Raw genomic sequence first — 70669 nt, 5'->3', positions numbered from 1 at the left:
AAAAATAAAACAAAATGAGAACTGACTCTTAGATACAAAGAACTAATGGGTAGGACTTCCCTGGTAGCACAATGGATAGGAATCCACCTGCCAACGTGGGGGACATGGTTGGTTCCCTGGTCTGGGAGGAGTCTACATGCCGCAGAGCAACTATGCCCAAGCACCACGACTACGGAAGCCTGCACACACTAGGGCCCAAGAGTCACAGCTGATGAGCCCTTGTGCTGAAACTACTGCAGCCCAAGTGCCTAGAGCCTGTCTTCACAAGAGAAACCACCACAACGCCTGTGCACCGCACAGCGCCATGCACTGCGAGCAGAGAGTGGCCCCTGCTCTCCGGAACTAGAGAAAGCCCGTATGCGGCAACAAACACACAACACGCAGCTGAAAATAGATAAATAATGTTTAAAAAGAATTTTTATATATATAAAAAAGAACAAATGCGTAGTTGCTGGAGGGGAGGGGTGAGGTGGAGTGAAATTAGTACAGGGGATTAAGAGGTACAAACCCCTAGTTATGAAATAAATAAGCCCCAAGAAAGTAATGTGCAGTATAAGGAATATAGTCAACAATATTCTAATAACTTTGTATGGGAACAGATGGTTACTAGACTAACCACGGTGATCATTTCATAACATATGCAAATATCAAATAACTATGTCAGATCAGATCAGTCGCTCAGTCGTGTTCGACTCTCTGCAACCCCATGAATTGCAGCACGCCAGGCCTCCCTGTCCATCTCCAACTCCCGGAGTCCACTCAGATTCACGTCCATCGAGTCGGTGATGCCATCCAGCCATCTCATCCTCTGTCGTCCCCTTCTCCTCCTGCTCCCAATCCCTCCCAGCATCAGAGTCTTTTCCAATGAGTCAACTCTTCACATGAAGTGGCCAAAGTACTGGAGTTTCAGCTTTAGCATCATTCCTTCCAAAGAAATCCCAGGGCTGATCTCCTTCAGAATGGACTGGTTGGATCTCCTTGCAGTCCAAGGGACTTTCAAGAGTCTTCTCCAACACCACAGTTCAAAAGCATCAATTCTTTGGCACTCAGCTTTCTTCACAGTCCAACTCTCACACCCATACATGACCACAGGAAAAACCGTAGCCTTGACTAGACGAACCTTTGTTGGCAAAGTAATGTCTCTGCTTTTGAATATGCTATCTAGGTTGGTCATAACTTTCCTTCCAAAGAGTAAGCGTCTTTTAATTTCATGGCTGCAGTCACCATCTGCAGTGATTTTGGAGCCCCCAAAAAATAAAGTCTGACACTGTTTCCACTGTTTCCCCATCTATTTCCCATGAAGTGATGGGACCAGATGCCATGATCTTCGTTTTCTGAATGTTGAGCTTTAAGCCAACTTTTTCACTCTCCACTTTCACTTTCATCAAGAGGCTTTTGAGTTCCTCTTCACTTTCTGCCATAAGGGTGGTGTCATCTGCATATCTGAGGTTATCGATATTTCTCCCGGCAATCTTGATTCCAGCTTGTGTTTCTTCCAGTCCAGCGTTTCTCATGATGTACTCTGCATAGAAGTTAAATAAGCAGGGTGACAATATACAGCCTTGACGTACTCCTTTTCCTATTTGGAACCAGTCTGTTGTTCCATGTCCAGTTCTAACTGTTGCTTCCTGACCTGCATACAGATTTCTCAAGAGGCAGATCAGGTGGTCTGGTATTCCCTTCTCTTTCAGAATTTTCCACAGTTTATTGTGATCCACACAGTCAAAGGCTTTGGCATAGTCAATAAGGCAGAAATAGATGTTTTTCTGGAACTCTCTTGCTTTTTCCATGATCCAGTGGATGTTGACAATTTGATCTCTGGTTCCTCTGCCTTTTCGAAAACCAGCTTGAACATCAGGAAGTTCACGGTTCACATATTGCTGAAGCCTGGCTTGGAGAATTTTGAGCATTACTTTACTAGCGTGTGAGATGAGTGCAATTGTGCGGTAGTTTGAGCATTCTTTGGCATTGCCTTTCTTTGGCATTGGAATGAAAACTGACCTTTTCCAGTTCTGTGGCCACTGCTGAGTTTTCCAAATTTGCTGGCATATTGAGTGCAGCACTTTTACAGCATCATCTTTCAGGATTTCAAAGAGTTCAACTGGAATTCCATCACCTCCACTAGCTTTGTTCATAGTGATGATTTCTAAGGCCCACTTGACTTCGAATTCCAGGATGTCTGTTTCTAGGTCAGTGATCACACCATCATGACTATCTGGGTTGTGAAGATCTTTTCTGTACGTTCTTCTGTGTATTCTTGCCACCTCTTCTTAATATCTTCTGCTTCTGTTAGGTCATACCATTTCTGTCCTTTCTCAAGCCCATCTTTGCATGAAATGTTCCTTTGGTATCTCTGATTTTCTTGAAGAGATCTCTATGCTATGCTAAGTCACTTCAGTCGTGTCCGACTCTGTGCGACCCCATAGATGACAGCCCACCAGGCTCCCCCATCCCTGGGATTCTCCAGGCAAGAACACTGGAGTGGGTTGCCATTTCCTTCTCCAATGCATGAAAGTGAAAAGTGAAAGTGAAGTCGCTCAGTCGTATCCGACTCTTAGCGACCCCATGGATTGCAGCCTAACAGGCTCCTCCGTCCATGGGATTTTCCAAGCAAGAGTACTGGAGTGGGGTGCCATTGCCTTCTCCGGAAGAGATCTCTAGTCTTTCCCATTCTGTTGTTTTCCTCTATTTCTTTGCATTGATCCCTGAAGAAGGCTTTCTTATCTCTTCTTGCTATTCTTTGGAACTCTGCATTCAGATGCTTATATCTTTCCTTTTCTCCTTTGCTTTTCGCTTCTCTTCTTTTCACATCTATTTGTAAGGCCTCCCCAGACAGCCATTTTGATTTTTTGCATTTCTTTTCCATGGGGATGGTCTTGATCCCTGTCTCCTGTACAATGTAGTACACCCGAAACTAGCAAAATACTGTATGTCAGCTATATTTTTTTAAAAAAGGAAAAACAAATAGATAAAACCAAGTCAGCCTCATGCAAACAGGGGCAGTGGTCACCCTAATCCCATGCTATAGTACATGGTTTTGATGCCCCGTGCACAAATACCCTCTACTCAGCCGGGGGTTCTCCTGAGGGTTGACTGCTGATGACCCACAGCTTGTCTCCAACTCGAACCAGAATCATCTTGCTATCACCATCACCACCACACCCTCTCCTCAGGGGAACCTGTAGCCAGTGATTAACAGAGAAGCTGGTACAAAAGGTTAGCCCCTGGCTCCAAAATGGGAGGAAATGTGTGGTGCAATTTACACTCCAGAGCTCCGCATGGACTCACATTGAAGCTAATCTCCAAATGAGACCATGTCCTTGCTTCCCTTTCCCCGCTTCCCTCATTTCCCTTCTCCTGAGGGCAGTCCATTCATCAATCACTTGTGCGAGCATCCCTGTCTTAGACTGTACTCTAGTAAACCCAACCAAAGACCCATGACTAGTGCCAAACCAGTCAATGACAAAAGCAATGGAACTGGCCTGATTCGCTTCAGGTTCTGCCACTCAAGTTGGGATGCAGTCCCTTTCTGCTGTCATATATACCACTGTGGAGAGAAAACACCAGCCCAAACTGCCCTGAAGAAGGAAGAAAAGGAAGACATGGTTATTAGTCAGGCAATCAATCCAACAGAGGCACTCTAGCAAGTAAAACTCCTGAGGGAAGAAAGGAAGTAATCCCAGTATGTCTGGGCTACACACTGTATTAATATAAGAGCAAGTTTGGAGTTTTATGAAATGTAAGCACCAGATTTTATTTCCTGTGAAACCCCTCTGTATCTTTATAATAAGTCCTCCTATTTTAAAAGTTTTGATCGCTGAGGAAGGCTTTCTTATCTCTTCTTGTTGTTCTTCGGAATTCTGCATTCAAATGGGTATATCTTTCCTTTCCTCCTTTGCTTTTCACATCCCTTCTATTCACAGCTATTTGTAAGGCCTCCTCAGACAACCATTTTGCCTTTCTTTTTCTTGGGGATGGTCTTGATCCCTGTCTCCTATATAATGTCATGAACCTCCATCCATAGTTCTTCAGGCACTCTGTCCATCAGATCTAATCCCTTGAATCTATTTGTCATTTCCACAGTATAATTGTAAGGGATTTGATTTAGGCCATACCTGAATGGTCTAGTGGTTTTCCTTACTTTCTTCAATTTAAGTCTGAATTTGGCAATAAGGAGCTCATGATCTGAGCCACAATCAGCTCCTGGTCATGTTTTTGCTGACTGTACAGAGCTTCTCCATCTTTGGTTGCAAAGAATATAATCAATCTGATTTCAGTATTGACCATCTGGTGATGTCCATGTGTAGAGTCTTCTCTTGTGTTGTTGGAAGAGGGTGTTTGCTATGACCAGTGAGTTCCCTTGGCAAAATTCTATTAGCCGTTGCCCTGCTTTATTCTGTACTCCAAGGCCAAATTTGCCTGTTACTCCAGGTATTTCTTGACTCCCTACTTTTGCATTCCAGATGCAAAATTAGAGATACCAAGGGAACATTTCATGCAAAGATGGGCACAATAAAGGACAGAAATGGTATGGACCTAACAGAAGCAGAAGATATTAAGAAGAGATGGCAAGAATACACAGAAGAACTGTACAAAAAAGATCTTCACGACCCAGATAATCATGATGGTGTGATCACCAACCTAGAGCCAGACATTCTGGAATTCGAAGTCAAGTGGGCCTTAGGAAGCATCACTACAAACAAAGCTAGTGGAGGTGATGGAATTCCAGTGGAGCTATTTCAAATCCTAAAAGATGATGCTGTAAAAGTGCTGCACTCAATATGCCAGCAAATTTGGAAAACTCAGCAGTGGCCACAGGACTGGAAAAGGTCAGTTTTCATTCCAATGCCAAAGAAAGGCAATGCCAAAGAATGCTCAAACTACCGCACAATTGCACTCATCTCACACACTAGTAAAGTAATGCTCAAAATTCTATAAGCCAGGCTTCAACAATACATGAACCGTGAACTTCCAGATGTTCAAGCTGGATTTAGAAAGGGCAGAGGAGCCAGAGACCAAATTGCCAACATCTGTTGGATCATGGAAAAAGCAAGAGAGTTCCAGAAAAACATCTATTTCTGCCTTATTGACTATGCCAAAGCCTTTGATTGTGTGGACCACAACAAACTGTGGAAAATTCTTAAAGAGATGAGAATACCAGACCACCAGACCTGCTTCTTTAGAAATCTGTATTCAGGTCAGGAAGCAACAGTTAGAACTGGACATGGAACAACAGACTATTTCCAAATAGGAAAAGGAGTACATCAAGGCTGTATATTGTCACCATGCTTATTTAACTTCTATGCAGAGTACATCATGAGAAACACTGGGCTAGAGGAAGCACAAGCTGGAATCAAAGTTGCTGGGAGAAATGTCAATAACCTCAGATATGCAGATGATACCACCCTTATGGCAGAAAGTGAAGAACTAAAGAGTCTCCTGATGAAAGTAAAAGAGGAGAGTGAAAAAGTTGTCTTAAAACTCAACATTCAGAAAACTAAGATACTGGCATCCAGTCCCATCACTTCATGGCAATTAGATGGGGAAACAGTGGAAACAGTGACAGACTTTATTTACCTGGGCTCCAAAATCAGTGCAGATGGTGACTGCAGCCATGAAATTAAGACACTTGCTCCTTGGAAGAAAAGCTATGACCAACCTAGATAGCATATTAAAAAGCAGAGACATTACTTTGCTAACAAAGGTCCATCTGGTCAAAGATATGGTTTTTCCAGTGGTCATGTATGGATATGAGAGTTGGGCCTAAAGAAAGCTGAGTGTCAAAGAACTGATGCTTTTGAACTAAGGTGTTGGAGAAGACTCTTGAGAGTCCCTTGGACTGCAAGGAGATCCAACCAGTCCATCCTACAGGAAATCAGTCCTGAATATTCACTGGAAGGACTGATGCTGAAGCTGAAACCCTAATACTTTGGCCACCTGATGCAAAGAACTGACTCATTGGAAAAGACCCTGATGCTGGGAAAGGTTGAAGGCCAGAGGAGAAGTGGACAACCGAGGATAAGATGGTTGGATGGCATCACCGACTCAATGGACATGAGTTTGAGTAAACTCTGGGAGTTGGTGATGGACAGGGAGGCCTGGCATGCTGCAGTCCATGGGGTCATAAAGAGTCGGACACGACTGAGTGACTGAATTGAGCTGATTTTTAAAATTAACTTGATTCGTATTCTGTTATTTGCAATCGGAGTCCTAGATGACACAGAAAGGAACATTCAGAGTAGGGTTCAGATCTCAGACCTTGAAAGATACTCTAAACTTGGCTGAGCTGGGCAGAGGGGTGCAAGAAGAATATGTGACCACAGAAAGGGAAGCTGATGGTCTTTACAATGTAGTAATGAAATGATTAGTTAAACTCTTCCCTGGTGTCTCTTTTCTTTTTTTGGTAGTTTCTTTTTTTAATTAAAGCATAGTTGATTTACAATGTTGTTTTAGTTTCAAGTATATAGCTAAGTGACTCATATATTCTTTTTCAGATTCTTTTTCCATTATAACTTCTCACAAGATATTGAGTATAGTTCCCTGCGCTATCTAGTAGGCCTTTGTTGTTTACCTATTTTATATATGTTAATCCCAAACTCCTAATTTATCTTCCCCAGTATCTTTTGGTGCTCAATCCACGTGTTAACTGAGACCAAAGCTTCAGATAACCTTATAGCAAAACAGAGTGTGGTGGCCATTGTTTGTGGATTTCAGTAAGGTGCAGGGCATCTCAGGTGGTGCTAGTGGTAAAGAACCAGCCTGCTAATGCCGGAGACTTAAGAGACTAGGGTGCAGTCCCTGGGTTGGGAAGACCCCCTGGAGAAGGGCATGGCATCCCACTCCAGTATTCTTGCTTGGAGAATTCCCTGGACAGAGGAGCCAGTCCATAGCCTCACAAAGAGTCGGACACAACTGAAGAGAGCACACAGGCAAGGTGCAGCCAGAGACAAGCTGTTATCCAGCAACAGTCCAATTGACAAAAAATGGTAAAATCCAGGGGGACCTGAGGTTGTTGTGGTCACGATCAAGAATTAGCCTTGGGGGGATTCTCTGGGGCCCAGTGGTTAGTACTCTGCTCTTTCACTGATGAAGGCCCTGGTTTGATCCTTGGTCAGGGAACTAAGCGGAAAAGGCAATGGCACCCATTCCAGTACTCTTGCCTGGAAAATCCCATGGACGGAGGAGCCTGGTAGGCTACAGTCCATGGGGTTGCTTTGAGCCGGACATGACTGAGCAGCTTCGCTTTCACTTTTCACTTTCATGCATTGGAGAAGGAAATGGCAACCCACTCCAGTGTTCTTGCCTGCAGAATTCCAGGGACAGGGGAGCCTGGTGGGCTGCCGTCTATGGAGTCACACAGAGTCAGACATGACTGAAGCGACTTAGCAGCAGCAGCAGCAGGGAACTAAGATCCCATAAGCCAAGTGGCTTATGATAAAATATGTTAGCCTTGGAATGGGAGTTTGGGACTAGCAGAAGCAAACTATTATACATGGACATATAGGATGAAAAAACAAGGTCATATTATACAGCACTGGGAAATATATTTAATATAGTAGTTTATGACAAACCATAATGGTAAAGAATATGAAAAAGAATATACATATATATGTATAACTGAATCATTTTGCTGTACATAAGAAAACACAATATTGTAAACCAACTATACTTCAAAAAAAAAATTTTTTTTTAAAGAGTCTCAAATCTTCCTGAACTGTTGTGTCAGATTTTCTGATTCTCTATACTTCACCAACTCCCAGGAATGAAGTTAGAGCATTAATTAGAAGAATTGTAAAATCTTAGCTGTTGGAATGAAGGTATTGATTCATTCATTCAATATATATGTTTCGAGCACCTACTCTGGCCAGATACTGTTCTAAGCATAGTGAATTAACATCCCTGCCCTCAAAGAGCTCATGCAGGAAATAGAAAGATTTGTTGTTGTTGCTGCTGTTGCTAAGCTGTGTCCGACTATTTGTGACCCCATGAAATGCAGCACACCAGGCTTCCCCGCCCTTCACTATCTCCCAGAGTTTGCTCAAACTTTTTTATGTCCATTGAGTTGATGATGCCATCCAACCATCTCATCCTCTCTTGCCCCCTTCTCATCCTTCCCTCAATTTTTCCCAGCATCAGGGTCTTTTTCAGTGAATCTGCTCTTCTCATCAGGTAACCAAAGTCTTGGAGTTTCAGTATCAGTCCTTCCAATGAATATTCAGGGTTGATTTCCTTTAGGATTGACTGATTCGATCTACTTGCTGTCCAAGGAACGCTCAAGAGTCTTCTCCAGCACCACAATTTGAGAGCAATTCTTTAGCATTCAGCCTTCTTCATGTTCCAGCTCTCACATCCACACATGCCTAGTGGAAAAACCATAGCTTTGACTATAAGAATGTTGTTGGCAAAGTGATGTCTCTGCTTTTTAGTATGCTGCCTAGTTTTGTCATAGCTTTTCTGCCAAAGAGAGAGCATCTTTTAATTTCATGGCTGCAGTCACTGTCCACAGTGATTTTGGAGCCCAGGAAAATAAAACCTGTCACTGTTTCCACTTTTCCCCCTCTATTTGCCATAAAGTGATAGGACCAGATCTTAGTTTTTTGAATGTTGAGTTTTAAGCCAGCTTTTTCGCTCTCCTCTTTCACCCTCATCAAGATGCTGTTTAGTTCTGCTTCGCTTTCTGCCATTAGAGTGATATCATCTGCATATCTGAGGTTATTGATACTTCTCCCGGTAATCTTAATTCCAGCTTGTGCTTCATCCAGCCCAGCATTTCGCATGATATACTCTGCATATACATCAAATAAGCAGCCTTGATGTACCCCTTTCTCAATTCTGAACCAGTCTATTATTTCATGTATGGTTCTGACTGTTGCTTCTTGGACTGCATACAGGTTTCTCAGGAGACAGCTAAGGTGGTCCAGTATTCCCATCTCTTGAAGAATTCCAGTTTGTTGTGATCCACCCTGTCAAAGGCTTAAGTGTAGTCAGTGAAGCATAAGTAGATTTTTTTTTGGAATTCCCTTGCTTTTTCTATGATCCAGCGGATATTGGCAATTTGATATTTGGTTCCTCTACCTTTTTTAAATCCAGCTTGAACATCTGGAAGTTCTCAGTTCACAAACTGCTGAAGCCTAGCTTAAAGGATTTGAGCATAACCTTGCTAGCATGTGAAATAATAGCAACTGGGTAGTTTGAACATTCTTTGGCATTGTCTTTCTTTGGGATTAGAATGGAAACTGACTTCTTCCAGTCCTGTGGCCACTGCTGAGTTTTCCAAATTTGCTGGCATGTGAAGTGCAACACTTTAACAACATCATCGTTTAGGATTTGAAATAGCTCAGGTGGAATTCCATCACCTCCACTAGCTTTGTTCATAGTAATGTTTCCTAAGGCCCATTTGACTTCACACTCGAGGATGTCTGGCTCTAGGTATGACCACACCATCTTGGTTATCTGGGTCATTAAGACATTTTTTGTATAGTTCTTCTGTGTATTCTTGCCACTGCTTCTTAATCTCTTCTGCTTCTGTTAGGTCCATACCATTTCTGTCCTTTATTGTGCCCATCTTTGCATGAAATGTTCCCTTGGTATCTCCAATTTTCTTGAAGAGATCTCTAGTCTTTCCCATTCTATTGTTTTCCTCTATTTCTTTGCATTGTTCACTTAAGAAGGCTTTCTTATCTCTCCTTGCTATTCCCTGGAACTCTGTATTCAGTTGGGTGTATCTTTCCCTTTCTCCTTTGCCTTTCGCTTCTCTTCTTTTCTCAGCTTTTTGTAAGGCCTCCTCAGACAACCACTTTGCCTTCTTGTATTTCTTTTTCTTGGGGATGGTTTTGGTCACCACTTCCTATACAGTCTTAAGAACCTCCATCCATAGTTCTTTAGGCACTCTGTCTACCAGATCTAAGATCTATTCTGATCTTAGATTCAGAATATTAGATCAGATTTAGAATTTTCTTGATTCTAAATTCAAGTATAGATTCTCTTGAATCTATTTGTCACCTCTACTGTATAATCATAAGGGATTTGATTTAGGTCATACTTGAATGGTCTAGTGGTTTTCCCTACCATCTTCAATTTAAGCCTGAACTGTGCAATAAGGAGCTTATGATCTGAGACACAGTCAGCTCCCAGTCTTGTTTTTGCTGACTGTATAGAGCTTCTTCACATAGCTGACTGTATAGCTTCTCTTCTTCTCAGCTGCAAAGAATATAATCAATCTGATTTCAGTGTTGACCATCTGGTGATGTCCATGTGTAGAATCATCTCTTGTGTTGTAGGAAGAGGACAAAGATGGTAAATAGTAAACAAAGCAATTATATTTGTTTGCAACTTTCAGTATAGAACAGTATGACAGAATGTGTTGGGAATTTCCTTGGTGGGCCAGTGGTTAAGAATCCACCTTCCAACAAGGGACCTGAGTTCAATTGCTGGTTGGGGAACTAAGATCCCACTTGCCACAGGGCAACTAAGCCTGTACATCACTACTAGAGAGGCTGTGCAGTGCAACAAAAGATCTTACATAATGCAACTAAGACCTAATGCAGCCAAATAATTTTTTTTTTTTTTTTTGTAACATGCTGAGTACTGTGGAGGAAATAGTGGAGCAGGGTAAGAAATTTAGATAGAGTAGGGAAGCATTGGTTGCAATTTTAAATAGAGTGGTCAGGGGGAGACTCATTGGAAAAGCAAGAATTGAGTAAAGACATGGAAGAAATGAAGGAGTGAGTTGTTTTTGCTTGTGCTCAGTCACTCAGTCATGTCTGACTCTTTGCAATCCACGGACTGTAGCCCGCCAGGCTCCTCTGTCCATGGGATTCTCCAGTTAAGAATACTGGAGTGGGTTGCCATGCCCTCCTCCAGGGGATCTTCCCAACCCAGGGATCAAACTCGCATCTCTTGCATCTCCTGCCATTGGTAGGCAGATACTTTACCACTGCACCACCTTGCAAGCCAAGTGAGTTACATGAACATGAAAGGGAAAGAGCAAGAATGTACCTGGGTGTTCATGCAATAACCAAAAGGCTAATGGGGCTGGAGCAGGGCATGGGTGCGGAGAGTTGCTAGGCAGGTCAGACAGGTAATGGGGGAATGAGTGGGATGGAGTCTAAGTGAGGACTTTGGCTTTGACTCTGGGAGAAATGAGAAGCCATTGCAGGATTTTGAGCAGAGAAGTAATACAGTATACTTATATCTTAAAATAATCTCTCTGTTTGCTGGGTCAGATGAGAATAGATGACAAGGAAGCAAGTAAAAGCAGGACAAGTGTTAGGAAACCTCTGCAGTAACCCAGGTGAGAGAATGAAGGAGACTCAGGCTAGAGCGGTAGCACTGGAGATGTGATTAAGTGGTCAGATCCTGCATGAATTTTGAAAGCAGAACCAGCATGGCATTCTGGGATTGAATGAAGGGTCTAAGAGAAAACAGCTTTGTTTTTTTAAAAAAAGAATAAAAACCTGATTTCTCCAAACCATCTCCTATTGAGCCCCCTCTGCTGGGCAAATGTGAAATTGCCTCCCACTTTAAAAGACCAACATGCTGCTCCGGGACAACCCAGAGGGATGCGGAGGGGAGGGAATTGGCAAAACCACCACAATATTGTAAAGAAATTATCCTCCAATTAAAATAAATAAATTAATTTTTTAAGAAAAGAACTTCCTGATGGTTGTGGAATGCAAGGTTTGCAGGGATGACCTTCCAAGGCAGATTAGAGGAGGAAGTTAGACACCACCCCTGATATTCACCATACATACCCTGAAGCTAAAGCATTAATTGGAGAACTGGTATAACTGAGCAGACCCCCTAGGCAGTCTAGCTCTGCATCTTAACCAGGCCTGGATATTACCAAGAAAGACAAGATTCCTCGTTTGGACTTTTTAGCAGAGACTTCCCAAATGAAATGCCCGGGTCACCAAAATTTTATGGGAATTGTAGCACCAGAAAAAAAAAAAAAAAGAAGTGGTGCTGGCAAACAAAGACCTGAGATTTTCATAAACCAATGTTACAGGAAGACTCGGTCCCTAATCATAGAAAAAAGATACCAGGGCGGAAAAAAAAGATACCAAAAATAAGAAGTAAATGACTCCCTAGAGAAGATCCTATTCACTAGTCTTCTTTGATGCAGACCTGAAGGATGCTGGTTATATAAGGGAAGTCTTCCAAGCAAGTAGATCACAGGGACCGGGAAACTCACTCCACTGCTCCAGGAAGTGTGTTATAGACGATGCCCCCAAGATTTGCGGTTCCATCACTTACCTATACAGACCTGTCCAGCAAGATACAGCACAGGTCCTGAACCACCAAACCCTTTTCTTAAGAGTAATTAATGTGATTGTCCTTTTTTTTTTTCTTCCCCACTATTGCATATGAGTAGTGGTTATTGGCAGATACTACTAATTAGAACAAAGATTGGGATTTTATTGGGATTATTATATGGTCAATAATATGTAAGCAAATGTACCTTATAATTGATGTTAACATAAAATGATTGGATGGCATCACTGACTCAATGGACATGAGTTTGAGCAAACTCTGGGACCTGGTGAAGGACAGGGAAGCCTGGCGTGCTGCAGTCCACGGGGTCACAAAGAGTCGAACACAACTGAGCGACTGAACAAAAACAACATGAGTGCAGATGTTTAGGGATAGTTTGTGTTAGAAAAAAAAATCAGTGAAGTTAGATGAGCATGTCTTGGTCAGCAAAATGCTGGAAAATTCAAAACTGATTTTAAAAGCAGATTGTACTATTTGACTTTGTTTTTTAATCATAAGAGCGAGGGAAGCATTGGGCTGGAAATTGGAAGAACTTTGTGCAAAGATAGTGATTGAGATCCTTAGACTGAAGGCCTACATTATGGACAAAATGGAATGCAATCAACCTAGTGCTCAAAAAAGGTCTTGGCCCTGCACCTGCATAAATGAACCAAGTGTTCATGAATCTGTTCTTATCCTTGCACCATCTGAGAACTTTGATGCATGTGAAGGAAGCACAAGTGAGATAGGTGGGCTCTATCTATTGTTTAGTCCATCAGTTCAGTTCAGTTGCTCAGTCATGTTCAATTCCTTGCGACCCCATGGACTGCAGCACACCAGGCTTCCTTGTCGGTCACCAACTCCTGGAGCTTGCTCAAACTCATGTCTATGGCATCAGTGATGCCATCCAACCATCTCATCCTCTGCCATCCCCCCATCCCCTTCTCCTCCTGCCTTCAATCTTTCCCAACATCAGGGTCTTTTCCAATGAGTCGGTTCTTCACATCAGGTGGCCAAATTATTGGAGTTTCAGCTTCAGCATCAGTCCTTCTAATGAATATTCAGGACTGATTTCCTTTAGGATGGACTGGATTTCCTTGCAGTCCAAGGGACTCTCAAGAGTCTTCTCCAACACCACAGTTTAAAAGTTTAGTCCAGAAGTAACAGGATGATGTAAAACCACACCAGGGTAAGATAAAAGTCTGAACTAGAAGATTGGATAGACATGTCTGGGAGATGATATACTTGGGGAAGAGCTGCTTCATGATGCTGCCTCTGGCTACAAGCTGGACATGGATGATTTTAACTTTGGGAAGAAGGTGAGTAGCAGTTGTCCTTGAAGTGGTTAGGTCATGCTTAGTGGGCTCATCTTAGGCTGTACAGGGAGAAAGGCAGGGGGGCTGGTAATTAGGATATAACTGTGGCTGATTCATGTCGATGTAAGGCAGGAACTAACACAATATTGCAAAGCAATTATCCTCCAATTTTAAAAAAAGAATGTAGTGGAGACCTTTCAAGGTATCCACCTGGTTAATGGGGGTCTTTACTTCCTCTTTAGATGCTGCCCCTCAGTTTTTGATATGGACTCCAGCAGTCACATTTGAAAGTTTTTTTTAATGTCTAAAAGCATGTTTCATAATGTTTTGATTTCTCATTTAATTATACTGTGGTCAGAGAATGTGGTCTGTGTGATATTGATTCTTTGGTATTTATTGAAGCTGGCTTTGTTACTTAGTAAGTGATCAATAAGTGTTCCATGTGTGCTTGAAAAGAATGTGTACTCTCTAATTGCTGAGAGCAGCGTTCTATATAAGTTCACTAAATGAAGTTAATTTCGTCATTCAAATCTTCTATATCCTGGTTCATTACTGCTCTGTAGATCTGTCAGTTACTGACAGAGCTGTATTATAGCCCACCATGATGGTGAATTTCTGAATCTCCCCTTACACTTCTGTCAATATTCACTTTATATGCATGTCATTAGAAGCACACACTTTAGAATTATATTCTCTTCATGAATTGAACCCTTTGTTACTGTGCATGTGATCCTTTTTTCTGTAGTAGTGCTTTTGCTCTAGAGGACATTGTGCCTGACATCAATACATGGTTATCTAAGGCCAGCTCCTCTTGGCTACTCAAGAGCATTAGTTCAGAAGTCCTCACTTTTCTTTCATCAGTTTTTTTCCATCTTTGTTGGTTTGTTCCAATCACCATAAAATCATGTTGTTATTTTTTCTATTTAAAAAAATTTCATCTGACCCCACTTCCTCATCTAGCTATAGCCTAATTTCTCTGTTTTCTAAATTCTCAGTAGAATTTTTAGCAACATTTTTTGAAAGAATGATATTTAGCCCTCTCCTCCCATTCTCTTATTTTTCTCATTTTCAGTTTTTTCTGTTATGTTTTAAAATAATATATTATTTTAGATGAAATGCACAACATTGTAGACAATGTTGCTGCTGCTAAGTCGCTTCAGTCCTGTCGACTCTGTGTGACCCGGTAGACGGCAGCCCACGAGGCTCCCCCGTCCCTGGGATTCTCCAGGCAAGAACACTGGAGTGGGTTGCCATTTCCTCCTCCAATGCATGAAAGTGGAAAGTGAAAAGTGAAAGCGAAGTCAGTCAGTCGTGTCCGACTCTTAGTGACCCCATGGACTGCGGCCCACCAGGCTGCTCCATCCATGGGATTTTCCAGGCAAGAGTGCTGGAGTGGGGTGCCATTGTCTTCTCCGAGACAATGTAGATAAGCAAAATAATATAGTGAAAAATTTTTGTTCTCACTATACAGAGAATATTAATCTTAGTAACTTAGCACTCCAGTAATAACTAGATCTTTTACATACATATTTTTTTAACATATGGTGTTTGTTTAAAACAAACTTTTAAAAACAGCAAACTTCTAAAACAAACTTGCTTTTTATTGAGGTAACATTGGTTTATAACATTACATAAGTTTCCTGTGTGCAACATTATATTTGCACTTTTGTTTAGACTATAGCGTGCTCACCACCAAAAATGTAGTTTCTATCCATCACCAATATAGTTGATCCTCTCTACCCATTGCACTCACCCCCCTTCCCCTTCTTCCCTGGTAACCAGTACCCTGTTCTCTGTATCTGTGTGTTTGTTTTCATTTGGTTTGGTTTGTTCATTTATTTTATTTGCTTGTTTCTTATATTCCACATAGAGTAAAATTATGCAGCATTTGTCTTTCCTCATCTAATTTATTTCACTTAGCATAATACCCTCAAGGTCCCTCCCTGTTGCCACAAATGGCAAGATTTCATCTTTTTGGTGGCTGGTAGTCATTTTATACATGTATATAAATGTATGTATAAAGAACATTTTTATTCATTCATCTATTGATGGGCACCTAGATTGGTTGCACATCTTGGTTACTGTAAATAATGCTGTGATAAACAAAAGGGTGCATATATCCTTTTGAATTAGCATTTTCATATTCTTTGGGTAAGTACCCAGAAGTGGATCAGTATCCCTTGCTGGATCATATGGTAGTTCTATTCTTAATTTTTTGAGGAATCTCCATACTGTTCTCTACAGTGGTTGCAAGAGTTTACGTTCCCACCAACAGTGTGCGGCTTCAGTGTATGGATTTGTAAAATGTTTATGTATTTGTTTGGCTGAGCCAGGTCTCAGTTGCGGCACACGGGATCTTTGTCTTTGTTGCAGCATGCGGGTTCCTTAGTTGCAGCATATACCATCTTTTAGCCGCAGCTTTTGAACTCTTAGTTGTGGCATGTGGGGTCTAACTCCCTGACCAAAGACTGAACGTGGGCCCCCCGCATTGGGAACATGGAGTTTTAGCCACTGGACCCCTGGGAAGTCCCTGTATGGGTTTTTTTTAATCAACATGAGATCACATCATACATAGCACTGCGTAATTTCTCTTTATCAGTTAATCATCTCTGCCTTTCCAAAATGGAAATTTTTCATCTCATCTAACACCTAAACCATAATCACATTTTCCCAATTATCCCAAAAATGTCCTCTACAACTGATATGTCCATATGCTACTCAACCTATGGCCATACATTGCGTCTGGTCACAATCCCCTTTCTCATGACACTGACTTATTGAAGGCACTAGCCCATATGTCCTACCTTCTGGATCTGTCTGGTTGCTCCTTCATGATATTGTTCAGTCTGTTTCTCTATCATCTGAATTTCTTATAAACTGAAAGTTAGATCTAAAGTCTTAAGGGTTTTAAGGTAAATGACTTTGAATAAGTATACAATAAATGATGTATATTTCATTTTGCATCTCATTATAAAGCACAGTATCTAGTGACGTCGATTGTGACAGCAGTATTAGACACTGGCCCAGGGTGAAGACAGCCGTGTCCTTTATCTTAAATTAGATTTCCCCAATGTAACTAGAAAGTAAGCTGTGTGTTGTGACTTTGGCACTGCACAATGTCCAATTCCTATCTGCTCCTTCTCCTGATGGTTTTAAATCAATTCATAATCTTTGACAGAATCAGTAATTTCATAGAGTTTCCAAAATGACGATGCTGAAATTCTAGATTATTCAGGAAGGTTTTTCTTTATCAACTGAATCTATTTGATTATCCTAAAATACTGTTCCTACTGTAAAGGCAAGACCAGTGCTCATTTATTTTCCTTTAATTACCAATTTTCAAAGTACATTTTAGTTAAATGGTCATTTAAAATGATGACAAATAACTATGTTCTTAAACCCACTCTAAATCATCTTTCACTCCCACCAATCCACAAAACATCCCTTAAGTTCACAGATGACCTCCAAGTTGCTCCATCCAGAATTCAAGTCTAGCTCTCCTCTGATTGACCCATCAGCGCCTGTTGAGACAGTGGATCACTCCCACCTTGAAACGTGTTCTTCATTTGACTTTCAAGCCATCACTCTGCCTAATTATCCTCCTACTGCCCTAGCCATTCCTTCTCAGACTCCTTTACTAGCTCCCCTCGTTTCCCTGACCTCTTAAGATTGATCTCCTCTATCTATACTCATTCTCTTTCAACTTTGAACCAAAAGGTATGTTTTCATTGCTAATTCATATATTTGATTTTTCAAAGTAAATGTATGTATGTTCATTATATACAATTAAAAGTTTTTAAAAAAAAGATTAAGGCCTCTGTTGCTTATAACCTAAAAATCCACAGGCAATCATTGTTAACAGACGTATTTTTCAGATTATTCGGTTCTCTGTCTAGAAGTTGTGACAGGCCATTAAAAAGTATTTATAGAAATTCCCTGGCAAGTCCAGTAGTTGGGGGCTTCCCAGGTGGCTCAGTGATAAAGAATCCACCTGCCAAGCAGAAGACTAGTTCGATCTCTGGGTTGGGAAGAGCCCCTGGAGAAGGCAATGGCAACCCACTCCAGTATTCTTGCCTAGGAAATCTCATGGACAGAGGAGCCTGGCGGGCTACGGTCCATGGGGTCGCAAAAGAACTGGACATGACTTGACGACTAAACAATAACCAGTGGTTATGACTCTGTGCTTTCACTGCTAAGGGTGATGGTTTGGGTTCAATCTCTGGTTGGGGAACTAAGATCCCGAGAGCCACAAGGCTTGGCCAAAAATATATGTATCTTAGTCGATCAATCGTGTCCCACTCTTAGGGACTCCATGAACTGTAGCTCGCCAGGCTCCTCTGTCCATGGAATTCTCCAGACAAAAATACTGGAGCGGGTAGCCGTTAAAAACAATTTATAACTATTTACATATCACTTGGATATATTTTCCTCCATCTTGTAGTGTGTGTGTTGTGTGATACACAATTTTTAGAAAAACAAAATTTTGCACATATGTATTTTTAATTGTGGTAAAATATACATAACAAAGATAACCATTTTAATCATTTAAAAATATACAAATTAGTGACACTGAGTACATTCACATTGTTGTGCAGCCTAAAATATATTTTTAAATCTCTTAAAATTTTTTCATAGTTCAATAACTATACGATTCACCCACTTGAAGTGTACAATTCAAAGGTTTTAGTTTATTCAGAGTTCTGCAGTCAGCACCAGTCAAGTTTAGAACATTTGCTAGAATTCCCTGGCAGTCCAGTGGTTAAGTCTCTGTGCTTCCAAAGCAAGGGGCGTGGCTTTGATTCCTAGTCAGAGAACTAAGATCCATCTTGCTGAGGGGCATGGGGGAAAAAAAGAACATTTTCATTCTTCTGAAAGAAACCTGATACCCATTAGCCATCACACCTTCATCCCCCCACCACTTGGCAACCGCTACAGATTCTGCCTCTAAAGATCTGAATGTTCTGGAAAAATTCTATACAAAAAGAATCACATAATATGTGGCTTTTGGGCCTGGCTTCTGTCCGTAAGCGTAACATTTTCAAAGCTCATCCATATTGTAAAATTTATCAGTACATCATTCCTTTTTATGACCAAATAATATTCTAGTCTACGGATGTGCCGTATTTCATTTATCCATTCATTAGTTGAGGGAAATTTGGGTTGGTTCTACTTTCAGGCTATTAGGAATAAAGTTGCTATGAATATTCATGAACGAGTCTTTCTATAGACATATATTGTGATTTCTCTTTCATTCTGGGTGTATACCTAAAGTGAAGTTGCTAGGTCATATGATAATTCTGTGTTCTGAGAAATGGCCAAACTCTTTTCCAAAGTGGCTGTGGCATTTTATATTCCTACCAGTAGTTCATGAGGATTGTAATCCTCCACATCTTCACCAACACTTATTATTTGTCTTCTCAAGTATAACCATCAGAGTGGGTATGAGTTCAATTCAGTTCAGTTGCTCAGTCGTGTCCCACTCTTTGCGACCCCATGGACTGCAGCACACCAGGCCTCCCTGTCCATCACCAATGCCCAGAGTTTACCCAAACTCATGTCCATTGAGTTGGTGATGCCATCCAACCATCTCATCCTCTGTCGTCCCCTTCTCCTCCTGCCCTCAATCTTTCCCAGCATCAGGGTCATTTCCAATGAGTCAGCTCTTCACAGCAGGTGGCCAAAGTATTGGAGTTTCAGCTTCAACATCAGTCCTTCCAATGAACACTCAGGAATGATCTCCTTTAGGATAGACCAGTTGGATCTCCTTGCAGTCCAAGGGACTCTCAAGAGTCTTCTCCAACACCACAGTTCAAAAGCATCAATTCTTCGGCACTCAGCTTTCTTTATAGTCCAACTCTCACATCCATACATGACTACTGGAAAAACCACAGCCTTGACTAGATGGACTTTTGTTGGCAAAGTAATGTCTCTGCTTTTTAATATGCTATCTAGGTTGATCATAACTTTTCTTCGAAGGAGCAAGCGTCTTTTAATTTCATGGCTGCAGTCACCATCTGCAGTGATTTTGGAGCCCAAAAAATAAAGTCAGCCATTCTTTCCACTGTTTCCCCATCTATTTGCCATGAAGTGATGGGACCGGATGCCATGATCTTCATTTTCTGAATGTTGAGCTTTAAGCCAACTTTGCCACTCTCCTCTTTCACTTTCATCAAGAGGCTCTTTAGTTCCTCTTCACTTTCTGCCATAAGCGTGGTGTCATCTGCGTGGTAGCTTATTGCAGTTTTGATTTGTGTTTCTCTGATGGCTAAAGATTGAGCATATTTTCATGTGCTTACTGACCATTTGTGTTTTATTTACTTTTGAATTTTATTTATTTATTTAGGCTGTGCTAGGTCTTCGTTGCTGTGCTCAGGCTTTCTCTACTTGCAGCAAGTGGGGGCTGCTCTCTGGATTCTCTTGTTGTGGAACATGGGCTCTAGGGCACATGGGCTTCAGTAGTTGCCGCTCCCCTGCTCTAGAGCACAGGCTCTAGTTGTAGTGCTCGGGACTAGCTGATCTGAGGCATGTGGGATCTTCCCAGATCAGGGATCCAAACTGTGTCCCCTGCATTGGCAGGCGAATTCTTAACCACTGGACCAACAGGGAAGTCCCTGTATATATATTTTTAATTTTGTTTGTTTGGTTGGTTGGTTTTGGCTGCCCCGTGTGCAAGATCTTAGTTCCCCAACCAGCGACAGAATCCATGCCTCAGCACTGGAAGCTCAAGTCCAGTCCAGTCTAACCACTGGACTGCCAGGAATTTCCCCATTTATATATCTTTTTTGAACAATGTCTCATCAGATATTTTGTCCATTTTAAAATTGGTTATTTGTTTTTTATTATTGAGTAGTAAGCACTCTTCATATATTCTAGATATGTCTCATCAAATATATGATTTGCAAAAATGTTTTTGCATTTTGTGGACTGTTTCACTTGATGTCATCCTTTGAAATGACATCTAACTGTCATTGATTATATCCAATTTATCTGGTATGCTTTGTTACTTGCATTTTTGGTAAAATATGTAAAAACAATTAGTCTAAGACATGGTCATGAAAATGAATGCCTCTTTTTCTTTTAAGAGAATTATAGTTTTAGCTCTTATATTTAGGTTTGTCACCTATTTTGAATTAAGTTTTGTACACGGTGTGAGGTAGGGGTCCAACTTCATTCTTTTGCATGTGGATATCCAGTTTTTCCAGCACAATCTGTTGACACTAGTATTCTTCTCTGCCCCCCTCCCCAAGTTGAGTTATCTTAGGTCTCGTGTTTAAAATAAATTGACTGTAAATATAAGGATTTATTTCTGGACTCTTAATTCTATTACACTGATCTATTATTGTCTAACCATATGCTGGTACCACACTGTCTTAATTCCTATAGTTTACAGAAGTTTTGAAATTGGGAGATGTTAATCCTCAGACTTTGTTCTTCTTTTTTGAGATTATTTTTGTTGTTCTGGGAACCTTGAATTTTCACTTGAATTTTAGCCTCAGCTCTTCAGTTGCTACCAAAAAAAGCCAGGTGGGATTTTGATAGAGTTTGCACTGAATCTGTAGATCAACTTGGAGAGTATTTTCAATTTTAAAATGTTGTGTCTTCCAGCACAAGAACCTGGGATGTCTTCTTTCTTTCAATAATATTTCTATTTTTCAGCACACAAGCCTTATAATTAATTACTTTGCTATATTTGTTCCTGATAATTTTATTCTTTTTGATGCTATTGTAAATAAAATTTTCTTAATTTCATTTTTGGTTATTCATTACTAGTGTGTGGAAATACAATTGATTTTCATGTATTGCTCTGGGTTCTGCCACAACTGTTGAACTTAGAAAATTTTTTTTATTTATTTAATTATTTATTTTTAGCAGTACAGGGTCTTCATTGCTACATGGGCTTTCTCTAATTGTGACAGTCAAGGGTTACTCTCTAGTTGCAATCTGTGGGCTCCTCACTGAGTTGGCTTCTGTTTGCGGAGCACAGGCTCTAGAGCATGTGGCCTTCAGTTAGTTGTGGCAGGTGGTACTTCAGATTAATTCTAAATTAATTTCAATAGTTTGTAAAAACTGTACTTCAGTATATCTTAATTCCCTCTCCTCTCCTTTGTGCTACTGTTATCATACAATAGCTATCATACAATAGTTATCATACAATAACATTACATCTTCAAGAGTCTCATGCTGTACCAACTGAGCTAGCTGGGAGCTCCAAATTACATCTTTAGATGTAAATAAAGTAAATTCCCTACATATGAACAAGTTCTGTTAAGAGAAAGCATTCATAAATCCAGTTTGCCCATAAGTGCAGCAAAGTTAGCTTAGACACTCAACTAACACAACTGGCTGTATCAGCTCAGTTAAGTCACTCAGTCATGTCTGACTCTTTGCGACCCAATGGACTGCAGCACGCCAGGCTTCCCTGTCCATCACCAACTCCCGGAGCCTACTCAAACTCATCCATTGAGTCGGTGATGCCATCCAACCATCTCATCCTCTGTCGTCCCTTTCTCCTCCTGCCTTCAATCTTTCCCAGCATCAGGGTCTTTTCCAAAGAGTCAGTTCTTCGAATCAGGTGGCCAAAGTATTGGAGTTTCAGCTTCAGCATCAGTTCTTCCAATGAATATTCAGGACCAATTTCCTTTAAGATTGACTGGTTGGATTGTAATAGGTTTATAATACTTTTCACACAAATAATACATTAAAAACAAACACAAAAGATAAAGAAAAAATTTTAATCTTATAGTACAGTACCTTGAAAAGTACAGTGGTTCAGTACAATAGCTGGCATACAGGGGCTAGCATTGAGTAACCAGGCAAGAAGAGTTACCTACTGGAGGAAGGAGAGGATGGGGGACATGCTAGAGCTGAAAGATCATCAGCAATAGGATTCAGAGGACAAGCTGCAATTTCACTCACAGCTGATGATGATGGAACACATATTCGAATACTTGAAAGTTCCCAACTTGAAGGTTAGTATGTAGGGGATTTACTATATTATAAACCTCATTAACACAACTTTATAACTGCTGCTCTATGTAATGGTCTCAGATCGGGTAGGAGAGGAAAAGAGCATGTAGAACTTCCCCAACCAAGGACTGAACCCATGCCCCTACATTGGAAGTATAGAGTTTTAACCACTGAGCCGCCAGGGAAATCCATCCTTACATTGTCTTTTATATTTACTTACGCATTTACATTTGCTAATGCTATGTATTTCTTCATGTATATTAAATTACTGTCTAATGTCCTATCATTTCCACCTCAAGGGCTCTCTATAGCATTTCTTTTTTTCTTAATTTTATTTATTTATTTTTGGCTGCCCTAAGTCTTCACTGTAGCGAGCTGGGGCTACTCTGTAGTTGTGGTACACAGGCTTCTCACTGCTGTGTCTTCTCTTGCTGCAGAGCACAGGTCTAGGGTGCACTGGCTTCAGCAGTTACTGCATGTGGCTCAATAGCTGCAGCTCCCAGGCTCTAGAACACAGGTTCAATAACTGTGGCACACAGGCTTAACTGTTCTATATCATGTAGGATCTTCCCGGACCAGGGACCAAACCCATGTCTCCTAAATTGGCAGGCACATTCTTTACCACTGAGCCTCCAGGGAAGCTGTCTTTAGAATTTCTTGTAGGGCGATTCTGCTAGTGGTGAATTTTCTTAGTCTTTGTTTATCTGGGAACGTCTTAATTTCTCTGATAATTTTCAAAGGGTGTATTTGCCATAAACAGATCCTGGCTGACAGTTCTTTTCTTTCAGCACTTTCAATGTGTCCTCTCACTGCCTTCTGGCCTCCACAGTTTATAGTAAGAAATCAGCTGTTAATTTTATTGAGGATTCCCTTGTCCATAATCAGTCACTTTCCTCTTCCTCTTTTGAAGTTTCTCTTTGTCTTTTGACAATTTGGCTCTGATGTGTCTAGATGTGATATACTCTTTCTTTGATCACCTCATCCAGTCTCAGGGTGTTAAATAACAACTATTTACTGATAACTCCCAAATATATATTTCAAGCCCAGACTTCTTCTGGACCCCAGATTCATATAGTCAAACGCTGACTGTTGTCCTCACTTCAGTGTGTAACAGTCACCTCAAATTAATATCTTAAATTGAAATCCTAATTCCACCTTCAGAAAAAGAAATCTACTCTAAATATGGTCAAACCTTATCTCAGTTCATGGCAACTCCATTATTCCAGCTATTCAAGGCAGAAACCTTGGAGTCATCTTTAATTCCTCTCTTTCTCTCATCCTCGTCCATTAATGTGTTGTCTCTACTTTTAAAATAAAACCAGAACCCTATCATTTCTTACCACTTCCACTGCTACCATCTTGGTTCCAGCTACATCATTTTTCATCTAGATTATGACAGTAACCTCCAACTGGGGTCCCTGCCTGTCCTTGTCAGTATTATTTTCTCTGAATTACCCTTTCAAAATGTATGTCAGACTATGTCACTCCTCTACTCAAAACCCTCTAATGAGCCACCATTTCACTCGGAGTAAAAGTCAAAATTCTTATAAAGCTAATATTTACAGAGCTTCCTCTTCTACCCCCACGCCCACCATCATTATCTTTCTAACTGCATCTCCAATGATACTCCCTCTTGATCCCTCCTCTCTGTTCAAACTGGTTTATTTTTATTCCTGGGATGTATTAATAATGGCCTTTCCACCTTCTGTTCTTTCTGCATGGAATATGTCCTCCCCATATATCCTCATACCTTTCCCTCTTTCAAGATTTTGTTCAAATGTTACCTTCTCAGAAACTTTCTATTGTACATAAATTGTTCTTTCTTTGTGGTAAATTTTAATATCTTCTCTGTGTAGAGTGGTCTATTGTTTGACTAACATGGGAATCGTGGATTTTTCTCATTTTATAAAATCCTATTTGGGTTTTGTTGAGATTACTAAACCAGAAGATTCATGTTTTTCATCAGTGTGTAAACCTCTCAGCTATTATCTTTTCAAATAGTGATTCTTTCCCATTCTCTCTATTCTCTCCTCCTAATATTCTAATTATGTGGATGTCAGCTCTCATTTTGCCCTCCATGTCCCTTAACTTCCTTTTCATATTTTTGATCTTTTACTTCTTTGTACTTCAATCTGGATAATTTTCTCAGACCTATCTTCCAGTGTGTTAACTTTTCCTTCAAGCTGTCATCAATCTTTTGTTTAACCTATCCATCAGGTTATTTTCTTAATTTCAATTACTATATTTTTCACTTTGTATTTCATTTTTTGTTTTTAATTGTTCATTTCTTATTTATTTTGCTTTTTATTGGCGTGTAGTTGATTTACAATGTTGTCTTAATTTCTGGTGTTCCACACAGTGATTCAATTGTGTTGTTTAGTCTCTAAATCATGTCCTATGCTTTTGTGATTCCATGGACTGTAGCCCACCAGGCTCCTCTTTTCATGGGATTTCCCAGGTAAGAATACTGGAGGGGTTGCCATTCCTTCTCCAGGGGATCTTCCCAACACTGGGATCAAACCCAAGTCTCCTGCATTGGCAGGCAGATTCTTTTTACCACAGAGCCACCAGGGAAGCCCACCCAAACCCCTAATTTACACACCACCACCATTTATTTCTTTTTCAAATCTGCAAGTTCTTTTTTATACCATCTTGACTTTTTTCCTGTGTCCTTGATCATTGTAAACATACTTAGTTTTAAATAATAACAAACACATTTGTGATACTATGTGCCAAGTACTGTTCTAGGTACTTTATAAATATTAATTCATTTGATCCTCATAACAATCCCATATAAGGAAATGCAGGCATAGAGAATTTAATCAACTCACCCAAGAAAACCTGGATAGTAAGTAGAATGCCTGGACTAGAATGGCCGGTAGTCTGGCTTTAGAGTTTATACTCTTAATCACTGCACTTTACTGCCTCTTCTATAGTTGAGTTGTCATCTGAATATTGCATTATCTGAAATTCTTGCTGTTTTTTAATGTTTGCTGATCCTTGCTCATTGTGGATTGTTTCTTAACGGAGATTACTTTTCAGTTATCATGAGAACCTTACACAGGTTCAAAGGAGTTTTATGTTGTCTCATACCAGGGACACCCCCAGCCTAGAATAACTTTTGATGTCAATTCCTTAGCTTGAGCATTCCTGGACCCAGGGTATATATCTGAATCCAAAACCAACATAAAGTATAATCTTGTAGTTATAAATTCTCAGGAAAGTTTTAGTTTAAAAAAAAATATTATTTATTTATTCTTCGATGCCAGGTCTTAGTTGCAGCATGTGGGATCTAACTCCCTGACCAGGGGTCAAACCCTGCCCCGGGAGAACAGAACCTTAGCCCTGGGCCACCAGGGAAGTCCCTAGTTTTACTTTTTTGTTTTTCCCCACTGAGAGCCAGGAAGAGGCAGACAAGCTTCTTTGTCACCTCCCTGTGGATGGTAGTCCACATTTAAGTCCACCCTTCAAAGGGTGTAGCCCTTTGATGATCTTAGGTTTATTTGGAAATTTCAATTCTAACTCCTCTTATACAGACTCCAAATCCTTTTCTCCCCATGGGGAATTAAAACTCAAGCTAGTTAATTTCTATAACTGATACCCCTTTCTCTATTCCACCATATTTCCAGACATGGCAGCTTCAGTTTAGTATACATGTTTACGGCTCTAATTTGTTTTCTCTCTCTTTAGGGTCTTTAAGCATGCTCCTTAATTTCTTGTGAGCTCAGCTATGCATTTAAAAGCTAGCATTTATCACCATGAATCGTCTCTCGCCTAACTACTCCCCTCCCCCCAAAAAAATCCTTTTATATTCGTTACTATTGTTGTCACAGAATATATCATCACCAGCTGGGTCATTTGACAAAGGAGGTTTTTTTTTTTTTCAGGCTGTGGGAAATTAGCAATTTGGATACAATATAGAATGTATTTTCTTTTAACTGTCAAAAACAAGGTTATGGGACTTCCCTGGTGGTCCAGTGGTTAAGAATCTGCCTGCCAATGCAGGGGACACAGGTTCGATCCCTGGTCCAGGAAGATGCCACATGCCTCACAGTAACTAAGCCTGTGCACCACAACTAAGCCCTCATTCTAGAGCCCGTGCTCAGCAACAAGCAAATAACGTAACCACAGTGAAAAGCCCAAGCACCGAAACTAGAGATACCCCCGCTCACTGCAACTAGAGAAAGCCCTGGTGCAGCAATGAAGACCCAGAACAGCCAAAAATAAACAAATAAAGATTTTTAAAAAACAAGTCTATGCAATATATGTGTTATATTTTATGTAGTGTTTTTAGATCTCATAGCAAGAGAATTTTCAGAATACTTAATCTGGCCATATTGCCAGAATTGGAGTGTGGCAGTGGCACCCCACTCCAGTACTCTTGCCTGGAAAATCCCATGGACGGAGGAGCCTGGTAGGCTGCAGTCCACGGGGTCGCTAAGAGTCGGACACGACTGAGCAACTTCCCTTTCACTTTATACTTTCGTGCATTGGAGAAGGAAATGGCAACCCACTCCAGTGTTCTTGCCTGGAGAATCCCAGGGACGGGGTAGCCTGGTGGGCTGCCGTCTATGGGGTCGCACAGAGTCGGACACGACTGAAGTGACTTAGCAGTAGCAGTCATATTTCTGCTGTCCCAAGACCATGACTGATTAGTCTAAGTTTGGCTACACCAACTCTCCTGGGTTTCTACACATATTGTTCACTCTGGCTGGAGTATCTTCATCCATTCTCACTCTCTTCCTTGACATATCTAGGTAACCTATTTTATCCTCAAAGCTAGTCCAAGGCTTCCCTGGTGGCTGGGTGGTAAAGAATCCACCTGTCAATGCAGGAGACACGGGTTCAGTCCCTGATCTGGGAAGATCCCACATGTCACAGAGCACGTGGGAAAGCCAGCGCACGGCAATTAGAGTCACCCCCACTTTCCACAACTAGAGAAAAATCCATGCAGCAACCAAGACCCAGCACAACCAGCACTAACTAAATAAAATTATATATACGTTTAAAGAAAAGCTCAGCCAGAATTTTTTTTTTTTCAGAAAGGTCTTCCTTGGTTCTCTCCAAATGAAGTTCTTCCCTCCCTTCGTTGTATTTTGCAAGTAGTTTTCTTGTGATGCTCATTAAGATACTAGTATTTAGTATTTATTTGCCTATGTATTTTCTTGTTAATTCTGAGATTTCTGCTAATCATTGGAAGGACTGATGCTGAAACTGAAGCTCCAATACATTTTGGCTGCCTGATGCAAAGCTCCGATTCATTGGAAAAGACCTTGATGCTGGGAAAGATTGAAGGGAAAAGGAGACGGGAGTGGCAGAAGACTAGATGGTTAGACAGCATCACGGACTCAATGGACATGAATTTGAGCAAACCCTGTGAGATAGTGGAGGAGAGAAGAGCCTAGCATGCTACACTCCATGGGGTCACAAAGAGTTGGACACTACTTAATGTGCAAACTGGTTCTATTCATCCATGTATTCTGGCACAGTGCACCACTTGAAGCTGTTAAGTGCTTTAAAATGTTTGTTACGCTGAATTCCTAAAGGAAAAGTGAAACTGGATTGGAAGGAAAAGAAAGATGATCTGAGATAAGATTCTGGGTGGAAGAGGTAGGTTTTAAAGAGTCAAAAATGTCTTTAGAAAGAGGGACCTGAAAAAAAGAAAAAGAAAGAGGGAACTGCTGGTATTGTTATGCATTAGTTTGCCCTTTGTCACTGTCATCTAAAGCTTTTTTTTGCCATACAAATGAACTTATTTACAAAGTAGAGATCTACAGACATAGAAAACAAACTATGGCTACCAAAGGGGAAAGTTGGGGGCGGGGAGGAGGGATAAATTAGAAGTTTAGGATTAACATACACACACCAGAAGAGATAACCAACAAGGACTTACCGTATAGCACAGTAGGTGCTATACAATACAAAATCTTGTATAGCCAATATTTTGTAATAAGGAAAAGAATCTGTAAAAGATATATATATATTTTGTATAAAACTGAATCAATCATTGTGCTATACACCTGAAATTAACACAGCATTGTGAATCAACTATATTTCAATTAAATTTTTTTCTAATAAATCACTTTGTAGCCATTAAAAAAAAGCTTTTTTGCCTACAATGGAATCCTCTTACCTCTCAGAGTTCCCAAAGAAGTTTTTGGGCTCCCTCCAAGTCAGCTGGTACAATCCTGAGATGTCAGGTCTGAATTTGAGCTTCCCTAACTACCTTCCACTTCCTATAGCTTCTCCTAGCTTACCAGTACTTTTTACTTCAAAAATTAAATGAGCACCTCTACATGTACTACCTCATTTACTCATAACAATTCTTTTATAGATGATGACAGAGCCTTAGAGAGGTTAAGAGCCTTGTCCCAAACCACAAGGCAGTAAGTGGCAGTGCTAGGACTACTGCTTCAGTTCAGTTCAGTTCAGCTGCTCAGTCGTGTCCGACTCTTTGTGACCCCATGAATCGCAGCATGCCAGGCCTCCCTGTCCATCACCAACTCCCGGAGTTCACTCAGACTCACGTCCATCGAGTCAGTGATGCCATCCAGCCATCTCATCCTCTGTCGCCCCCTTCTCCTCCTGCCCCCAATCCCTCCCAGCATCAGAGTCTTTTCCAATGAGTCAACTCTTCCTGTGAGGTGGCCAAAGTACTGGAGCTTCAGCTTTAGCATCATTCCTTCCAAAGAAATCCCAGGGCTGATCTCCTTCAGAATGGACTGGTTGGATCTCCTTGCAGTCCAAGGGACTTTCAAGAGTCTTCTCCAACACCACAGTTCAAAAGCATCGATTCTTTGGCGCTCAGCTTTCTTCACAGTCCAACTCTCACATCCATACATGACCACTGGAAAAACCATAGCCTTGACTAGATGGACCTTTGTTGGCAAAGTAACGTCTCTGCTTTTGAATATGCTATCTAGGTTGGTCATAACTTTCCTTCCAAGGAGTAAGCGTCTTTTAATTTCATGGCTGCAGTCACCATCTGCAGTGATTTTGGAGCCCAGAAGAATAAAGTCTGACACTGTTTCCACTGATTCCTCATCTATTTCCCATGAAGTGATGGGACCAGATGCCATGCTCTTCATTTTCTGAGTGTTGAGTTTTAAGCCAACTTTTTCACTCTCCTCTTTCACCTTCATCAAGAGGCTTTTGAGTTCCTCTTCACTTTCTGCCATAAGGGTGGGGTCATCTGCATTTCTGAGGTTATTGATATTTTTCCCAGCAGTCTTGATTCCAGCTTGTGCTTCATCCAGCCCAGCATTTCTCATGATGTACTCTGCATAGAAGTTAAATAAGCAGGGTGACAATATACAGCCTTGACATACTCCTTTCCCTATTTGGAACCAGTCTGTTGTTCCATGTCCAGTTCTAACTGTTGCTTCCTGACCTGCATACAGGTTTCTCAAGAGGCAGGTCAGGTGGTCTGGTATTCCCATCTCTTTCAGAATTTTCCACAGTTTATTGTGATCCACACAGTCAAAGGCTTTGGCATAGTCAATAAAGCAGAAATAGATGTTTTTCTGGAACTCTTGCTTATTCAACCCCAAATCTCATGTCTAAGCATAGTAATGAAATATCTGATTTCCAGCAGGCCACAGGATAAACTTGACAGTGTTGAAGTTAAGCTATGAGTAGAGCTATGTAACAAATCTGGATGTGGAAAAAAAAAATACATGCAAAGTTAGGGATTTCCTCATGAAACTATAACTTGTCCTAGAGTAGTAACAGAAAGGGAACATTCACCAAATATCAACCTATGCCTGGGATTTGTTTTATCTCACATTTCTAAAAGGTGAATAGTATTAACACTGTTTTATAGGTTCTCCAGTTTCAGGGAGGTTCAAGAACTAATGATTAAGTGCTTTGGACCCAGACCTACCTGGACCCACATACTGACTTTACCTCTTACCAAATATGCCAAACTGGAAAAAATGATGCTCTGTAACATGGGGGTAATCTGTAAAATGGAGATCATAATATCCACTTAAAGGGATGTTGTAAATATTAAATCATATAATGGGTGAATGCACCTAACCCAATGCTTGCTATATGGTGAGGCCTCAGTAAACAGTAGCTTATTACACTAAAGCCAAAAGAGATTTGGTAATCTGCTTAGAGAGAGACATATCTAGTTATATGATATAGCCATGATGGGAACTCAAGTCTGTGTGATTTCAAAACTCCATATTCTTTCCATTGTACCATTTTGGCAGGATATCTTAAATCTCAAATCTCAATCTTAAAATATTTTTTCTAAGAGTCCAGAATTCTGACTTTCTGGACTGGCATAATTGTTAATACATACAATCAAATTGCCAACACCTGCTGGATGATGGAGAAAGCAAGAGAGTTCCAGAAAAACATCTATTCCTGTTTTATTGACTATGCCAAAGCCTTTGACTGTGTGGATCACAATAAACTGTGGAGAATTCTAAAAGAGATGGGGATACCAGACCACCTGACCTGCCTCTTGAGAAATCTGTATGCAGGTCAGGAAGCAACAGTTAGAAATGGACATGGAACAACAGACTAGTTCCAAATAGAAAAAGGAGTACGTCAAGGCTGTATATTGTCACCCTGCGTATTTAACTTTTATGCAGAGTACATCATGAGAAATGCTGGGCTGGATGAAGCACAAGCTGGAATCAAGACTGCTGGGAGAAATATCAATAACCTCAGAAATGCAGATGACACCATCCTTATGGCAGAAAGTGAAGAAGGACTGAAGAGTCTCCTGATGAAAGTGAAAGAGGAGAGTGAAAAAGTTGGCTTAAAACTCAACATTCAGAAAACGAAGAGCATGGCATCTGGTCCCATCACTTCATGGCAGATAGATGGGGAAACAGTGGAACAGTGTTAGACTTTATTCTTCTGGGCTCCAAAATCACTGCAGATGGTGACTGCAGCCATGAAATTAAAAGACGCTTACTCCTTGGAAGGAAAGTTATGACCAACCTAGATAGCATATTCAAAAGCAGAGACATTACTTTGCCAACAAAGGTCCATCTAGTCAAGGCTATGGTTTTTCCAGTAGTCATGTATGGATGTGAGAGGTGGACTATAAAGAAAGCTGAAGAATTGATGCTTTTGAACTATGGTGTTGGAGAAGACTTTTGAGAGTCCTTTGGACTACAAGGAGATCCAACCAGTCCATTCTAAAGGAGATCAGTTCTGAGTGTTCATTGGAAGGACTGATGCTGAAGCTGAAACTCCAATACTTTGGCCACCTGCTGTGAAGAACTGACTCATTTGAAAAGACCCTGATGCTGGGAAAGATTGAAGGTAAGAGGAGAAGGGGATGACAGAGGATGAGATGGTTGGATGGCATCACCAACTCAATGGACATGAGTCTGGTTAAACTCCGGGAGCTGGTGATGGACAGGGAGGCCTGGCATGCTGCAGTTTATGGGGTCGCAAAGAGTCAGACATGACTGAGGGACTGAACTGAACTCATAAAAATATAAATCAACTTTATTACACCATCCAGAAACAACTATTAATATTGTTTTCTTTTCTTTTTAATCTTTTTCTTGTTTTTCTTCACAATGCTATACAACTCTGCATGTACATCCTTAAAATTTGTCTTACATCATCTAGATTTTTTCAATATAAAATGTAAAACCAGAAACATGATTTTACTGGCCTTGCCTCAATTTTTGATGCTGCCTCCTTCTTCCTGGCAGCTGCCCACAGGGAGGGTTCACAGAGGACCCGAAGGAGAGCTAGGCAGGAGCTATCTTAATGCAACCCTGGATCTGAGAGCCCAGAGGAAGGCTGGGAAAGTGGAGTGTTGCAGCGGAAAGAAAAAGAGAGGAATGAGCTTCTTTCTTTCCCTTTCCTGAGAACAAAAAAAAAAAATAAAAATAAAAAGAACAGTGAGCAGGCCTGAACATTCCTAGTTTTTTTTTTTTTAACTTTAACTGCTCCTAGCTCTTAACTCCGGAGAAGGCAATGGCAACCCACTCCAGTACTCTTGCCTGGAAAATCCCATGGGTGGAGAAGCCTGGTAGGCTGCAGTCCATGGGGCCGCTAAGAGTTGGACACGACTGAGCGACTTCACTTTCACTTTTCACTTTCATGCATTGGAGAAGGAAATGGCAACCCACTCCAGTGTTCTTGCCTGGAGAATCCCAGGGACTGCGGAGCCTGGTGGGCTGCCCTCTATGGGGTCGCACAGAGCCGGACACGACTGAAGCGACTTAGCAGCAGCAGCAGCAGTAGCTCTTAACTCTGAATGCATGTAACTAAGTTTGCTTTTCTGCCCCCTATCCCTGCAGGAACTACACTTTGCACCTATTTTCCTTTGACTCTATGCTAAATGCATCCTGTATCTGGTGTTTACCCTTACAACACCCTTCCCCTTGTAGTTAATATCAGAAAAAAGGCCACAGAGCACCAAACTGCGAGACTCAATTACTGGGTTACTGACACCAGCCTGCAACAATTTTTGAGAAGATCCTAACACCTTTGTCCCTCATCACCAACTCCTGACTGCAAGCCATCATCTTATATAAGCCCCTATACCCCTCATGGAGGGTGGCACAGTTCTTGAGGCATGAGTCTACTTTGTTTCCTTCTCTGCCAGCTGAGAATTAAAGTAGCCTTTCTATTTCCTCCAAACCCTGTCTCTGTAATGTTTATTCGGCTTCAGTGGGCAGAGAAAGTCAAGATTTTGGCCAGCAACAGGAGTTGTAAGCATGGGGCCAGGGATTGAGACTTTGTCTTTTTGAACCCACCCTGCTTATCTCGGAGAAGGAGTGAGCAAGAACCCAGGCTACATCAAAACTGCACAAGATCTAGGCAGCCCAGAACATCTCCAAGACAATTGCCACATCACACTAACATACCTACCTCACTGCCGACAACCTTGTGCTGAACTTACACCATGAAAATTTCACCCAGGGAAGTGACATCAAGGGTAAGAAATGAGCCTGGTGACCCAGAACTTGGCCTCCAGAGAAGTGGATCTGTTTTGCCCCCCGATTTTTGAGGAGACAGTTTGGGGTCCAGCACACCCCCCTCCTTCCCCCTAGCAACATTTGATGGCTCCCCTAGCATCTGTCCTCCCAGTCCTTCTTGGATGAATGAGGACCGACCCATTTTCAGAGAAACAACTTTTCCTCCTTATGTGGGCCAGGGATGTTGGGACTGTGTGATTTCTCAGTGATCTCCTAGCGCTCGCTCCTCTAGAGGCTGGGTGCCCACAACCACTATCCTAGGGGTTTTTTTTGTTGTTGTTGTTCATTTGTTTATTCGGCTGTGCCAGGTCTTAGTTGTGGCACACAGGATCTTTGATCTTTTTGCAGGATGCGGGATCTGGATCCTGGACCAGGGATGGAAACTGGGCCCCTCGCATTGGGTCCCCCATCCAAGGAATTCTAAATAAATTTTTATTAAACTGAAAGGAAAAGAAAGAAACATAATTTAAAATATCTGCTTATTTCATCAAGTGAAAATATGGCAATTTATTTAACCATTTACTTGTTTCCAATTTCAATAAATTCTTCAACATCCTTTGAAGAGAATCTTTGCATTTCTGATTTTTTCCTTCAAGATAGATTTCTATGAGTGATATTCCTGGGTAAAGGGATGGAGAGTTTAAAGGCTCTCAGTTCCTCGAGAATTTCGGGGTCAAAGATGGGCCATTCAAAGTCTGTCAACAAATATTGCCAAATAGCTTTCAAGAAATGTTCTAATTCATATATTCTCAACAGCAAGTACACAAGTACCTGGCTCACATTAGTAAAAAGAACTCTGCACTTTTGATTAGTGAGAAAAGTTGCATTTAAACTTCTACTTCTTTGTATGGTTTAATTCAAGATACTTTTCCTTCAATTTATATTTCTTTCTGCCTGTTCCCATCGTTTTCCTATCAGGATGTTAAATGTTTTATCCTTGTAATGTTCTTTTTACAATACGAAAATACTTTAAACAAACAACCAGTTGCTAGTCCATGACTGCTCAGCGTTGGCAGTGGTCCACAAAGCTGCGCCAGCCCACTAGCGAACTTACAACTAGTCAGCCGGCCTTTATGCTTCATTGCGGAAGCAAGCCGCCCACAAATCTTGAGGGCGGGAATTGCTGCAAAGGCGTTGGCTCGCCCAGCCTGGGAGTCTCGCGGGATCTCAACCACCTTTGGGGCCTCTGAAGCGACTACAAATCCCAAAAGACAACGCGCCTCAGGGCCCGAGCGCTCGAATGAAGGCTAAGGTCCAAGGTCATGTGTTTGTCTGCGTAAGCCGTCCGGCCTCGCTCCCATGCCTTTTTCTTCAGCTTTGCACCTTGGCCGCCATTTTGTGGGGAAGGTTATGAAACCTCTTAGTCCAGCAGACTCTATGGTCGAGCACTTCAGAAACCGGCCAATCGGAAGCCAGATCTCAAAGGAAAACCCCGCCTTTGCCCTCATGGAGGCGGGAACTGCCACGAAGCTCCTGTGGAGAGAGAGAAAGAAGTTCCGCAAGACCAATAAGAAAGGAGGACTAGAGGGTGTTAACCAATGAAGGCGCGGGGGGATTGCGGCCAATGAGAGTTGGGGAACCCCGGGACACGTGGGTCCGGGAGCAGTGTGCCGAGTCCTAGAGCTAAAGCCGGGACGTGAGTCAGTCACCTTGAGCCGGGCGAGCGCTGTGGTCTGAGCAGGGGCAGCAGGGCAGTGGGAGTACAGGTGACTTGAAACCGAAAGCCAGCAATCGGCAAGGATATGGCTGGGTTGTATGGAGGGGCATTTGTCCGTAGGGCGGGGAAAAGCGATGGGTATCTGTAACCTTAACAATTAATCTTAATTACCAACGGTAATGAGCGATTAACTGTCCCAGCTGAGGCGGGCGGTGGAGTGCTGTTTGAAACGGGCAGGACCCTGAACGGCATCTGTCTAGTTCCTACCTCCCCAGTCTATCCCGGAGATCATCCTCGTTGAACATCATTTCCCTGCTGGGCTCGGGCCTTCTTCTTTTACTTCCAATCTCCATGACCTTTCTTTACAGACCTGTCGCGCTGAAAGAGGTGGAACGGGAGTTTGCGCTGTCCCTCTGACCTCTAATGTTCTTCTCGGCTGGGGCATGGTTCGAGGAAGAGCGTGGTCCAGGGAGGACGGGCGGGGTGAAGGGGACGACCGAAGGTCGCAACTGTAAGCAAACAACCAGGCTGTCAATGGATTTTTTTTTCCCCCCCTCTGCAGACTGAAAAAAATGCAGACCACCGGGGCACTACTCATTTCTCCTGCTCTGGTAAGCTGCGGCTCCTGGGTTCTCTGTAGCACCAGGTGTGGGAGCCATTCGTGTTTAATGAATGAACTGAGAGGAGCTTGCATCCTGATGATGTTGCTCCTTTAGCAAAGCAGTAAGATGGATGCAGTTAACCCTGATTATTTGTGCATGTAAACCAAGCTATCTTGGCTTTGGAATGTGGTCAGAGTCTGGATCTGGCGTGTACCCCCAGTCTAGCTTGGCCACAGCAAGATTGCCCTCTAAAACAGTGATTCTCAACCTTGGCTGCACGTTGGAATCATATGGGGAGCTTTAAAAAACACTTGATGCCCAGGCTGCACCCTATGGGGATGAAATTCATGCATCTGTATTTTTTTTTTAGAACTGAGGTGATTATAATGTTCAACCAAGTTTGAGAACTGCCACATTATATTAAAGTAACTCAAGAAAGCTTTGTTACAGGAGTCTCTGCTTAGGTGACTGTTTCAGGAGCCTCACCAGGCTTACTGGCCCACTCCATTCAGGGTGTGTAACAGTGACTACATTTTTAGCAAAATAAGATTTTCCCTTTCTGATTCCTTTGGTGGTCTGGATACAAACCCTTCCTGTACTTGATTTGATGTTAGTGTGTTTTTGTTTTGTTTTTTCTATTCTGGGATACTGATTAAGGACTGTGCCCATAGAAGTGAACTTTGTTACCCAGTTTTAAACAGAAAGATTTCCACTGCTGACTGCACCAGTGTCTCTGGTACAGCCATGTCTGATAGAAACAGTAATGCATTGATTGACCTTGAAATACCTTGGACTTGTTTTATTTATAATATTTGTAATCTTTTTTGACATAAGCTCAGCAGTTAGAGGGGTTTTTTCTTTTGTCTTGCCTGATTTGGAGGAATGTGTTTCTGATTTTATAGATCCGTTCTTGTACCAGGGGTCTGATCAGGCCTGTGTCTGCCTCCTTCCTGAGTAGGCCAGAGATCCAATCTGTACAGGTAAAGGAGAATGGGCCCTCTAAAGAATGTCCCCAGACTAGGTTCCTTTAAGTTTGCCTTTAAGGCAAAGTGGGAGGACAGTCAGAGAACCGGGTGCTTTAATAGTTCTAAGTACCCACAAAGTGAACATTGTAGGTGAAACTAGGAAAACTGAAATTGAGTTTTCATGAAATTTCCCTAGCCCTGTCTGGAAATGGACCTTAAGACTAATTCTAATCACACCCTGCAGTCTGAGCATTCTGTACTTGCTAAGCAGCCTTCCAACAATTTCCGAGCTCAGGTGGGTGGAGTGAGGGGCGGAGTCAGCCACCTGTCCTTGAGCCTCACTATCTCCTTCTCTCTCCTTCCCTACTTCCCTCTGTTCCCCCTCCTTCTAGCCTTCCTACAGCAGTGGCCCACTGCAGGTGGCCCGGCGGGAATTCCAGACCAGTGTTGTCTCCCGGGACATTGACACAGCGGCCAAGTTTATTGGCGCTGGGGCTGCCACAGTTGGTGTGGCGGGTTCAGGGGCTGGTATTGGAACAGTGTTTGGCAGCTTGATCATTGGCTATGCCAGGTAAGGTCCAGGGTGGTCTAGAGCATCTCCTACTGTAAATTCCACCTTCAGCAAAAGATCCTTCTAGCTTTGTGTTGATTTCATCTACCTCCTATTTTCTCAGAATTTAAATGTTTCCAACTTGGCTCCCTTAAAACTTACCATGCTGATACTCTGCTTGCCTGTCCAGTCCCCAGGATATATGCAAGCTGGGCCCTCTCCCATTCAGCACCCCCTATTCACCTAAACTACTTGAGTCTTTCACCACCACCCATGAGCCATGCCCTCACCCTTTTCTTTCCCTGTCTCTGTGTCTGACAGGAACCCGTCTCTGAAGCAGCAGCTCTTCTCCTATGCCATTCTGGGCTTTGCCCTGTCTGAGGCTATGGGGCTCTTCTGTTTGATGGTCGCCTTCCTCATCCTCTTCGCCATGTGAGGCTCCGTGGAAGTCACCTACCCACCCCTGCTGCTTCGACTCCAGGCCATGCCCGGTGCTGGAGTGTGCTAACCTTTACCATTAAACACAATGTTTCTCTAAACTCATATGCCAATGCCTCAGTCCTTTGCCCTTGGGGAGGGCCTTCATATATTAATAGAAAGGTGAGACAAGGAAGTAGGATTGGGGCAGCCACTGGTGGTTAAAATTCCTCAGGGCTGAGAAGTAGCACTGCTGTGACTGTAATAACATCTCCCAGAGGAGAGAACATGGATTTGTCTAATGATGATTGGTGATTTTTCAAATTTAGTGTAATAATATGTAACATTTTTGAGGGGCTTAATTTGCACCAAGCTCTTTACAGAATGTTTTGCATTTCTTATCTCAGCAACCCTATGAATTATAAGTGTAGTGATTATACCTGTTTTGCAAATGAGGGAACTGAGGCTTAGGGAAACAAGATAACTTGTTCATCATCTCAGAGCTGGTAAGTGGCAGAATTAGGGATTCCCACCTCAGGCCAGCTTAAGCCTTTATCTGCTGTGTTGTCCCATCTATTTTCATTTTGGCCACACAATTAAGGTGGCACAGACAGGGAAACTGTCCTAAAGAAGTTGTATACCACCTTAGAGGTGGGCCTCCATCTGCCAGCATTTGGCTCCACTGTTTGATTTCCATTCTCAATTAGAACATTTAGAGTGCCTAAATGTTCTTGAATAAAGCTGATGAGGGACATGGTCTGTGTTCCTGGAGAATTTAAAATCTTAGCTCTGCTGATGAAAAGGATCTTTTGGCAGGAGCCAGTGCGGGGTGAGCAGGCTCCGGGAGTTGGTGATGGACAGGGAAGCCTGGCGTGTTGCAGTCCATGGGGTCGCAGAGTCGGACACGACTGAGCGACTGAACTGGCTGAGTGCGTGGGTGAACAAACTGCTTACAGACCTCCTCACAGTATCTTCCTGTGGTCTCAGTCTGTTCAGCCAGTGTCCCACACTTGGCCGAAGTGGACTTATAACCCAGGTAAAAGAAAGCTAAGCTGATATATCCACAGAATGAACTCAAGGGTGCTGGTAGACATGACCTGCCTCAAATATGAGACCCACTTTTTGAAAGTGGTACTTAAATATACTGTAAAACTGTGAACTAGAAACAATAATTAACACCTTCCAGCTGAAGGGCAGCTAGCAAAGGTTAAAACACCAAAAAAAAAATGTGAGTCAATAAGAATGAATTCAATTTACATGCAATTTAAATACAGTCATGCAGGTATTTAGGTGTTAAGCATTCTAGGAGTTTGGGGGAATGGTGAAAACCAACAGAGTGGAAACAATACTGAACAAGGCCACAAATTATCGGCTCTGTGGGTAGACAAGCTATGTGCTGAAGAAGAGGGAAAGCAAGGAGGCAAGTGTTGGTTGTAATAAAATCAGCTAACATTTGGGCACTTGCATGACAGGCATATATGTGTGTGTTAATCGCTCAGTCATGTCTGACTTTATGACTCCATGGACTGTAGCCCCACCAGGCTCCTCTGTCCATGGAATTCTCCAGGCAAGAATAGTAGAGTGAGTTGCCATTTCCTTCTCCAAGGGATCTTCCCCACCCAGGGATCAAATCTGGGTCTCTTGCATTGCAGGCAGATTCTTTACCATCTGAGCCATCAGGGAAGCTTCATGACAGGCATCAGTTCAATTGCTCACTCGTGTCTTGACTCTGCGACCCTATGGACTGCAGCACGCCAGGCTTCCCTGTCCATCACCAACTCCCAGAGCTTGATCAAACTTGTCCATCGAGTTGGTGATGCCATCCAACCATCTCATCCACTGTCATCCCCTTCTCTCTTCAGTCCTTCCCAGCATCAGGGTCTTTTCCAAAGAGTCAGTTCTTCACATCAGGTGGCCAAAGTATTGGAGTTTCAGCTTCAGCGTCAGTCCTTCCAATGAGTATGCAGAACTGATTTAAGATTGACTTGTTTGATCTCCTTGCAGTCCAGGGGACTCTCAAGAGTCTTTTCCAACACCACAGTTCAAAAGCATCAATTCTTTGGCACTCAGCTTTCTTTATAGTCCACCTCTCACATCCATACATGACTACTGGAAAAACCATAGCTTTGACTAGGCGGACCTTTGTCGGCAAAGTAATGTCTGCTTTTTAATATGCTGTCTAGGTTGGATATAGCATGACAGGCATGGTGATAAGCATTCTCAAATAATAACTTTAACATCCCTAGGAAATAAGTCGCTCTATTGGTAAGGAAAATGAGGGAGGCACAGAGCTAAGGAATCCTATGAAGGTCATTCAGCTGGTCATTCAAACTCCAGAACCTGTATTCCAATCACTGTGCTGACTCATCTAAGGTTAGTGACATGCTCAAGGTCATATAGCAGACCAACAGTTTCAATCCTAGACTACCTAACATTCAATAATCATGGTCTTCTCCCACAGGTTTGCTCACCTGGCACATTGGAGGTCAGATAATTCATTGTATGAAGATGTTTAGTAACATCCTTAGTCTCTACCGCTAGATGCCAGTGACAACCATCCCCTCCCCGATGGTGACAGCCAACTGCAAAATGTCAGATATTGACAAATGTCTTCTAGTTAGGGGACAAAATCACTCCCAGTTGAGAACTATTGGTCTACCATAATCTGCTGCTTGTACTCTTAGCCTTTTCCCCTTATGTAACAAGATTGTCCACAGCAACCCAGTGATAGAACCTAAAGCAGAGCCCAGGAATTTCAGGGCCAAAGAGAAAGAACCAGACAGGTTGAAGTGGTAGCTCAGGTATTATCAAGGGAGCAACTGATCAACTGGTAATGCTGTTGTGGAAATGGAATACAGTAACCTTTTGGGATGTCAGGCTGGCATCCTTGCCAGGTCACTACCCTCGGGCAGTAATCAAGGAGCAGCCCTTAGGGAAGATGGTTGCCTTTTCCTTCCTGTGAAGTTCTGGGAACCTATTTTTTCCCAAGGGGCTGGTAAGAATTTCCTTTCATCATGGGTTCCAATCAGCTTTGAAACTGCTGGGGTTTCAGATCCAAAACAGCAGGACTGGGAATGTGGTTCGTGAGCCCATGGAACCTTAGAGTCAAGAGAGAATGTGCTCCTAGCCTGAGCCAGGCGAATAGTCCATTACTGTTGAGGTTCTTTATCTAAGGTCTATGGCCCATGGGTAGGATCATTTTGCTTACGGCAAAATATTTGAGTGGAGACAAGGGTACATCGTTCTTGGGACAGGGTCCTTTGTTTTCATTATATTCTCAGAGGAATAATGACATTGAGTAACCACTGCCTTAAGCATGGTGGCAAAGAGCACGGACTTGCGAGTTAGAAGGGAGTGCAAATCTCAGCCCTGCCATTTCCTATGAAGTTAATTTGCTCTCCTGAGTCTTGATTTTCTCAGCTCTAAAATGGGGATGAGAACAATTCATGGTGGTTGTGACAACAAAGTAAGATAATACAGGAAAATATTGGGTTTCCCTGGTAGCTCAGATGGCAAAGAATCTGCCTGCAATGCAGGAGATCCGGGTTCAATCCCTGGGTTGGGAAGATTCCCTGGAGAAGGGAATGGCAACCCAGGCAATCCCACTTGCCTGGAGAATTCCATGGACAGACCATGGGGTCGCAAAGAGTCGAACAGGACTGAGTGACTAACATTGGCCTCTAGAAGGAATCTACAAAGACCTTTATTAAGATGTCAAAAATATCACCTTTTGCAGAAGGAAATGGCAACCCTGGAAGGCTACAGTCAATGGGGTCACAAAGAGCTGGACACAACTGAGCAACTATCACTCACTCACATATGCAAATGATAATACATGTAATATATACATGTACAGATTTTTAATATACATGTACAGTATTAATAAATGTAATATAAAGATGTATTGATATATGTAATAACAATACATATTTTCTTTAAAATTTTTAATTTAGCTATTATTACCTATAATCAGAAATCTCAAGATACCCAGTCCAAGCTGATTTTTCTGTTTAGTCCCCAATTTACAACCTGGGTGGGAGTTCTTCATCTGTTCCTGGCACCCCAAGACAAAAGGCTAGGCACTGGGGAGGAGAGGCACGCCAGACAGCAGTGGGACACAGGACCCTGGGGAAGGACCATCTTCACGACATATCGATTTAGAGAGGGTTGAGGCACAGCAGTGACCTAAACTCCAGGGTACTTGCTGGCCTCTGTCCTGGGGAAGAGTTTGCCAGGTTGCCATAAGTAAGGTGCTACCAAACTGCTGCCCTAAGAGATGGCTCAGTGCAGTCCAGTGTGTTGGGGAGGAGAGAGGCTTGGAGCCAAGTTCCCATCTCCCAGTTCTCCCATGGAGACTGCTTGGTTGTGTCATCTATCCCCAGAGGCCATGGGACTGGCTCCAGAAAGCACTCTTGCCCTCTGGCCAAGCTGCCAGGGAAAAGCGCCAGGTACTGCCCTGAAAAAAGTAGCACTGGACCAAGCAAAGTCCTGCTAGCCTCTCCCTGGTCCTTCTTCTTCCCAGTTTATAGGCCTTCTGGAGTTCCCTTGGGAGTTAGTGAGCTGGTCCTTTAAGCAGTTGCAGCCCTTCAGGCCTTAGGTGGTGAGTCTTTGTACAAGGCTGGCCAGCCCTTTGGAAAGAAAACAGGCATTTCTGAGGAAAAGGAAGTGATCCATGATAAGGGGAAGAGCAACTGGCTACCATGTCTTAATTTCCATTCTGTTCACCATTTCTTCAATAATCACGGACTGTCAAGTCCTGGAGATGAAGGTTACTCCATGCTTACATCCCAGAGAATGTCATGCAGTAACTGGACAGATGAGTAACCAAACCACCAAAATAAAAAGCAGTATGTGCTGTAACAAAAATCTGAGTTACTTCAGAGGATGAAGTCATTTTAAATGGCTAATTAATAATAATATTAATAATATGCCTGGGGGTATTAAAGCTTGGAAGAGAAAGTAATATTACAGCCAGCCTTGACAATGAGTAAGAATAATAAGAATTAATAATTACTGAACACTTACTCTGGCCAGGTATTATGTACATTCGTTATCACATTATCTCTTCTTTATAGCTGCCGTTACTTTATCAATATTACTGATGAGGAATAGAAGCATAGAGAGTTTAAATAACTAGGATTTTGCCTAATGAAGGGAAAGAGTATTCCAGGTAGAGAAAATCATGAGCACAGGCTCAGAAAAGGTACATGGGCAAGTGTGGTGCCAACTATTTAGACAATGCTTACCACTTTGCAAAACACATCTTAACGGGCCATGCTTAATCTTCAGAAAAACCCTGAGAGGTAATAATTTATCACCATTCTACGGATGCAGAAATTGGCTAAAAGAGGATATTTGCAGAGTGCTACAGATCAAAGGTTGAACCTCATTCTTCTCTAAGGTTGTGTTTTCTGTCATTGTCCCATTGCTAATGGACCTTATACTTGAAAACAATGTCCCAGTAATAAGGAAGAGACTCACTGAGGGTGAGAGGGAAGAGACTCTCACCCATGGGCCTCTGCAGTCTGTAGCCCTGGAGAAGGTATGGAGTAGTGTTTTTCTTTGTGTGAGGTTACCCTGTGAGTTGACTTTTGATCATCTAAGTAATAACCAAGAAAAATTCTGGAATCCTTTAAAAACAAATGAAATGTATACTTTGAATAGGCAATAGACACACAGCACATATAAAAGGTACAAGTGTGTGAATATGTGTGTGTACGTATGTATGTTGCAACCAAATCATCAAGCGGCAACCACTGTTGCCAGTTTCTTGAGAATCCTTTCACAGATATTTGGGCATTTTTATTATAGAGAGGTAAAACACTATACCAACAAAACACAAAATCTGTATAGCGTATCAATTCATTTTGCTTCCTGTTAAGTACCTAAGTTTATGACAGGGCCCCTGCTAGATTCATAGATAATACATGATCTAAAGTCCCAAGAAACAGGGGTGGGGAGTAGAAAGCAACAGGTATCAAATTAGTCGTACCTTTATATACCATAATTAGTACAAGGTACAATGTGATAGTGTGAGAGAGTTCCAAGCTATAACAATATGCCACCTATCAGAAGGGACTAATAACAATACTCACTTCACAAGTTTGTTGAAAGGAATAAAGAAAACAAAGTATATAAAGCCCTTGGCACATATTAGGCACTCAATAAATGTTTTTTTTTTCTTTTTTCTTTTTACTCAGTAAATGTTAACACAACATTTTAATTCCCAATAAATGCTGGCTATTATCATTCAGCTTCACAGTCCCTTGTTGGAAAATTCACAAAACTGTGAAGACAGGACTTCCTTTTTACAAACAAATTTGGCGGCAAAAATATAAAGTGAAGCTATTCGTTTTAGTATGAATATTCATAAATTACCAACTAGTATGAATATTCATGTGCTTTCCGGCAGAAATATCAGTATGGTTACTCAGTGCTGCCCCAGGTCCCGCTAGGAGTGTTAGATTATGATCCTGTACTCTTGCTAGGAAGAAAAGGGAAGGCTTTTTTTTCTTGATAGCTTGTGTTCCTTAGCCCATGTGTTTTTTCAGCTTACATATCTCAATAAAGTCCTGAGAAATCCTTCCAGGATTTAAACTCACATCCCCTTGAGTCCTGCATATTCAAAGACTTGTGGGAAGAAATGCTGAGCGTGGAGTCAGGAGGCTTGATTTTTTTTTTTTTTTAACCAAGCTTCTCTAGGTCTGTTTCAATATCCCTATGGCAACGCCTAGCAAAAGTGCCTGGCATTTAGCAGGCCCTTCATAAATATAGATTGAATAAATTCTAAAACGAGGTAGTTTTTCCACTCGCAGTTTCTGATTCCTTTCTTCCTTCCTCTTGCTTGTGTTGCAGGCAGGGGGCAATGGCAGCCCGCCCTCCGTGAGTGAGGGTGCAGGAAGGATAAATCACAGACTTTCGGACAGGAAGGGCCCTAAGCGAGTCAACTCCTCTATTCAGCGCCTCCCCACAAAGAAGCTGGAGCCTCAATCCTCCCCCTTGCGCAGGTCTGAGGGTAGCGTTCCTAAATGTGGTAAATGGTCCTCCTCTCTTCCCCTTTCAACGATTGAAAACAAAACATTCCTCAGAGTTGGGCACCCAACCCACACCTAGGAGTTCCAACCGGCCTCAGGACCCACTCTCCCAAAGCGCGGGATGCGCGCAGGCCCAGTACACACTCTTGCCTGGCGAGCTCAGACCCCCACCCTCTCTGGAGGACTGTGGGTGGACGCTCTTGCAGAGCGCTTCTCGCTGCTCTGGGAGGGGAGGGGCGGAGCCAGCGCCGCCCGGGCCAGGGAAGCGAGGGTGGGGACACTCTGTCCCCGCTCTCGGTGGTGCAGGAGCGGGAGGGAGCAGCGGCCGCTCTGGTCGGCGGACGTGCTGCCTAGCAGTCCCGGAAGCGAAGGAGCGATGGCGGAGAGTCCGACTGAAGAGGCGGCGACGGCGACAGCAGGCGCCGGGGCGGCGGGCCCTGGGGCAAGCGGCGTTACCGGTGTTGTTGGTGTTAGCGGCAGCGGCGGCGGGTTCGGGCCGCCTTTCCTGCCGGATGTGTGGGCGGCGGCGGCGGCAGCGGGCGGGGCCGGGGGGCCGGGGAGCGGCCTGGCTCCGCTGCCGGGGCTCCCGCCCTCGGCCGCTGCCCACGGGGCCGCGCTCCTTAGCCACTGGGACCCCACACTCAGCTCCGACTGGGACGGCGAGCGAACCGCGCCGCAATGTCTACTCCGGATCAAGCGGTGAGCCGGGGTTTTTCCTCCCCCAGCCCCGAGCTCCGGGACTCGACCTTCCCCGCCCCCCCACCTTTCCCCACTACCACCCCCTCAACCCCCGCCTCCTCCGCGCTGCCCTCGCGGTGGCCCAACTCCAAGGCCCACGTCTTGCTTACCTGGAGCTTCGGGATCCAAGTCCTCTTTCCCCCCGCCCCACAAGCACCAAGCCCCTCCTAGCCTGTCCAGGTCCGACCCCGCCCCTCAGTAACCTCTCTTGAGCCCTTGGTCTCCAGTCCGGACACCCTCCCCCACACCACCCGACCTCCCGCCCGAAACCCGACCCTTTCGCGCTTCAGTAACACCCCCTCCCGCCCTCTGTACCGCCTCACTCCCCTCTTCCCCACCCGAGCCTTGCTAGATGCTGCCGGGAGGCCCCACCCAACGGTCCCCTGCGTCGTCTCCTCCCGAGCCCCGTTTGTAATACACACACAGCTTGCTTTGCCCGGGCTGAGACTCCAGGCCAGTCTGGGTTTTTCTTCCCGGCCTCCTCAAACCCCCTCCTCAGAGTCCCCTCCCCAAGTCTAGGTCTGTTCCCCCATATGCCCGCAGCCTTCCCTTGAACCACTTTTCTAGAATCCCAGAACTGTCTGCTCTCACACCTGTTCCAGGAACTCAAGCTTCCTTCACACCCAGCCCCCACCCCTAGTCTCACTTTGGCTTGTAATATCCCACTCAAGACTTTTGTTTTCTGTAGTCTTTCCCCTGAGTCATGTGATTTACTTTCTGAAGCCAATATACCCAATTCAAATATAGGAACAAAGGTCCATGTCCCTTCTGTGCTTATTTCTTGGGTGACTGGTCTTAGATCATATCATTTAATAGTTAATGTTTTTGCGAAATTGTTTAGCGTATAGTACCTATCACAGAGGAAAAGGGAATGCTTTTTAGTTACTGTCAATCCTGAAACCTGTTTGCTGACAACCAGATTCTCTCCCCATGCCCCCATCACAGTCATCCTCATCTGGGTAATCACATTCCCCACATTCCAAGTTCCTTCAGATGTTTCTACCTACTGATTGTTCTGAAAATTAAAGAGCATACTGTGTGTAAAGTACCTGGCCCAGTGCCTGACACAGTTTGCCAACTCCATCGAGGTTGCCACCACTAACTTAAATTCAGCATTCAACTCCTGTACTCCTTTGGCCATTTTCAGCCTTCCAATCCTAACATACCTCTCAGTTCTACCAATACTTCTTTTCCTTTATTCTGTTGCTTATTTGCACTTTTTAATGTCCCTGTGTATCCTCAGTTCAGTTCAGTCCAGTCCAGTCACTCACTCATGTCCTGACTCTTTGTGACCCCATGGATTGCAGCACGCCAGGCTTCCCTGTCCATCACCAACTCCAGGAGCTTGCTCAAACTCATTGCAAGAGCAAGTCCCTAAACTTTCCAACTAGAACGTCCTTCTGTAGATAGACCGTTGCTCACAACTGATCCATTCTAGTTCATGAGTTATGACCTAGAAGTTTTCTCATCTTATGTAGTAATGGTTACATGTCCTCTTCCACATTTGCGATTCTCAGCAATTTCAGAGGATCCCTTCCCCAGCCTGAAGACATTTGTACCCTATTAGTCTCCTGGGCAAAAAGGCCGTTATTGCTCCCTGTTAGCTCACTTGCTTCATGTAATCCACATGCCAACAACGATCTACTATGTGGTTTATAGAATTGGATTTTTAATGGAATTGATTAAGCCTTCCTAGTAACTGAAAAGTCTTCATTTAGCATTCAGGAGTAGTACCTGGGAATCTCGGAGGTGGGGAGTGAATGAAGTGCCATGTGGGAGGATGTGAGAGTAAATGGGATGTGGCTTTTCCAGGGTGACATCTGATGCCATCGGGATCTCTGAATTTTTTTCCCCCCTCTCACTACCCTCCCCCTGAGGAAACAATGCCCCTTTGATGATAATTTGCTCTCTGCTTGCCTGACAAGTACTCCCTCAGCTGAGATTTCTCAGCCAACAAGACAGTGCAAACATTTGTGGTACCAAGCACCACCTTCTCAAACCCTGGCCTCATTGAGGTGACAACTGTCCTGCTCAAGGGATTCCCCTTTTCTCTCCTCTCCCTCACTCCCTTCCACTTCCTCTTGGTGTTATACAGGGATATCATGTCCATTTATAAGGAGCCTCCTCCAGGAATGTTCGTTGTACCTGATACTGTTGACATGACAAAGGTATGTACCTTGGTGGGGTTTGGGGAAGTTGGGGCCATAAAGTTGAAAGAGCCTGAAAGAGAATATCCAGTTCACATCTTTGATTATACAGGTGAATAAATCAAAACTGCAAGAGAGTAAGTGGCTTGCCCAAGGTCACACAGTGAGGTGGAGCAGAGCCTTGAATAGGTTATTTGTTTTTGGGGTGCCAAAGGGTTCTAGTTGGCTTGGAAAATCCCAGTTTATGCCTATTGTCCAAGCCTAACTATTAATAGGGCTGTCTTTCCCTCAAAAATGGTCCAGTTTGGGTGATAAATTATATGAACATCCTATTGACCACCCAACTCTCCCCCTATCCTGCCATTCTTGACCTTTAAGGGTGGTGCTGTAAATCAGATGAAAAGATGGTTGGGGATGGGGCAAGCTTGAGTGAGCAGTGTTTGTAGTTGCAGGGCCTTGTTTAGGCTCCTGTCCTTACTGATCCTTTTGAATATCCCTTCCACCCCAAAGACCATTCCTGTCTTGTCCACACACAAACACAGAGAAAGCTTAAATTCCTCTGGCAAAAATACCTAGACTTCTCTGTCACTGATTACTCTATCTTAGAGATGAATTTTCACTTAAACTGATATTAGGAAGAAATTGGATTACCTAAATCTTGTGTTGTTTAAATGAAAATTCTATCATATAAAGTATCATAGAAATTTCCTAGTATAGAAGTTTCCACATGTTTAACCTAGGCAAGTCCAAATTTCTTACTGTAAGAAATTAGAGTAAAAATTCAGATTTGGTATTTTTTGTGTGTCTCTTTTGTTTTAAATAGGTTTCCCTTTAAATTGAGATTTTCCTTTTTATGTGGTTGGAAATTTTTTCTTGGGACATCTTGTCCTTAGTCAAATATCAGTGTTATATACTAGTCCCTGGGACCCCAGAGTTGATGTCATGTTGATACCATTTGAGCTTGCTATTCCGAAGAACTGAAGGCTAAAAGATAACAAAGGATGCCACCAGGACAAGGTGGGGACTATAGATGGAGGCATTGGATTGCAGGTTCTTTTTCCTTTTGCTGTTTAAATTCTGAGCAGACTTAAGTGCCTAGGAGCCTTTGCAGATGAAGAAATATAACTGAGTCAGTTAAGGTTTTCCTCCCTTGGAGAAGAGAAATCTTGTTTGATAATCACAGCTGGAGGAAGAGAATTTAGTTCTAAGTGCTGATTTTTATTATTATTATTTAAACTATGGTTTTGGGGGAAGTTCTGGGGATAGTCTGTGGCTCTGAGTGGACCCTGAGTTTCCCCATTTTTCTTTGTATCTTTCACACAGCTGGATGCTGCCTGAGCCACATCCTCTACAGTAGGTTTGATCCTCTGCAGAGGAAACAGATACCATAGGCCCCCATCACAAACCTCAGCTCTGCCCTGTGATTGGCGCTGTTGTTGTGGCCTCCGATCCCTTTCCTCTTTTCTGCTCATCTACCTCCCCTTTGTGCTACATAACTGGAGGGTGGAGTTGCATCGTACACGTTTAACCTAGGCAAATCCAAATATTCGTACTCGGTTAAAAAGAAGTATTGATTTCTTAAACATTGCTAGGATAATATTTTACAGGTGTGTGTGATATTTTGTATGTTGATGTTCTATTCGTTACATAAAATGCTGATCAGCAAAGTCCAAATGGAAAACATACTTTAAGGGACACTCAAGGGTGATTTTTGGCTAGATCCAATGTTCACCCTGGGCTCTAACTTTAGAATGTAACCCCTGAGTAAGATGCCACTCCACTGTAGTGGGGGTTCGTAAAATTCCAAAAATATTAGTGTGAGTGAGCACAGGCCATTGATTCTGCATGGTGAGGATATGAAATATGGATTCAGATGAAGGTCCTGCTTCTGGCGTGGGTAGCAAGTGGAAGTCAGGAGGGTTTGGGATGGGACATCACCTCACAATTTTGAGATGGGGTTTTATTTTGCAGATTCATGCATTGATCACAGGCCCATTTGACACTCCTTATGAAGGGGGTTTCTTCCTGTTCGTGTTTCGGTGTCCGCCCGACTATCCCATCCACCCACCTCGGGTCAAACTGATGACAACGGGCAATAACACAGTGAGGTTTAACCCCAACTTCTACCGCAATGGGAAAGTCTGCTTGAGTATTCTAGGGTAAGAGGAGACTCCTAAGTGGCCAAGTTGGTTGTCAGCAAATACTACTCTAGGCCAGCCTTTATCAACCAGGGTTTCTCATCTGAATCACAGAACATGGAAAATAATTGGAATGACTGTTTCCTCAATTCTTCCCTGGATGGTACTTGATTATTATCATTCTAGATGCAAAAAACAGAATTTATGATGTACAATGGATGCCTTAGTGAAGTGGTTCACCCCGAGCAGCAGTAACACCTGGAAATTTATAGCCGTACAGAATCTGGGCCCCACCCTAGACTTAATATATCAAAAGCTCTGAGGGTAGGGCCAGCAGTGTGTCTTACAGGCTCTCCAGGTGATTCTGGTGCAGACTGCTGGAGAACCACTACCTTAGGGCATCAGGGCTTAATTCTTTTCTGAGCAGGTTGAGAAAGGCTGCAGATCCTGTGCCATTCAAGGGTGTGAATGTCTTATTTCTGAGTTTCTCGTGAGTGGCTTTGGAGGAAGTGGTGGTGGTGATGATGATTATTATATTTTAACAACTGAATAAAAAATGTTAGATTGGAAATCATACCAGATATGAAATAAGTTTCGAGTACATTTTTGTTTCTAGGTGATGCCAAGATTTTGTTTCATGTAGTTCTCATCCATTCCCTTTTAATCACCTTTGGGGGTTAAAAATTCAGAAAGAAAATATCTTCTAGCATATTCTGGATTGGTCTTTTTAGTGTGATCTGAATTTCCCTGAGTCAGAGAACAAGTAAAAACTGAAGTTAAGAAAGTTGCCCAGACTGGTGATACTGTTCTCTTTCTTCCTGTCCACTCCAGTACTTTTTAGGTTTGTGTAGGGAAAAGGCAGCTGAAACAAACTTGGCCTCATCCCCATTTCTCTCAAATGTAGGGATATGTTCCATGATTGTGGCAGTGAGAAAGTCCTTTAAAGGAGATTGTCTTTAAAGAAGTCCTTTATCTCATTAGAGAATTGTCTGTGCTGGAAAGATGGTGATATGTGTGTCCCATAGTGGTAAGGAGATTTAGTTGTTGCTTCTGTATAGAAGCTGTTCTTGAGCATGTGTTTGTATTAAGTTTTCCTTCATTAGGCCAGTATAAAACTATTTTGAGCAAACATCAGCTCACAGTAGAAACGGGGGAAGTAAGAGGGTGTGGAGTAAAAGTGACACAGTATTGGATGGAAAGGAAAAGCAGCTACTCTGAATTTGAAAATTTGCCGTCAAGAATCAGAGGAGAATATTCCCATGCATACTTAGTTGTCCATTCACTTTATCACCATCATTCCTTTCCTCCTTAACTATAAAAAATATTGGGCTGACTTACAAAAGACATTGAAAGTTTACCCTGTTGACTTCAGTTCCCACATACTAGAAGCTTCAAAGAGTGTGATGTCTAGGGTTCCTGGGGGAGCAAAGCTGAGAAGAGAAGTTGAGAGGCACTATTCCTCATCACTTACTGGCCTTTTCTCAAGACCAGCAGGGAGAAGGAAGTGGCCAGTTAACTTGAACAAGCCAGTACTGTTTTAGGTTATGTTCAGCTTCCAGCTCAGGTGCCATCTCTTCTATTAATTGAGCTAAAACATAAATGTCTTTATGTCCAAGCTTCCCTCCTTCTCCCACCATTCCATCAGGTTTATGAAAGAGCAGTAATTTTGGTGTTTCTCTGTTGTTGAAGATGTTATTCATGTATTACTTTCAAATCCTCCACGCTCTCGGAGTGTCCTTTATTTCCTTTCGTCCTTTGTCAGAGTTATGTAGTCTTCAGAGAATTTGACGATCTTTGGGGGCTTGAAAGAGACTGGATCCCCAATCATCAGTCCCATCACATGGCCTCTATCTAACCGATGGCTTCACTCCCTTCTCTGCCTCTGTGCTCAACTTCTCTCTCCTCTGACTCCATCACCACCCATAAATAAATAAGCAAGCCCTTTGAGATCCATAGAGGTTAACATTTAGACTGTCTTTGGAGTTGTTCTCTTACCTTATTTCTTTCATTTTGATGAAGGGAACCTCCCCTGTCTACTGTTTCTCTCCTAGCCCTGAGAAAATCCCTTCAAAGTTACCATGCTTGCTTTACCCTCTTTTGTGCCACTTGATAAGAGGATTAGTCAGTTGACTGATTTCTGGTGAATGAGAGGAGATGGAGGCTGGGAAATTCCAGAGTATTCATAGTGAAGGAGAAAGTGAGTCACTCACGATGGTGCTGCCAGGCCCCAGGGCACTTGTACACTGGTCTTTCTGTGTGGCCTTTCCCGTCTCTCTGCCTCACGTGCTCCCCTCCCCTCTGCTGTGTTTTGCAGTACGTGGACCGGCCCTGCCTGGAGCCCAGCCCAGAGCATCTCTTCTGTGCTCATCTCCATCCAATCCCTGATGACCGAGAACCCCTATCACAACGAACCTGGCTTTGAGCAGGTAAGGCCAGGTGGGCCCAGCTCTGCAGTGCAGAATATTGAATATAGGGTTTTAAGAGATCTGAAAGCTCTGCTTGAGGGTTTTTGTTTCATTTTTGACCTGGCTCAGTCCAGTGTATTAAACTTGTCACTGTTGGAACTGGCATGTGTGTGTCTTAATAATGAATTTTTTTTTTACTAAATTACAATAACATTATCAAGTTATTTCCATTGACTTGGATTAATCTACCATGTGGAAGTTAGTGGAGTCATTTGGAAATTGATTTCCACATCTTCCTTGGAAGGTTGCAGCCAGTGGGTTCTTCTGTATGCCTCCATTCTCCAGTATCCCTTTAAGGTGCTCCCAAGTGACTGCTGCTGAGCCAGACTTTCTTCTGGAATCCTGAAGTACTGTTACCTACAGAGCCAAAGGAGCAGTTGTTGGCTAGAGCAAGAATATTTTAGTCAGTGCTGCCAAAGAAAAGGTGGAGGAAACTCATGTTTTCCAAAGGGGGTACCGTATGCCAGCCACTGCCAAACATTTATATGTAACTTCTCACTTAATCCTCATACTACCTTTGCAAAATAAATGTTATCCCCATCTTCAGCTGAGGTAGTTGTGACTCAGAGAAGTTAGTTAACTTTCACAAGGATGCACAGATCAGGATGTAGTCCCAGGAGCCCAAAGTTTTACATTATTCCAGAGACCCTTCCAGGGTTACTCGTGAGCACAGGAAAAGAATTCCACTGATATCTCAAAGGATAATAATTCAGTTTAGGTGATTAAAACAGCTTAATTCATTTTGAAACTATTTGAGATAATGTTAACATTGGTGATTCCTTGGAGACCTAAACAAAGGGAAATACCCTTTAAGAATGAACAAAAATTATGCCCTAAGCCATCCTTTCAAACATATAGTGAATGCAATTTCAGGAGTAGTAGAAATGGAAATGGACCCCATTGGCTAACCAAGGAGCTTATTTTTACGTATTGTTTGGAAATTCAAGATATGCGTGCTAAGTTGCTTCAGTCGTGTCCAACTCTTTGCAACCCTATGGACTGTAGCCTGCCAGGCTCCTCTGTTCATGGGATTCTCCAGGCAAGACTGGAGTGGGTTGCTGTGCTCTCCTCCAGGGGATCTTCCCAACCCAGAGATCAAACCTGCATCTCTTATTTCTCCTGCATTGGCAGGCAGGTTCTTTACCACTAGCGCCACTAGGAAGCCCATGTCACTTTCAAGACGTGACTTTTATTCTTTTTGTGTGTGTGTGTGACTTTTATTCTTAAGTCTACCAAACATTCTTGGTTCATTGAACCCTCTTGTCTTGATGGTTTTTCAGTTTCCCAGGCAGAAAGAAATGCCAGACTCTTCCGTTTGTTAAATAGTTAGGTCCAAATCACTTACTTCCTTCTCCGATGACTACAGTGACTTAATAATAGGATGTGTACACCTGTTGAGTGCCACACAACTTTTAAAATCATGGAATCAGATCACAGCCACCACCCTCATTTCTCTTCCCTCCTGTTTTCTTATGGTACTTGGTATTTATCAAAGTAGAGACTGAAAATCCAACTTCACAAAAATAGTATGTCATCAACAGGAATGTAATACAGGTCAGTATTAAAACTGAACTGCTACCTCAGGGTAATAGTTAGCATGGAGTTTGCACAAGTGTTGAATACTCTTGTTTTCCTCAAAAAGTTTATAGTATCCCACATTGCCCTTGTGATTTTTCTCTGATGCACGTTGGGAACTGAGATAGTAGGCTGAAAGCACGTTTCTCTTTCCTGTTCATTTTATGTTTTGATCAGGGCCAAGGCTCTCATTGATTGATGGTGGTAGGAGGGAGCAACAAGGGAAGAGTTAAAGGTTGGGATACCATGCTCTCACATTTTCATGTCAGCTCTCTAAACCAAGTTTGGAGTTTTTCTTTTGAAAATTTCAAGTTCTACGTCTGATAGATAACAGTTGATTCAGTGATGGTGGCACCAACAAGCATGTAAAGGAGTTAACCAGGAAGCATCCTGCTATCTATAGGTTTTTCAGGTTGAGACTCCTAGCGTCATTTATAACTTTTTGTCCCACCATTATTCTTACATATGGTTATTTCCCACTTAATCCTTTCTGCAAGGCTGTTCATTTCAAGCTTAGGGAAATTCGATGCATCTGGTTTGCTACTTATAGTCAAGTGATCCATAGCAGAGGATGGGTGTTGGGTATGCATGGGGAGAGGTGAGTGGTCTCACATACTTAGTTGCTCCTCATGTCTGCCATGTAGTGGGAAAGGTATCCTCATAGTTAATTTGCTTGGTTCATATACCGTATACTAATCTAAAGTCTCTTCCCATTGGGTTTTCTTTTTACCTGAATTTTATACTTGGATACTGTGCTATCTGTCACATTATAGGAGAGACATCCAGGAGACAGCAAAAATTACAATGAATGTATTCGGCATGAGACCATCAGAGTGGCAGTCTGTGATATGATGGAAGGAAAATGTCCCTGCCCTGAACCCTTAAGGTATGTGTAAAGAGAGCCCACTTGATACTTGGTATTCCTTTTGGAGATTTAGCTTGTTCATACCTTTGGGGCAAAGTCCAGTGGGAGATTAAAAGGAAAGATGTGGTTCATGCCTTTAAAGAGCAAGTGACCAAAGGGTTATCTAAAAGGAAGTTCAAAGAGTCTCAGTTTTGAGAGAGTGCCAGGCCTGATGGGAAAGATGTAGTCCATGCCCTCGGGGAACCCTTGTTTGATGAGGACCTGGACATATTAAAGACATGTGACTGTTACACAGCCAAATGAGATGTAGAGGACTTCATAATAAACCCATTTCTTAGTGTTCATGTCTACTTCTAGGTGTTAAAACTAGATGAACAATGAGTTAATGAAACAAACTTTTCTAAGATTTGAAGGGGCTACTTTTACTTTTTTAGGTTGATATAGGGTTCATGTGGCAACCCACTCCAGTACTCTTGCCTGGAAAATCCCATGGACGGAGGAGCCTGGTAGGCTGCACTCCATGGGGTTGCTAAGACTCGGGCACGACAGAGCGACTTCACTTTCACTTTTCACTTTCATGCGTTGGAGAAAGAAATGGCAACCCACTCCAGTGTTCTGCCTGGAGAATCCCAGGGACAGGGGAGCCTGGTGGGCTGCCGTCTATGGGGTCGCACAGAGTCGGACACGACTCAAGCGACTTAGCAGCAGCAGCAGCAGGGTTCATGTACAGTGTTTCAGGTGTATCTAGGAGAATTTTGAATAAGCTTTGGGATTAGGGATGGCCTCTGGAAAACGATTGGGCAAGTCATGAGTTGAGGTTGGGGTTCAGGTGATCAGTATTAACAGTCACTCCCATCTTAAAATCCTTAAAATCTAAGGGAAATAAACCATGGGCAGTCAGTGGAAAATAGAGAAAGTAATCTCTATTTTCTATTCAAAGATTTTTGTAGGAAACCAAATCTGGTCATGGGAACTCTAGCTGCTTAATTTGGCATTAAAGTTAGATGGTGAAGCGGTGGTGCCTTCCCCTCTTGTGCCTGACTTCAACTTCTCTGCTTGTTTTCTAGAGGGGTGATGGAGAAGTCCTTCCTGGAGTATTATGACTTCTATGAGGTGGCCTGCAAAGATCGCCTGCACCTTCAAGGCCAGACTATGCAGGTAACAACAGAGCCCCTGCTGCTAGCTCCGGAGACCTTACAACAGGCCATTTAAACCCCCCAACAAGGGTGATGTCCATATCGTCATAGCATTCAGAACCAAAAGGAACCTGATGCATTTGAGTCACTGAGACCCAAAGAGAGTGAAGCCATCTGGAGTTAGTTCTAGGTTCCTGGCCTAAAGTAGGTGCTCCTGAGTAGAATCTGAATCATTCTACTTTCTATCCTGGAACTCCTTCCAATCTTGGTGAGCAGTCTTTTCAAACTAAGAATATCAGCCCTCTCCGAATTTAGGGATCATAGAGTCAGTTATTGGAATTTCATCCCTAGTTCAGAGGGGTGCCAAGAGAAAGGATGGTTAGGGAAACATGGAGTGTGCAGTTGTTATTGTTGAAAGATTCCTGTTACAAGGATGGTAACCAGTTGTTCATTCTCTGCCAGAAATGTGCTTCTGCTTCCAGTAAGAATGTAGAATTCAGGCTTGTTTAAAGGACGAGGTTCTTATTAAACTAAGTTGTAAATAGACTCAAATATAAGCAATAGGTTGAGAATCCTCCTGTCCTAAAGGACCAGTCCTGTGTTTTTTGGATCCTTTACTTGCTATAGAAAAGTGGTGACTTGGCTAGGTGACTAAGATGTCATCAGGTTTTTTCCAGTTCTTTCTGGTCTGTGTTTCCACACACCCAACACCACCAGCCATGGGAGTACATGTCCTGTTTCCTCAGGTGCTCCTCAGAGATGGTAGTTTCCCTATATTTCCTTCAAGGACTTCCTCCCTGCCTGCCCCATTTAAACTCAGAAGACAGGGCAAGTTCAAGGTTGACTTGTTCCTGAAACTTTTCTAAGAGTACACTGAGGATACTGCATGCTGTAGCTTGTTCCCCATCAAGAATTCTCTTTGCTGGCATCTAGCAGTATTTCTAATAGTCTGTGAAGGAAAAACAATTTCTGATGAGGGAAGGGCAGGAAAAACAGCATCTGGGGAAGAGGAGAGTGGGTGGAAATGGAGCCAGTGATGAAAGGAGGAAGATTTGAGAAATTGACAGCTCCAGATTGTGTGAAGTTCAGCCTCTGGGGACCATAACCCTCACATGTGGAAAATGCAAGCTGTAGTCTCGAGACTGTGCTTTCCATCCACTGGCCCCAATCGTGAGGGTAGTGTGTGTACAGAAGTGTGGCCGGAGTTTATGTGGGAGAGGCAGGCGTTATGTGAGAGGAAGGAGCATATACTTTTTTGTAACTGCCAAGGAAAGAGGTCTCCATTTGTGTAAACTTTGGCCCAGCTACATTACTGCCATAATCCCTATTTAGCATTTTTAATTCCTTTTTTATATTCTCCACCCCATCCATAGTTATTTCTGAGACTTTAAGGACAGTTATCCCCTTTCCACATGATGTTTGGTGATCTTTGATCTTGAATGACAAGGACTGGCTGCTGCTGCTAAGTTGCTTTAGTCATGTCCGACTCTGTGCGACCCCATAGACGGCAGCCTACCAGGCTCCGCCGTCCCTGGGATTCTCCAGGCAAGAACACTGAAGTGGGTTGCCATTTCCTTCTCCAATGCATGAAAGTGAAAGTGAAGTTGCTCAGTCGTGCCCGACTCTTAGCGACCACATGGACTTCAGCCTACCAGGCTCCTCCATCCATGGGATTTTCCAGGCAAGAGTACTGGAGTGGGTTGCCATTGCATTCCCTGGACAAGGACTGGAGTGATGCCCAAAAGTCTGGACAGGAACGTGGTGACTAATCCCTGGGGAGGAGGGCAGGTTCTTATCCAGAAGTCAGAATTCCTGAGTTCTCTACCTGCCTGTGATCTTAGAAAAGTAAATTTCCCTTTTGAGTATAGGGAATGAAGGACAGTTTTTCCCTCGTATAGTTTGTATGAAAGTGAAGTATTAGTCACTCGGTCCAACTCTGCGACCCCCATGGACTGTAGCCCACCAGGCTTTTCTGTCCATGGGATTTCCCAAACAAGAATACTGGAGTGGGTTGCGATTTTCTTCTCCAGGGGATCATCTGACCCAGAGATCGAACCCAGGTCTCCTGCATTACAGGCGGACTCTACCATCTAAGCCACAGAGAACCTCTCATAGTTTTATGAGGTTAATTGAAAACATCGCCATACTTAATGATTCAGTCCTCGTCTTGAATTTCTCTTCTCTCCTCCTGTTAGTGTGTCCCCCTTTTGCATGTTTGCTTGCTTTTGGGGAATGCAAACACGTTTTAATGTTAGCCCAAGCCAGACCTGTCTGGTTGTTGAACATGCCACAATATTCCTTCCTCTTTCCCCATGCTCAGAAGTTGAGTGTGTACTTCATGTGGGCCTAAAGCTGTCTCTCTAGGGTGAGCCACCCAGACTTGAATCTTCCTTCCCGATTGTCTCCTTTCCCCCCCACAGGACCCTTTTGGAGAGAAACGGGGCCACTTTGACTACCAGTCCCTCTTGATGCGCCTGGGACTGATTCGTCAGAAAGTGCTGGAGAGGCTCCATAATGAGAACACCGAAATGGACTCTGATAGCAGCTCATCTGGGACAGAGACAGACCTGCACGGGAGCCTGAGGGTTTAGACCCTGCTTCCCTCTCCCCTCCCCCAACTCAAGAGTCCCAGCAAAGTCCCTTTCCCCCACCCCAGAGATGGAGAGGCACTGTGTATCTCCCTCCAAATGTGACGCCATCGTGCAAGATGGCAAGAACCAAGCAAGCTCGGATCCCAGGGTGTGGGAGAGGGGAGGCTGTTTCTGATCTGACCTCCTTGGCTCTCGAGCATCTGGGACTGTGTTCATCCCGAATCAGGGGCCAAGGTACCTATGCAGAAGCACCTAGGGCGAGGGCCTCTGGCAAAAAAAACAAAACCAACACACCTCTCCACAGGGCCAGCTCCTTAGGGACAGGTGGGAGATGGAAATTGCAATTCCTAGAGGGAGTGTTCCCAAAAGATTTATGGGGATATCTGGAAGGGAGCTTGGGGTGGGGGGCTGTCTGTGACACTTCAGCAGTCTGGGTGGTTGTCTGTCTGTCTGTCTGCAGTCTTGAAGCAGGGCTCCCCAGTACCCTTTTCCTCCCTGCCTCTACCCCCATTATTTCCCATGGGCCAGCATAAAAGTTTTTCCTAATTTATAGTCACTGTTCTAGACAGACCAAAGAGAAGGAACAGTGGTGGAGTCTAGGCTGCTGATGAGTAAGCTTTACCTAGCACCTGAGCACCTTTCTCCTGTGTCCCCCATTCCCTCACCCATTTTAGATTTAAGACAGAAGGCAAATGTGACTGGGACTGAACCAAGGTCGTGGTAAAGCCTGCACAGGCACCGTAAGAAGCTGAAAATGCCATTTGTTCCCACAATCACTGATTAGAAAAGTCCCCAACACAAGCAGCTGCTGTGTGTATGGGATTAGAGCCACTACGTAAAATAGTCTCTTTAACAGATTTTTCATTAAATACTAGTCACAATGAGGGTATTTCTCCAGGGGGTGGGATACAGAGAGGAGGCTGATGCTAGTCCTGTTGTATTTTGTTTGGCTGTCCTTGTGTATTCTCACTTCAGCCTGTAGTCTCACCTCCTCACTTCAAAGCCCAGGGAGTTGTGGGGAACGAGGGTAGCCAATGGCAGAGGGGATGGGGGCTGGGACTCTGAAGACTCCTCCCCTTCTCCACCCCCCTCACCTCCAGCTGCTCTGTCACTGACTGATGGGTGTTTCCCTGGCTGTGTTGCTTCTCTTATCTGTATTTAGCTGCAGTGATCCTTTAGCTGGTTGGCTCAGAAAAATGTGCTTTAGGTGCCCTGTGATACTGGGCATCAAGGGAACCCATCCTTCCCGGTTTTGATGTATTCTCCTGTACTTTCCAGATTCTTACTGTTAGGGCTCCCAGTGGGCTAACAGTGAGCCGCATGACACAGGGCCTCAGTCAGTATCCAGCCACATGTAAAGGGGAGGATACTGGTAATTCGTACCTGCTCTGCCCGCTGCTAGGGAGGCCTCTGCCTTGTGGATCATGGGACCTCCCAGGGGTGGGGGGTGGGAGGGTGGGCACAATGGAGAATGTCCTACTTGGGAGGGCAGGAAGAAAAACTGGACAGTAAGTGGGCTTGGGGGATGGAGGTTTAGCTTAGTACCTAAAGGCTGGGTCTTTTCACAAGGAGACTCAAAAAGGGACCCTGCTTCCAATTTTCCCTCTTCCATTCCCAGCGCTAGTACAGGGCTTGGAAGAATGCCCTTGGTCTGTTGGTCCAGTGTCATCTGTCATCCATTTAAGTGTTCCCACTTTCAAGTGACAATCCTCCTTGGCCCTGCCATGAGCAGAGCATGTCTGGCATACCAGCCTGACTTTTACGCCCTAAATCTTGAGTTGAGGAATATATATGCACAGGAGTCAAAGAGATGTCTTTATATCTGACTGTACATAAATGAATTTTTTTTTTTTCCTTTTTGGTGCAATAAAGTTTGTTTTGGCAGAAGGAGGAAGCGCCTGTGGGTGTGGGAGGGTTTGTGTAAAAGGAAGAATGTGATCATTTTGACAAACTTTTCACCTAGGCCTGAAACTGTCGGATAAAGATAGTGCTCATCGGAAGCCAGAAACTTGGGTTACGTGATATGGTGTGGAAGCAGGACTGCTAATGACAAGAAGTTTCCATCCATCAGAAATACAGTCCTTTTTTTGAGGCTGTAACTTTGGCAGGCAAGGAGAGGAATGCCACCTTGGTCTCAGTTGCTTCCAAAGAAATACCTATTCTGGAAGTGAACATGTCCTAAAGGACAGGCAGAGCTAGAGACAGGCTCAGACTATATATCCCCTTGGTAAGGGAAAGGTGTGTCAATGTGGATATCCCAAACCATTGGGTTTTCAGTTTTCTGACAGCAAACCAACCCTGGGGAATTTAGAATTAAAGACCATGAAGACAGAGCTTAACTTTGGCCACCCAGCTCATCACCTTCTCTATTCGCTATGGAAGGCTCTTGCTTTCTGGTACAGAGGCTTCTCTGGATTGACCATCTGTATAGGAAGACATTAAATATAAAATCTATTAACCTGTGCCATGCAAAGCTAGATAAAGGCAAGTGTGGGCTCTGGGGTTAGTTGGCCTAGGCTCTAACTTGAGCTCTGCTTAAGGTGGTAGGTGGCCCCTGTCAATTAAGATTCCTCACCTGAAAGGTTAGGGCACCTATTTGACATTTACCATTGTGAGGACTATATAAAAGGTATATAAAACTGGGTGTCTCACGGGTGTTCAATAAGTGATTCCCACCAATAATGCTAGAGGGACCTGGTGATCAGTATAGAAGGGAAAGTCAGTCAGGAATTTGAGAAATACTGTATCCACTATTGGTTGATTCCCCTCAAATTCCATTTTCTTTCCTCTAACAACCATTGACCTGTGTTTCCTTAACACTCACAGCCGAGTCTGCGGCCATAAGCTGGAACTTCTACAGATGAAGCTGGAAGAGGGAAAGTGAATGTTTATTGGCCTATTAGGGTCTGCTCATTTGAGATAAGGAACATCTTATGAGGAAGGGGTTGGAATTAACAGACTAGAATTTATGTTTCAAGGCTACAGAGACTAGACTGTCTTAGCCAGGAGACAAGACAGCCTTCATTCTAGGCCCGGCTCTACCGTGACCTTATAGTAGATGACCTGTGCAAGTCATTTTATATGTGCTCACTGTTTTCTGTTACTCAGGTTATCCTTAGTGGATAAACAAGGTTTTCTCCAATAAAAATGCAATGTGAAGGCACTTTAAAAAAATAATAAAGTAATAAATGAAGAATATTAGGGGAAGAAAAAAACTTGGAATTTTTTGGGGGGTTTTTTTTGGTTCTTTTTTAAAACAAAGTTGTCCAGGTTTTATTCACCACCAGCTCCTCCCTCTTCTCCCTGCCTGATGCTGTGCCCACTTCATTCCCAGTCAAGGGAGCGCTTCTCTGGCCTCCTCTGCTGTAATCTCCTGGGAGTAGAGGTCAGTGAAAAGAGCTGGCAGCCAGTAGTGGGCCTCCCCTGGGGCCTGCAGGTCCAGCCAAGCCAGCCCTTCCTTCAGCAGGTGTTCCTGGTGGAAAAAGGAAAAAGTCAGTTGAGAAAGGGGAGTTTCCACAAAGTAGGGTATATAACCCTCAAACCTATCTTGGCTTCAGTAGGGTTTTCAAACTAAATCTACAAGAGTGCCTTCACATATCCACACAGCCAAACTGGAATGATGTGTTTAACCTAGATCTTTTCCCCCTGTGTGAGAAATACTACCAAGTTGCTTAATCTGTGCTGCTGGGAAAGAGGATCATGACAAAGGGGGATGTTGTGGAAGGAAGGTAGGGCCACAGAAACATTTGCTACATGGCCTTGAGTAAATCACTAACTCCATTCCCTAAAACAAATGGAGATCACTAACTTTCAGTTAACTTACAGGGTAACAGACAGCTACAAGACAGGGAAACCCTTTTGGAAAAGTTAATGGAAAGTCTGCATTAGAATGGACTCATAGTTCCTGTAACTGGAAATATGCTCCAGATGGGTTGGTTTGACCCAATATTATTAAATGTTTATGTCATCCCCACTTCACAGATGAAGTTAAGTCTTTAATTTAACTGCCTGGGTAAGGATACTGAAAGCCAGGGCTCCTACATGTTCATGCTACTCTCTCTTCACACTAGTCTTTGGTTAGTACCAGGAAACTTGTATATATAAAACTATATATAAATGTACTAATTACAGAAATCTAATATCAGTTAATAATTCCCTTCACTCTGTATCCACTGCTAATTTTAGTCAAACCACATTAACCATCTGACCAGGCTCTACAGGTCATGAGAGAAGGTGTTGGTGACTCCCCAGTGGCAGTGGCAGGCTGGTTGTACCTGTGTGCCAGTGTTCGAAGCCCCTTTGTGAGTTCTACCTCTCTGTGCCATCTGCAGAGAAACACTGGGATTACTTCTGTGTGGTAGCAACAGCCTTCAAGGCAAGAAGTCAGCAGAAAGAAGCTGCAGCCCTTGCCTGAGTGGTACCTGTCTACCCACCTCCTCCCGTCTGGGGCCCATCTTTTCTCAACCATTCCAAAAGTCACGTACCAGCACTTGCCGCGCTCGCTCCGTCTCCCATTTAAGACTGGCCTTGATAGCACTGACAGTCACATAGCCATTTTTCTGAAGGAAGGAATGGGGACTGAGTTAAGTGTGTGCTTTCCCTTAGAATCCAGCATCTGCCCAGGGACAAGTAATTTATCCAGACAGTAGGGGGACCTGCCCTTGGGTAAAGCCTAAGGGAGCACAGAAAAGAATGTTTAGAGGTCCCAGCAGAGAGTAAGAAGTGATTTTCAGGATGAGGGAGGTAGGCAGACTGAGGTGCTCAGTCTTAAGTAGAATCCCTGGTACTAAATATTAATGTAGACTTTTATCAGCAAACTCGAGAGTATGGCAAAGATTCAGAATGATTAACTGATAGGAATGATGATCATCAAAACTGATCATAATTGAAAATAATTAAGAATTCAGCCCTTGTCCAGCCTCACCCGAACCATTCCCCAACCCAGAAAAGCCCCCTCCCTTGTTCAGTTCTAGTCTCCATTATAGCACTGAAAACGTGTCTTCCCTAAACACATGATAAGGATCTGAAGGAAGATGGTACAGCTTAAGGCACTATTAAGGAACAGGACAAAGACATCAAAAAAATCTGTTCACCAAGGATATTCAGTTAGTTGTCTGCATGTCTGTCCACTACTCCACTAGAATGTGAGCTCTTTGAGAGCAGGAACTATGTGGTACCCATCTTTATTTGCCCCTCCAGCCTGGCCCAGTGCTTTGCACTGTAGCTGCTCAATAAACATCTGCTAAATAAGCACAGGTCTGAGTAGTGCATCCGTTAGACAGTTTCAGCAAACGCATGAGTGATGGTGGGGAGGAGATCAGAAAATACCTTCCTAGACTGTCATGCACACACATGCACATGCATGCGCACACTCACACACACACTCTCTCAGAAGGCGCACTAGTACCTCTGCCAGCTGCAGCACCACAGTGTGATCCATATTGAGCTCAGCAGGAACAGACTGAATGAGGTAAGTGCCACCCACAGGGATGATGCTGAAGCCAGTGCCGAGTGCCTTTAGTTTCTTGATGGCCCTGATCAGGTCGTCTCTGAGGTGAGGAAGAGCTGCATAAAGATCCCTGGCAGACCAGACCTAGCAACAATGCAGTTTCAGCTCTGCCCTAGGCAGGATACCCTGATGGAAGACTCACATGTCTGTACAACATTTAACTACATTGGTAAAAAGGCAGGGTTAAAGTGCACCAAATGGTGCCTGGACATTCAAGGGAGATGGTAGAGGAGTCAGGCTTTCCATTCAGCAAGCCATTCCAACACCAGAGGTAAAAAAACATGCTTCCAGGAGCCCATCAGGACATGTGAATAAGCGAGCTGAACTTAATAGGGAGTAGTGTGAACCATGGCAAAATACAGAATGCTTATCCATTTGAAAGGGGGCAACCCAGCTGATTACTGCCATCTGGAAATTCAGACCCAGCAGTGTTCGATTTTCTGATTTCTTAGTTGACAATTAACTGAAATTAGAAAAGATAACCCACATCTGAAAATGTGCAGACCACATATGCAGTCTACATACTGATTAGCTTTTTTCACCTTTTCTCAAATTGGAGTCATGTATAAAGGCTAGTGAACCAGGGCCATTTAGACCCCATCTTCTGAGCTCAACTCCTTTCCCCAGCCTTTCTCAGTGCCTGCTCTAATCTCCTTGACCACAAATAATGTCAAGAGTATACACTCCCTCAAGTATGTTTATTAAAAAAAATGTGTGTGCATACACACACATTGACATATTTATGCATGCTTAGAAGGAAATCTGTCAAAATGTTTGATAGTTATAATCTCTCAGCTGAGAAACAATGGGTGGTTTGGTTTTTTTTATATCTCTTTTCAGTTTTCTAAAATAAAAATGTTTCTTCTGATCATAAAGAGGAATAAAAGATTTCTAAACTAACCTAGATCTACAAACAGTAAGGAGAAAAGATTTCCACCTGATTTTTAAAGACCTTTCTATACTCCAAGAGGTTGGAAGACAAAACCTACTGGCTGACATCCTGGGCGAATTTGCCCCTTCCTTTTAACACCTGTTGATGCAGTTCCTCCAAAGTTATCAGACCTATTGGAGAGGGGGGACAGAAAGCAGTTGAAGGATTACCTTTATGACTTAAAAAAGTCAGCATCATATCTGAAAAACTATAAATGTTCTCTTGACACCAGGGCTGTGTCTACAGCCAGTGATTTCTAACTGGTTTTAAGCTTTAAGACCATTCAGTATGCTTATTAAGATGACACCACTGGATGACCATTTTGAAGGTCACATTTTGGGTAGCACAGAGACTCCGTTGACATCACCACACCTTGGAGAAGCAGAGCAGGCCTATGGTTACTAATGAGAAAATCATAATCCAGACATATCATCTATCAGGAGGAAAGGCCTATTTTCTACCTCCCTATATGTTCTGTAACAACTAGGAGCTAAGCTTTCCTGACCAAAGACCTTTGGAGAATACAGAGAATCCTTGATGTTTACCGCTGGCCATGGAGACCAGCCATGAATTCAACTGCATGAAGCACTAATGTGCTTCTCAGGACCAAACAGCTTCTCAAGACCTTATTGGCCTGCAGACTGCCAGACTGGAAAGATCATTTTTCAAGACTTTTTTTTCTTTCTCAGAGAAACCCAAAGCCCAGTCCACAGGACTCCATTCAACCACCCTCACCTCCATTCCGGTGCTTCAGGGCCAGGCACACTTCAATAATCTGGACACCCAGCTCGTAATAGAAGTCTCCCACGCCTAGCATCTCAGACCAAAATCCTTTTCCAGCTAAAAGACAGAAAAACAACAGCTAGGTTATTCATTAGTTAACAACTTTTTCTTTCAAAGCTAGATTAAAACATCTACTATATGAGCAGTCTTCTCTGCCCAGTGTTAAGCCCTTCTGGACTCAGGATACTCAACACCATCTGACTCTTGGTTATTCCTACTAAACAACAGGTTCAGAAAGTTTTAAAGGTGGGCAATCTAAAAAGCAGTTCTATTTGGCTGATATCTCTGGCTCAGAGTCAAATACAATGGGATATATGGTCTAGACAAAGCTAAGAGTATAAGCAGACCTGGTATTCGAAAGTCCACTGGAGATATTTTATTGAGTAAAAAATGCAGGTTATAAAGTAGTAATTACAGCATAATCCCGTATATCTTTAAAAAATAATTTATAAATATGATGAAGTGAATATGATTTACTTTCTATGTCTAGAAAGTAAATATACCTTAACCATACTTTATCTCTGCAATAACAGGCAGGGTCAAAAGACTTCTTTCTCATTTTCTTTTATTTTCTTTGTTGACTGAAACACATACCACTTTTATCAAAACTAAAATTTTTTTTAATAAAGGGAAAAAAGTCATAAAAAAGTTTTAGAGCACGTCATTCCAGGGAAGATCATGTACACTGTCCACTCAGCCTGCACTCCAACCTCTCCATCGTTCCCATCAAACTGGACATTCAGTTATCCTGCTAGGTACTCCCTATCCTGCTAGGATCTCCCTGTAAGCCTTTACAGAAGATGTTCCAGCAACAGTGATGACAACTAGGTGAGCTCTGTCCCTTAGCAACCCTAGAACACTGTACCCCTACAGATTCCTTACAGGCCAGAGGATCCACGCCAATGGTGGCACACATGTCTTGAAACTGCACCCGGAACTCAGGATTCTTCCGGATCTCCTGCTTGTGTTTGCTGGCAAATTCTTCCAGGTTGGTCTTGAACATGTCCAACTGCTTTGACATCTGCAGGATGAACAAAGGGAAGGTTAGGGGCAACCCAACCAAATGATAACTAAATGCCAAGAGTAGGTCCCCGGGCCAGTGGCACAGCAAAGGCTGAAATAACCTACTGTCTTCAGGACTACCATTATACTGTTAACTGTTCCCTTCCTTTTTTTTCCTGCCTCTCCTTCACAGTTCTGCTATAACAGAAACAAGATGCTGTAACGTTGCTTCAATTCTAAAATACACATTTTTTTCCCTACGTGTTTCTGTTCTAAAGTCAGTATGCATCTAACAATTTTTTCTTTCCCATTCTTTCTTTTTTAAAAAATTTCGTATTTACTCATTCGTTCACTTTCTTCCAGTTTTATTGAGATAAAATTGACTTATAGCACTGTATATATGGCATTATATGGCATAATTATCTGACTCACATACATCATGAAATGATCACAGTTAAGTTTAGTGAACATCCATCATCTCATACAGACACAAAATTAAAGAAATAGAAAAAAAACGTTCTTCCTTGTGATAAGAACTCTTAGGATTTACTCTCTTAACAACTCATTATATAATATGTTGTAAGTGCTTTTCCTTTTCCCGGGGGGGTGGGGAATGTTATTAAACTGAAGGACCTACAAACGAGGACCTACTGTATAGCATAAGGAACTCTACTCAATATTCTATAATGACCTATATGGGAAAAGAATCTGAAAAAGAATAGATATTGTGTAACTGACACAACATGCTGTACATTTGAAACTAACAGAACATTGTAAATCAACTATATGCCAATATAAAATAAAATCATTTTTAAAAATCTAATGAAATTAATTGAAGATGCACCTAATAATCAATTTTGCAGCATTCACACAGTGGGAAATCTTCAGCAACTGACAGAAAAGCTAGATAGGGGAGTAAGCAAGCCTGGCATGAATCAACATGTTGTTGAATCTCTGGGTCAAGGACCTCCTTGAGGATAACCCTGGATAAAGAATCTCTGAGGAAGGGTTTTGAGTCTACAGTCTACCACATTACATTCTAAAGCTACATTCTTTTTAGCTTCAGGGGCTATTCTGATTTCCTATTTGCATTACTCCTCTTTCCCTAATTAACAAAGCCTATCTTCAACCCACCAAGAATAACCACTCCTGGCCCAGCATCTCCTCTCATTTTCTCCTATTAAAAATGTGTATGTTGTTATAGTCACCATTTCCAGTTGATCTCCCTCTATGACTGGGACTTTTTGAAGAGCACAGCCTGTGTCTACCTACTTTCCTCAGTTCAAGGGCCCCATTTCCCTGCCGTACTGCCTCCTTTTCTTCACCAGGAAAAATAAATGAGTACACTAGAGAGCATGTACAGAGAAGGAAATACTAGAGAAGGAAACTGTAGGAACCACACCCTCATCACTGTCACACACTTCTGGTACACACCTAGATGTGATGGTGGTGGGTGCCAGAGGTTAGGCAATATTTCCATGTTATTCTTTGGCATTTAAAGTAAAAACTCAAAAGACCCAAATCAAAGACGCGCCTAATAATCAAATTTGAAGCATTCACACAATAGGAAATCTTCAGCCACTGACATGGCTTAAGTTTTCTACCACTTACTTACCAAGTGAAATCTTCTACCACTTACTATCTATGTAACCTTGGATAAAGCACTTAACACCTCAGCGCCCTCAATTCTAAACTGCAAAGAACAGAGTTCTTTCTTGATAGAACTGTCAAGAGGAATGAAAAAGACAGCGTACCTAAAGAAAATGGACATATGCCTGGGATGCTGAAAGTAGGTAATCATTCAAAGATGTCAGCTATCGTTGTTATTAGCAAGTCACCTAAATGATCTGAGCAGCACAGAAATCAGGATTTGCCAAATACTCTATTTTTGGTTGATTCAGACACTCTGGTTTATATCAGAGGGGTCCTGCCCAGCCTCGTGGGATCTCTCTTGCTACCTGGAGCCCTCCAACCTACTCACCTGGGCCAGCTGGTCCTCAGCCAAGACAGTCCCTCGCTCCTTGTACTTGGCCTGTCAGGCAAAGAGACCAGGATGAGTTGAGAGAATGGATGCTGGGGGCTCCCACTTGTATCGCTTCCGCAGAAGTATGAAAAGAGGAGGGTCTCGCAAATGGTTTTTCTTAGGGAGAGGAGGGAACAGACGACTCCCTTGTAATCAAATTGAGGGGCGTGGGGAAAAGGACTGATGGGTCTGGGGATGGTGCCATTCCAATCCACCGGAAGCTGGAGAAACTCAGCTCCCCGGGATCCGAGAAGCCCGCGTCAAATTCTTTCGGCAGGCTATTTGAGGGTATAGAGCTCTGCTCGGAGAGATTTGTCTCTCGCGAGTCAGAGGTGGCTGTGGGTCCGCCTTCTTCCCCTCACCTCGGCAAGCTTCTTCTTGGCGATGGCGCCAGCTCCCACCCCACGACGGTGCATCCCCGGCGTGGCCCGCGGGCCGCCCCGCTGCCGGGACCCCGGGTCTCCACTTCCCGGGATCCGCCACCGGCTCCCCGACGCGGAAGCGCGTGTCGTACGTCATCTTCGCGCGACGGAAGTTACGTCCCGACTTCCGGCTGCGGGGCTGATATCGCCCACCGCCAGGGGCCCAGCGGCCCCGCCTCTTGCGCCGAGAAGGAGCTGCAAAACTGCGGCCGGGTGTTCCCACCCACGTGTACTCCTCGGATCCTCTTAACTTCCTGTGGCCGTCCTCAACTGCCACCCCAGCTTCCAGGTGGAGGTCCGCCACTGCTCACTGGATGTCTGCCGAGTGCCGTACGCTGAGTTGGATACCAAGGATTCCGTATCAAGCATACAGCAATCCATTCTATGCTAATAGGGTTTACCTTTTGGAATCATTCAGAGCTTCTGACTGGGGAATGCCTTACAGTTAAGAATTTGGACTCTGAAATTAGTTTATCTAGCTCGTAGCTTCCACTACATATGATCCAGTTGTTTAGTCTCTTTAAGTGAAGTGAAGTCGCTCAGTCGTGTCCGACTCTTTGCGACCCCATGGACTGTAGCCTACCAGGCTCCTCAGTCCATGTAATTTTCCAGGCAAGAATACTGGAGTGGGTTGCCATTTCCTTCTCCAGGGGATCTTCCCAACCCAGGGATCGAACCCGGGTCTCCCGTACTGCAGGCAAGACGCTTTACCGTCTGAGCCGCAAGTTGTGTGCTACTCGCAAGACCCCATGGACCATAGCCGGCCAGCCTCCTCTGTCCAAGGGATTTACTGGAGTGGGTTGCCATTTTCTTCTCCAGGTGAATCTTCCCCACCCAGAGATGGAACTCGTGTCTCTTGCATTGGCAGGCGGATTCTTTATCGCTGAGCCACCAGGGAACTTCAGGCAAATACCTTAATCACTTGTGTTCCATCCACAGTTGTGAAAGAGTAATACCTACTCATGAAGTTATGAGAAATAAGCCAGAAAATAAAGAACAAAGCTCATGAATATCAGCTGTGTTTGTTATTCATCAGGTCTGTGATACAATCAGTTTTCTGTGTGTTTAGAAAGCTCCATATGTGATTTCCAAGGGCTTTCCTTGTGGCTCAGATGGTAAAGAATCTGCCTGCAATGCAGGAGACCTGAGTTTGATCCCTGGGTCAGGAAGATCCCCTGGAGAAGGGAATTGCTATCCATTCCAGTGTGCTTGCCTGGAAAATCTCATAGACAGAAGAGCCTGGCGGGCTACAGTTCTTGAGATTGCAGAGGGAGACAGGACTAAGCGACTAACACTTTCACTTTTTTTTTTAAAGTAGGTGATTTCCATAACATTATTGAGTCTTGCAAAGGAGGAGCCAGTAGAGGTTTGGAGGAGCCAATGGAGGTTTCTTAAATCAGAGAGTAGTAATAAATTTTTGTTACAGGAAAATTAGTGACAACCTAGACTTAATTTTTGAGTCAGTTGTAGCAGTCCAAAGAAGAAATGGTAAGGGGGGAACTAAGATGGTGGCCTTAAGGATAGCGAGAATGGGACAAATTCAGAACATATTAAGGTGGGATGGTAAAACTGATGAGATGGGGGCACCAAGTGAAAGTTGCTCAGTCGTGTCTGATTCTTTGT

The 70669-nt window shown here is 43.2% G+C and overlaps 3 protein-coding genes, 1 long non-coding RNA gene and 1 other non-coding gene across 9 annotated transcripts; 3 read left to right on the top strand and 2 right to left on the bottom strand.

The window, feature by feature from the left end:
- Nucleotides 1-32018: 32018 nt before the first annotated feature.
- LOC112442841 (small nucleolar RNA U89) lies at nt 32019-32299 on the top strand. The gene has a single exon (XR_003031130.1). It is a non-coding gene; the product is annotated as a small nucleolar RNA U89 (small nucleolar RNA).
- Nucleotides 32300-33961: 1662 nt separating this feature from the next.
- On the bottom strand, nt 33962-35523 carry LOC132343061 (uncharacterized). Its single transcript, XR_009491734.1, has 2 exons — nt 35421-35523; nt 33962-34969 (listed from the first exon to the last, which is right to left on the bottom strand). It is a non-coding gene; the product is annotated as an uncharacterized lncRNA (long non-coding RNA).
- ATP5MC1 (ATP synthase membrane subunit c locus 1) lies at nt 35144-37813 on the top strand. Of its 4 annotated transcripts, XM_005220518.5 has the most exons (6): nt 35144-35202; nt 35522-35599; nt 35716-35764; nt 36658-36735; nt 37113-37291; nt 37592-37813. In XM_005220518.5, the coding sequence occupies exons 3-6, from the start codon at nt 35726-35728 to the stop codon at nt 37704-37706; spliced, it is 411 nt and encodes a 136-aa protein (XP_005220575.1). In that variant the 5' UTR covers nt 35144-35202; nt 35522-35599; nt 35716-35725; the 3' UTR covers nt 37707-37813. The 4 variants fall into 4 exon arrangements, with proteins under 4 accessions (XP_005220575.1, XP_005220574.1, XP_005220576.1 ...); XM_005220517.3 differs by lacking the exon at nt 35522-35599; XM_005220519.5 differs by lacking the exon at nt 35522-35599 and having other exon boundaries at nt 35144-35230.
- A 7269-nt stretch (nt 37814-45082) lies between these two features.
- UBE2Z (ubiquitin conjugating enzyme E2 Z) lies at nt 45083-60343 on the top strand. Its single transcript, NM_001205486.1, has 7 exons — nt 45083-45420; nt 47555-47627; nt 49578-49765; nt 52059-52170; nt 54558-54670; nt 55717-55807; nt 58206-60343. The coding sequence occupies exons 1-7, from the start codon at nt 45098-45100 to the stop codon at nt 58374-58376; spliced, it is 1071 nt and encodes a 356-aa protein (NP_001192415.1). The 5' UTR covers nt 45083-45097; the 3' UTR covers nt 58377-60343.
- On the bottom strand, nt 60179-69138 carry SNF8 (SNF8 subunit of ESCRT-II). Of its 2 annotated transcripts, none has more exon segments than NM_001075211.1 (8): nt 60179-61848; nt 62861-62935; nt 63784-63925; nt 64875-64947; nt 65552-65656; nt 66482-66620; nt 68583-68633; nt 68987-69116. In NM_001075211.1, coding segments are annotated over 8 exon segments (777 nt in total). In that variant the 5' UTR covers nt 69041-69116; the 3' UTR covers nt 60179-61710.
- Nucleotides 69139-70669: the final 1531 nt, after the last annotated feature.

This window comes from Bos taurus, chromosome 19, assembly GCF_002263795.3.
Source record: "Bos taurus isolate L1 Dominette 01449 registration number 42190680 breed Hereford chromosome 19, ARS-UCD2.0, whole genome shotgun sequence".
Classification (NCBI taxonomy): Eukaryota; Metazoa; Chordata; class Mammalia; order Artiodactyla; family Bovidae; genus Bos; species Bos taurus.
This window is presented reverse-complemented; position numbering and strand designations above follow the sequence as displayed.

Excerpts from the sequence above, each read along its gene's own strand:
- ATP5MC1 (XM_005220517.3), top strand. The coding sequence starts at position 35,726 with ATGCAGACCACCGGGGCACTACTCATTTCTCCTGCTCTG. Across the intron at positions 35,765-36,657 it reads TACTCATTTCTCCTGCTCTG|ATCCGTTCTTGTACCAGGGG; the intron begins GTAAGCTGCGGC and ends CTGATTTTATAG. Across the intron at positions 36,736-37,112 it reads CAGAGATCCAATCTGTACAG|CCTTCCTACAGCAGTGGCCC; the intron begins GTAAAGGAGAAT and ends CCCTCCTTCTAG.
- UBE2Z (NM_001205486.1), top strand. The coding sequence starts at position 45,098 with ATGGCGGAGAGTCCGACTGAAGAGGCGGCGACGGCGACAGCAGGCGCC. Across the intron at positions 45,421-47,554 it reads TGTCTACTCCGGATCAAGCG|GGATATCATGTCCATTTATA; the intron begins GTGAGCCGGGGT and ends GGTGTTATACAG. Across the intron at positions 47,628-49,577 it reads ATACTGTTGACATGACAAAG|ATTCATGCATTGATCACAGG; the intron begins GTATGTACCTTG and ends TTTATTTTGCAG.
- SNF8 (XM_059877839.1), bottom strand. The coding sequence starts at position 69,040 with ATGCACCGTCGTGGGGTGGGAGCTGGCGCCATCGCCAAGAAGAAGCTT. Across the intron at positions 63,926-64,874 it reads TTCGCCCAGGATGTCAGCCA|AGACGACCTGATCAGGGCCA; the intron begins GTAGGTTTTGTC and ends TCCTCACCTCAG. Across the intron at positions 62,936-63,783 it reads TGGTGCTGCAGCTGGCAGAG|AAAAATGGCTATGTGACTGT; the intron begins GTACTAGTGCGC and ends TCCTTCCTTCAG.